Source organism: Borostomias antarcticus, assembly GCF_949987555.1.
Source record: "Borostomias antarcticus genome assembly, chromosome: 2".
Classification (NCBI taxonomy): Eukaryota; Metazoa; Chordata; class Actinopteri; order Stomiiformes; family Stomiidae; genus Borostomias; species Borostomias antarcticus.
The window spans coordinates 16,217,299-16,289,387 of NC_140235.1; the positions used below are offsets into that span (position 1 = coordinate 16,217,299).

At 44.7% G+C, this 72,089-nt stretch overlaps 2 protein-coding genes across 2 annotated transcripts; one reads left to right on the forward strand and one right to left on the reverse strand.

Moving 5' to 3' along the window:
• Positions 1–7,755: 7,755 nt before the first annotated feature.
• Positions 7,756–9,399, reverse strand: cbln2b (cerebellin 2b precursor; the record flags this gene model as incomplete). Its single annotated transcript, XM_084450084.1, has 3 exons — positions 8,979–9,399; positions 8,134–8,253; positions 7,756–7,953 (listed from the first exon to the last, which is right to left on the reverse strand). Exons 1-3 carry the CDS (start codon positions 9,264–9,266, stop codon positions 7,756–7,758), a joined length of 606 nt encoding a protein of 201 aa, XP_084306210.1. The 5' UTR covers positions 9,267–9,399.
• Positions 9,400–13,224: 3,825 nt separating this feature from the next.
• Positions 13,225–42,155, forward strand: fbxo15 (F-box protein 15). The gene is made up of 10 exons (XM_084452863.1): positions 13,225–13,740; positions 13,842–13,964; positions 18,264–18,368; positions 18,590–18,829; positions 34,009–34,206; positions 34,419–34,545; positions 34,781–34,863; positions 35,427–35,572; positions 35,765–35,889; positions 40,082–42,155. The coding sequence occupies exons 1-10, from the start codon at positions 13,610–13,612 to the stop codon at positions 40,355–40,357; spliced, it is 1,554 nt and encodes a 517-aa protein (XP_084308989.1). The 5' UTR covers positions 13,225–13,609; the 3' UTR covers positions 40,358–42,155.
• Positions 42,156–72,089: the final 29,934 nt, after the last annotated feature.

A 72,089-nucleotide genomic window follows, 5' to 3' on the forward strand; every position in this document is an offset into this window, starting at 1 on the left:
GTTCAATACGAGTGTGGGGAAAGGTCCAGAAGCTTCTGCGTAGTGCTGGAGACATGTTTGCTCCCCTCTTAACCCCCACAGAGACATAATGGACAGGTGGTGCACATCTGCCTGGCGATTCTACAAACCTTTTAGAAAACAACAACAAACTGAATGACTGACGCCAAACGCTTGAGCTGGCGTGGCTGGAGTGGACTCGCCGGTTGGGACGTTAACGAGAGACAGAGAGATGGCGTCCGCCTGGAGTTACAGTACAGTAGGTGAGTCACACTCCACTTTCAATCACGTCCGCAAGCCGGTGGATAAGGGCCTATGTTTGTGTACTAGTTAGGGGAAGACTGAGGGTGGCTGTTAGCGATATCATACACCCTAGACAAACTGAGCCTGGCCTAGTATGGTCCTTAGCTGGCACACCCCGCAACTAACTAGAACTCTTACATAAGGAACCATGATGACCAAAGTCTACAACTAGAATTGTTGTACTATTAGCATTTTACAATGGCTGAATACATCAGAGGGAACTGAACTGAACTGAACAATCACTTTGAATGTAACTTCAATGAGGCACTTCTGAGAGTGGTTGGGTCTATTCGTCTTTCAGAGAGGGTTGAAGCAGGCAGCAGGCTGTGTCTGAGCCACAAAGAGAAAATTGGAAAGAGGAACCATTTTGAAAATGAACTTGACATAAAAAAAAATAAAAAAAATACAGGTACAGTAGTTCATACAACGTCGCCTTGCCACACTTCTTCTTAATCATCTCAGAGAACTATTTTTGGTAGATTATCGGGCTCGGTACGACTATTCCCATGAGATGGTGAGAGCGGGATCTGTTGGTGTTGAGGGAGGAGACTGTTATTGTTCCTGAACCTCTTCCCCAGCATTACAGCACAACCTTCTGGGAAACTTCAAACAGGCCTGAAGAGTAGAGAGAGTGAGAGAGAAGGAGAGAGAGGAGATGAGAGCGCAGCAAAAACAACTGATTTCCATCGAACCAGATTGTCAAACCATATGGGGAGCTCGCCAGAATTGGGGCAGGATGCAACGTTATGGTGAGATACTCTGACACACACACACATCCCTCCCTACCAATACAAAATGGCTGTTCTAAGCACTCTGCCTCCCTGCTATTATATAGCCCTAAGTGGCATTAAATAACAGCGATTGCCGTCTTATTCCATGTGCTAAATATTTCAGAGTGCTGTAATATTTTGAAGAGACATGAGGTCAGGGAGGGGTTCAGTCTCCAGAGCGTTGATCGTGTGAGCACACACACAGGAGAGCCCGGGCTTGGGTCCTGGACTGAAGAGGTTACACTGACCTCCCACCACTTTATAGGTCTCAATGAGGCTGATGCCTGTGTGTGTGTGTGTGTGTGTGTGTGTGTGTGTGTGTGTGTGTGTGTGTGTGTGTATGTGTGTGTGTGTGTGTGTGTGTGTGTGCGTGCATGTGCCATTAATTCTTCACATAGACTTCAGCTGCTGGTATGATATCTGCATTCTCTGGCCATTATCGCGCTGCCTCTGGCTACACCCGAACAAAGCTCATCAGCATGCTAGCACTGATCCCACACCAGGGCCTCCCTGCAGTGGTCTGGACCTCATTCATCCTTTAAACATGTACTTTCAGCCAAGGCACACTGGAGCTTCAAAAGGAGGCTTATCTGTTTGCCATAAATGATAACAGAATGAGCACAGATGCTCGCTTCCTGGCTATGACGGACGGGTGATTCGTCGTGTCAGGTAGAGAGGTAAATAAAAACAAAGATTGTGAGATTTTGGGGGCATGAATTCCATCTCTCTCTGCAGTGGACTGGTTGCTGATGAACCCGGGCTCTCAACAACATGCCTTTAAACACGCCTGTAGTGTTCCTCAATGTCCTCCAAGCAGCAGACTACAATGGCTACAGTGAATACCTGTCCTGATTCATTCCTTTTGCCAGACCTGTCCATCCATTACGGTTATGATATGATCTACATCCTTTTACTCATGTTTCTCCAGCCTCAGAGTCAACGCTCTGGCCCCTGGCTGCCCCTCTTCAAATATCAGGTTTTCTATAGGGGCACATGATACAGAACCATACTGTACATTTCCTTAGATTTCCTTTAAACAGCCATATACAGTATAGGCTGGTTGTACTGTACACATTAGTGATTAATTCCAGGCTAGATCCTAACTAAGACATAGCTTGGAAACTGGAAATGTTTTATAAATTGTCAGTATGTGATTACAGTATGTGTTTATCTGAGGGTATGAGCCAGTGACTAGATCCATGGGTTGAATGAATGTCTTAGTTGCACTTCCTAATGGTGACTGGAGGGTCAGTGTGCGTGTCCTGGGCGACGAGTTCAAGAAGATCCACCACTTCCTGTCAGATCCACCACTTCCTGATGAGCATGATGTGAGCCTCTGGTCCAGATGCCTTGCTTGTTAGTGGACGAGGTGTGCATTGACCGTGTCACGGGGACACATTCAGTAGGTTATACCACCAACACAACCTCGTTCATACATCTCTCCTCAGTACAGATGGACGCGGTCATCACTGGCAGGTAACTGCCTGTTTATATACAGCTCCATTCTGTACATTCCTACCCAGACTAAGTGACCAACAGAACCCAAACTGTTCAAAATAATGTTGTATAATTACGTATGAGAGTCCATTCATTCTCTACATTATGGTTGGTTTTAGCGCCCTTGCCATAGTGAGGAATTTCGTGCAGAGAAAGGCTATTTTCATTCAGAAAGGACCGAGAAAGAAAGCACAGATTCTAACCTTATGAAATCAATGCTATATTGCTTCCAAGTGGTCCTGGGGGGGGCGTGCGTGTGTGCGCGCATGTGTGTCGTACTGTATATGTGTGTCTGTACTGTATATGTGTGCTTGTGCCAGTGTCGGCTCATTCACAACTCGCATATCTCAGTGTTCTGTCAGCCACCATAGCTGCAGTAGTGCTGAGCCATTGTTTTTCCCCCTCTAATGAAAGTGGTTAAGTTGGTTAGGTGCTGGGACTGGGCCGTCTTCGTGCCAGGCTTGCTGTGACTGAATCTAATGTGTGGACAGATGATATATGGGCGACTATCGCACCATAGGCTGCCTAGCTCTGCATAGCCCACTGTCTGTATAAATAGCAGGGCGGGGGTATTATCTCTGGGGAATTGCATGTTTCAGCAGTATGGATATTGTCAACTGGGGCAAAAGGCGGAGGGAATAAACAGAGTTTCTCTCTTTCTCTTCTCTCCTCTCTCTCTCTTCTCTCTCTCTCATTCTCTCTCACTTCGGGGATCTGATTGACACGAGGGCCTTTCCACAGAGGCGGTTCTGTGACTGATGCAAGTCTGCGATAGGCGTCATTTTATTTGTATGGCAAACAAATGCATTATTAACAAGCAGCCCGCCGCCACATGTTGTCCTCTGTGTGTTCCCCCCCATCTGCATCTTCCATGTCCCATTCAAGTGCAAATTAGCTGGGCCATCTCACAACCAGAGAGGACGATGGTCTCAACAAGATATCTGTAGGACTTAGCACTAATGTGTAAATAAAGAATGTAGACGTTTACAACAAAAGCATATTTCACGCTGACGAGGTCCGTCCTTCCTTACTGAAGCCTTTTGTATTTCTTGGGAGGGAAGGGCACAGGTGGGAATGTCCCTGTGCAAAATGTAACAATTTTAGGGCCATGAAATGAACGGAGCTCGTTTGGAAGGAAACTTATGGCAAAAGGTTTTAAAAATTATATAAAGAAAGTCGGACCAGTAAAGGTGGCAATAAAGCCTGACATTCAGTATGCATTTCCTTTTAACTTGCAGCCGCATTAGATATCAGATTGAGTGGGCCTAAGCGTCATTGTTAAACCGCAGAGGAAGTGCCTGCAGGTTTGCTTCACAGCACCCTGAATAAAAATAGTGCTGCGGAAAAAACAGAATCTCACCCAAGGCAATTTTGGCCCCAACTGGAACGTTTGAGAAAAGTGCGGCTTGATTGGATTTGAATTTAATGGGGATTGTTTTTGTTTTTTTTCTTGTGCATGATTTATTTGATTGATCAGTGATCACAAGAGTGGTTGAATAAATTGTTAATGGTTTTGTTGGATGTGCTGCTCCTCTTCAGCAAATAAAAAGTATGTTTGTAATCCTGTTGGGATGCAGTGGCAGTGTTGTGTTGAATTGTAGAGTTGTGTTGGTAGTGATGGAGGCTGTATGGATTGTAGAGTTGTGTTGGTAGTGATGGAGGCTGTATGGATTGTAGAGTTGTGTTGGTAGTGATGGAGGTGTACGGAGGCTGTATGGGGCCCCAAGCCCACATCCTCCAGTTATTTCTCTGTCTTTATACAGTACGTGTTCATTACATTTAGCTGCAGTTCCAAGCAGAAGCAATTCAATTATATGTTGAAACGGAAACATTTGCTGAGATGAGGCATGCTTATGTCGATCTTATATGACAGCCCTCAAATCAACACCAATTGAATCCAATATCTGATTGCTTCAGTCAATTTAATGTTGTTCTTCTCCTGTGGTTTTGAAATGTTTAGCCATTTTTGAAGGTTGGATGAACAGGAATTACAGTTAAATCTGCTGTATCAGTGTGTGTGTGTGTGTGTGTGTGAGTGTGTGTGTGTGCATGCCAAACATACAGATTCATAAATAATTGCAAATGGCATTCATTATGAAAGCCTGAACCCACAGATAATATCCCTCTAATGACTGTAATATGTAATTCAGTCTAATGCATAAAGCATTGCACCACCTCATGCTGTGAGGCCCCACACTGTTGTCTAGGACCTGCTGGGTGTAGTAACATGAGCAGAAAGACGTCCACAAAGGATATTTAACAATACCACTTTACCTTTCAAAAGTCCAACTCTGAACAGAAAAGTATTTAAAAGCTCATATCACCTCAGGTCTTTTTAATTGGAGATACCAGGTTTATAATTATTTATAGGTCCCACAAAGCACAGTATACTGGGCCATCTGGGCATCCATAAAAGTGCCACCATATACCAGGATTGATTAGACTTTGGGGTGGACACATGGCAGTTTAATCATTTATCTTTATCTTTGATTGTTGTGTATTGAGACATTGAATACTGTATCATGTCTATAAGCTCATTATGGGTGATTCCACATTAGAGACTAACTTTTTGCACCTCACTGACTTCAACAATAGTGAATTAATAGCAATGTTATCTGGTGATAATATGAATATAGCGATGCTTTTTTACAAGTGTACAGTGCCAGATATGTTAAATTTGTATTGAGATGGTATCACATCTCACATCCAATCCCTTTATCCATGTCAGATGTCATCAAACATTGAATTCAATAACCATTAAGTTGGTAAACATGAATAATCAGTTAAAGCAGATGAACAACTGCAGTTCCACATCTATGTAACTGTTGTATGACATTTTTTCCAGTAGGCCTACACTGGCAAAATAAGTATTTGGGGGTATTTTTTGGAAATGGCTTCTGAGCTCGATTATAGGCTTACAGACCGTTTTGAAATACAGTCCAAATAACTGTTGAAAGAAAGGCAATGGTTGATTGGCAGAGCCATTCTACTCTTCTCATTTGCTTCTCTGGCAACAGACATTGTTGTCAGAAGGCCTCTGTGCTTTGTTCACAGCTGCTGTGCTTTCCTGAGAAGATGGAGAATCCGCGTGCACAAAATGGATGCAAAATGTTAAGGTGTGTTAGCTCACTCTAGGTCTCTGCTGCGCAAATGTTTGAATGGTAATGTTCTCTTAACAAAAACAGCTATTGATTCCCAGAGAAGTTGGATTCTTCCAACACAATCTAAACGAACAGCATGGATTTATTATTTACTACAGTACAGTGAACGAAAAGGATACTGTTGAACTGAGAGGGTGAAATATGAATGCTCTGTCTGTCAACCATTGGATTCATTCCTACAAGTTAACTAATTGGATCTGTTTATGGAGCCATTGTAAAACTTAGAGCGTATTTATCAATCAGAATACTTCACTATCCCACATTGATCAACACAACATGCATGTCAGCCAAAAGTCATGTCAGAGATATTTGAATATCTCAGTTCAATGTCCCTGTTCCCCCATTTTCTCTGCTCATGTCTCCTTAATTGCTGGGTAGCCATTTTCTTTGCTCCCAAGGGGGCCAAGATGATTAAGTCAAGTCATCTTTTTTCAATGTTTACATAATCTACTGGGGTTACAGAGGTCTCCGAACTAAATTTATTTTGACTAATCTTTTTAGATTAAAGAGGCGATCTTTTAGATGCTTTGTTTTGGTAAATTCACAGGTGTTACTCTCTAAGACTAAATCTAAATTGCATCAAAAACAAACAATTGAGCAAAAGAACTTACATTCTAGTTAATAGTGATGCACTAAGCTTTGTCTGCTGTTCAATTCTGAAGAATCAATGTGTTCCATCACTCCTGACTAAATTAGCTGTGTGTGTGTGTGTGTGCGCGCGCGCGCGCGAGAGAGAATATGTCCTGGAGGGTTTAGTTCCATAGTAGTCCCAGCTTTTTCCTGCATTGTATCATTGTTTAGTAGATGACACAATTTCACAGTAAAATTTTAGTTAAGGCTATTGCTCACACAAACCTGATGTCGGCCACAAAATAATGCTTTAAAAAATATATACCGTGATATGTCATTGTATGTACTTTAGATACTTCCATCTTACTAGCACTGCAATATGTTTGGAATATGTTCCAATATGATTGGAGCTCCGTGCGGCGTAGCATGGGGCTGAGCTGAGGCAGTTCAGAACCATGGACAGCGACTCTGTGTTCAGCACCATGGACAGCTCCTGTTATGGTGACTCCGTTGTGTTGTAGATATATAGCCTATTGTGGCACCTTTCCAATCTATTATCCAATGCAAAATGTTATACAGTAAAAGTAAATAGATGCTCGTAGCCTATACAATACAATATTTTTTATTAGGCGGGACATATAGGGATTTTTCTGTTATTTTCACAATGTACATTTTGTGAGCAACGTCACTGAACACTAAATCAGTCAAAGCTACGCAGATCCGAAATGTAGAACACACCATCATGTGAATATGTATTTTTATAAATTAGATAAATGTTTAATAAAAGAGTTTTAAGTTGTCTCCATTGGCTGAAATATGTCGCCTTTTTTCTCTTTTAATAATCTCTGAATAGTAGGCGGCCTACATTTGGCTTATTTTCAATATGTTCAGCATCCAAACGCAACACCATGGATAGCACACAAAAAAAGAAGAAGAAGAAATCTTCCATTCGTGCAAAAAATGCTTTGGGCGTGAAAGCACTTCTGCTATGGATGCCCATAATTCCATACACCTCACTGGACCGAAACCATATCTTTAAGGCTATACAAACATAAAACAGAGCATTGGAGGCTAAATACACTTAGTTCAGGATTTAAGTTCTTCTCTCATATAATCTTCTGATTTGTCAAGGTGTCTAGGTACACACAGGTACACTGACTGTTGTCTTTTGACAAAAGTTTGGTTTCCCCAGCGATAAAATCCAAATAATCGACAGGTGCACGTCACAGGTCGATCGATTTGTTTATCATCCAGATTGCGTTGGTTGATGGAATTGGATATGAGCTCCAAGGAAACGCTGTGTTACTTATAGATAGTCAACAGATAGAGTGTAGGTAGGATACACATATTTTGTCGGCGTCCTTGGCTGACAGTTCTGTTCAAATAAATGGCGTGTTTGTTTTTCGCGTCCACGAGTGAAGGAGAGTCACGTGGCGATAAGGTAATCACAAATTAGATTATAGCGGGAAGACCAGGAAGCCTGAGAAAGTGGAGTATTTCCATCCTCCCATGAGCGTGCCCCGTTCCAGCTTCAGGTACACCCGGTCCTCACGCTCCACCATCAGCAGCACCCCGTTGCTGGCCGCCTCCCGCGTGACGTCCTGGTCACCAGCAAAGGCTGATATAACCGCATAGTCATTCTGCATCAGGTTGACCTAGGATAACGGAGACAGCACGCGCGTTTTCACACCCCAGTATCAAACAGGCCTCAGAAGAAGAAAAAATTCTACCATCCATACATCAGCCCAGAACAGGCCTATCGTTGGACATGCTGCAAAATGGCATGACCTTCATCGGGTGCTGGCTGCGGAGCCGAGGGACACAGCTGGACTCACCTGTATGGTTTGCCTGTTGTAGACTTTCACCACATGGAAGCTGAAGCTGTAGATGCCCCTGCGAGGTGCCTGGAACACACTCGCTTTTAGATCGAAATGGTTGCCGATGTTCACTAAAACCTATAACAAAAAAAGAAAAACGACAGTAGACCACACCATGAGTATAGCCCATCAGCAGGGTCAGTTGCCCTGAAATAGGTAACACACAGCATGGGTTAAACTGGGCATGATCACTGATCGTATTCACCGTGTGTGATGATTCTCTGTAGAGAGCGTTTTAGTCTGCTTTTGCAGTGGACCGCGCTGCAGTTTAGGGAATGCTATTTTACACTTTACTCTTCGGGAGTTATTGTCGTGTTAATTGTGAACAAAAGGGGGTCAGTCAGCACCACGTCGCATTATGGGTGAGAAAGTGTCACCAGCCCAGCAAAAATCGGCTATAGCCTACTACCAAAAGACCCTGCGCTCCTGAGGTGGGAACTTGATTAGATGAATTGTATAGTATGCATCCACTGGAGAACTATGATATATCTCCGATATCTACCCAACATTATGCACACTATAGTAAACGCAAACATTCTACACACATATTACGCGCTTGTATGGCTTATTACGCACCACCATCAAAAGTTTGTTCAGAAATGTTTAGAAAACGTGAAGGGTATCTCGATCCTGACGCAGTCCTCAACAATTTATTAAAGCTTAGGAATAACCTGTAGATACACTTTAATGTGTTTTTTATAACGTTAGGCTATAACAACCATTGCTATAAAAACGTAAGAGATCGCGTAAAGATAGGCTCGTTAATCACGATTAATTCACGATAAATTATGTGGAGATCTGACCTGGTCAAAATAGATGGTCATGGACGTGTTGCTCATCTCCGACGGCTCGTGATTAGTTCCGCGCACCGCAGAGAAAGCCACCTTGGCTCCGGCGGAACGGACGGATATCCCGAGCGAGGAGGTGACGGCTCCGTCCGAGGAGGGGTTGGAGTCACACACCACCAGACACTTCCCTTCTAGAACGATGGGCTCCGTTTCGTTTTGGCCGAGGCACAGCACCACGCCGCATCCCAAGAGGAGGGTCAGTGCCAGCATGGCACAGGGTCCCGGGCAGCGCGCTGGCACCATGGTCGCAACGCTGGTCCTGTGCACACTGATACTACCCAGCAGCCCCTTGGAGGTTTGTTTGGACTCGATCACCTGGTCCAGTCGGACTCCTCTCTTCCTTGCTCTCTTCGCGTCTCTCTCTCTCTCTTTCTCTCTCCCTCTCTCTCTCAAACACACTCTCTCTCTCTCTCTCTCTCTTTCACTCTCACTCCCCTCCCTCCTGTTCGCCTCTGTTGATTTGAGGATGGTCTTTCAGACTGGTGCGGTATATCCTGGTGATTTAAGAGACAATCATGAACAAGAGTTATGGCACGTACGCCATTGTACATTTAAGAGTGCCTAAATTAGATTTGAATGGATGCAAGAAACTATACAATCGTATGCGCAAAACTATTTTAAGGCATACGTCATTGTGAGATTCAAATGCCCATCAATGGGCCTAATACAATAGAGGTTAGTGGGTCATGGTAGGCTATTTGCTTGAGAGCATATCCTAGGACTGTCCGTAAGTGTCCGTAAAAGGTAGGCTCAAATATAATCGGTGGCAAATGGAACAGTATCCCTCTCACAATATAGGCCCACTACTATTCCAACTCTACAAAACTTAAAACACTTTTCAACATGTAAAAGTCACTGGACGTACCTGGATGATCCATAGCGCTGGTCTTGCTTTCGCACAGCAAACGGTAGCCTACGCATCGACGCGCAGATTGAACTGAGCGGAAGGCTCATCTGTGCAGAGAAGGAATCGCCCCTCGCTTTCCCGTGGAGACGATTCACGCCCATCTCTCGAGTAGCCCACAGCCTACCACGACTCCACACACACACGCACGCACGCACGCGCGACTCTACAACTACCAGAGGACTAGCACATGCTCGGATTAATGTGTTTGTTTTGTGTTCATAGCCAGTTGAATGATGAGCTCATGGAGGAGCCCCTCGCGGGACTGGAGGGTTCACTTCTCCCAGTGCATCCGCAATTTATATGCTGCTGGATTTCCAGTCGCGCGCTGATTAATCAGACATGAAAGAGTTGAACGGCGGGTACAGATTCGACATACAGGCAACTAATTTGAGTCCAAAACTGGAGTTTTGCAAACGTATGCACAGAGAGATACTCGTGCGCCACCTAGTGGTAGAGGAGCAGTAGTCCTGCTTTATTTGCCTTTCTTTGCACGTAGCCGGTACTGTAGTAGGCCTACATTTTTAGAGCTTTCTCGTAAGCATCAGAGATTAAGCAAATAACCTTGCTTGTTAGAAGTTGAATACTTTCCCTGGAAACTGTAAGCTATAGACAAAGCCAAGGAGGCTATGGCCAAAAGGTGAAGGTCGGTCTCAATCAGTAAGAACCTGCTCAACTTTTTAAAGAAAAGGTATTTAAATGGACTGCACTTATATAGCACTTAAAGCGCTTTACAATAAGGATGTGATCCCGACCATATCCTCTCCTTTTCACCCTTTGAGGGGCTGTAGGGGTCTCAAGGCGACACTCCTGATCAATCTTGGCGAACCTTCACATACTCCCTTCCTGTGAGCCGCCACTCCTCACTTGAAACAAAAATGAAGGGGTTCACATTCATATAACTATAATTGTGTAATCATATGTTTGGCTGTTCATCAGGGCACTGCAGAGGGGAATTGAAATAGAATCAAATTTGCAATGAACCAGATTGTGTACAGTGAACCAAAGTGTGTCCATATGTCCCTCTATGTTGGCTAATTATCAGAATCAGAATAAGGAATTTGAAAAGAATGCCATGCAATTTGCTGTGATCTTGGTATATGACAATAAACATAGTGCAAGAACAAAACAGGACAGTGCAAAAGAACATACAAGATAGAACAGTGTTAGTGGGGGTCTCGTGCCTTGTTGATGAGTCAATTGGCAGTCTGGAAGATATCACACAGAGATGTTCCTATTTTTGTAAATAAACAACATCCATGACAGAAAAGAAAAGTCCCCTTCATTGCCAATCCAAGGCAAAAGATGAAACAGATGCACACTGCGTCAAACATGCTGTTCAGTGCACCACGTATTTCACCAGAGCCCAGAGGGGACAGTAAGAAAAGAGATAAAACAATTAACGGCTACCAGTTATCCATGTCACATTACCCAATGAACCACTCGCCTGGCAGAAGTCAAAGAGGACATCATCGCTGTACAGACTTAATCACATCTACCCTGCTTACACTGCCCTGTCCTTCCCACTTCGTTTGACAAACATGACACTGGCAGTGACTGACTGGTAAGCCATGCAGAAGTGTGACATCAGATATCCAAGAGCCACGACGGACTCCCAGGCATGCAGAAGGACACCAAGCTACAAAAAACATCAAATGTCAAGAAGTGGAGGCATAGGACTTGGCATTGCCATTCTAGAGGCTGTCGCTGCCCTGAGAGGGGCTTCTCCTCTGGGAGGCAAACGCTCCGACACCACGGACAACGTAACAGTGATTTTCTCTGACAGTGAGCAGAGCCTAGCTCCTATAGGGGGGATCCCGGCCCTCTGCTGTGTGGCATGCTGTAGCTGTCTACTTTAATGAAAAGAGACATTTGGCCCCTTTCATAATGCCAGTGTTGGTCTGTGTAATTCACCGCATAGACACTGGTGAATGCGTGTTGGACTAAAGATTGGAGTAATTGTGTAATTCCCCTGGTAGCCTGTTTGATCATAATAGCATACAGTAGGCTTTGATTAAGAAATCAGTAGTCAGAAGTCCTTCCTTAGAGAAGAATTTGTTTCATTTTATCATTCACTAGGTGTGCAATATGTGTCACTGTGTGGCTGAGTAAAGACACATCCCACCCCCCTTTGGGTCCTAAAATGATAAATGATTACAAAAAAAAAAAGAATTGTAAATTATTATTCCTTTAAAGGGGAGTTCCAAGTCCTTCTCCATCTCATTCTTTGCTTCTTATGTCTGTTATTGTATAATCAAATATTTCATCAACAGAGCCTCCCATAGTATCCCGTCGGCCTCTGAACACCCACCTCGTAAATTAATACTCTCAAGGTCTAAGACATGTTCTGCCTTCTGAGTGTGTGTGTGCGTGTGTGTGTGAGCTCAGACCATAAACCGGGAAGATCTGAAGATCAGAGCATCCTCAAAGCAAACTACGGAAGAAAACAATAGCACTTCCATTGTGCTGTGTGGCCTTCCTGCACCCTGCAGCTATGCAACAGTAACCTTTCTCTTAGCATGTGCTGTTGGAGCAGCATCATATTAATTTCCCTTGCTCAAAGTTTGACCGTTGACACCGCACCCTCTGCACTGAGGGATATTGTCGACCTGGAGGTACATATCCCAGCATGGCGGCTGTTTTCACTTTGAATGGTGATTTTTCCAATACGCCTCTCCCCCTAGGCCCACATTATGGATGGATATGGCACCTGCACACAATGTTCACACAGTTCTCTCTCCAACCTGTAGGCTACTCTCTCTGTCTGCCCCCGCCTGACAACCACATGATGACTGCCTCAAACCTGCAGGCCTATCTGCTCCAGAGCCCTTAGATATTTAGAAAAATGTTATGTTGTAGGCATCCATAATTGTTGTATACATTGATAATGTTAAGTACCACTTCACATTATGATTGTTGTACTGTATTTTGTTGTCCTACTGTATTGTTCTGTATTCAGACAATGATGCAGTAACCTACGTAACGTCACATTTCTAAAGATGCCCAAGGTGTGTGTGTGTGTGCGCGCGCGCGTGTGCAGCTGTTGTTTGAAGGCTATGCCATTTGTTTTGTAAGCTACCACAACAAAGATATTAGATTATGATTAATGTGATATTTATTCAATAATTTAGTTCATAAGTTATTGATACACAGATGCTTGAAAACTCCTGATATTGAACCACTCATCATAGGCTACCTGTAGGTGAGAACTCGCCGAGCCTGAAGGAGGCAGTGTCGGCACTGGCCGAGTGTAAAACATCCTGCGGTTAGGCTACCATGGCTACAGGTAAACTCAACTGAACCGAAACGAAACGTAGGCTAGCATTCATTTGGTTGAGTCAAATCACAAGTTACGGCATTATGGTTACGCCATTTGGCATTTAATTGTGCAGCTAATTAAACAACTTTCTCTCTGTTGTATGGGTGCACGACCTGCGTGAGAGGCCCCATCACTCATTGAAGCGCGGATCACAGAACATACGTGTGTAGACTGTTAGCTGGGATAGCTAGCTAAATGTGTGTTGGCTACTGCGTATAATAGCTTATTAAGTCCGCCAAAGTTAGTGTCTACAGTAGCTAGCTAGATACCTTTGTTTTCCTGAACGAGTGATGCCAGCACGGAGCTTTTATCTTAAGGGACTTACTTTCTCATAGGCTACTGGTTCCACCTGCAGTAACAGCAATGGCTACTGCTGGACTCAGACAACTTTTTCGCAGTATCAGAGTAGGTAAGGACGCACCCCCAGATCATGGCTTTAACGTTAAATCCAAAAAGAAGAAAAAGAAAACCACTGAATCTTCAAGCCCTCAAAGGTGAGAAATGGCATTATGTAAGCCAGAAGATGCATGCAGTTGACTGGTTATTGGCGGTGCAAAGTTGCGTGCATAGCCGATGTTGTACTCCCGTTTTACAGCTTGCACGTTAAGCCGATGGCAGCAGCACATAAGGCCCCTGAACTGAGGGCATCAGCTCTGGCCTCATACAGATCTGCTGCCAAGCTGATTCCAGCTGCATGCTCTCAGAACCACATACAGAGGTAAGTAGCTTGACGACTCGACTCTTCCTAGCAAAGGGAAGGAAGGATGGACTGTAATGTACGGTTGTCTTGTGAAAAGGTTTAATGTTATGGGCAGAGATTCCCATAAATGAATGGGAGTTGGCCCATTCTGTTCTAGTTCTGAACATACTTGTGGCCGGGGCTACAAACTATGGGTGCTGTAGAAATCCTAAAATAATAATATTACATATCTTCATCTAATCCTGTAAAACCTGCCTGAGTATGCATTAACATGTTTATTCTGCATTACCCCGGGCTTGAACTCACAACCTTAGACAGCAAGGGAAGGTCATGTTCTTATTGAGCTACCCTACCTGCCAAATAAGAAGCTGGCAGTCTGGCCTTTGCTTGGCCTTAAAACGTCTTAGGTTCTACAAAAGAAAGTTCTCAAACAAAGTGAAATCACAAGAGGCATGTGGCAGCCTTCAAACTAGTGTCAAAAATGACACATTCAAATCCCAATTGCCACTCTATGTATGTTGTAGGGCTGAGCGATATTGACAAAAAATACATTGCAGCGATGCAATTTTTGCGATATATATTGCAATATATTTTGTTTGTTTAAAACAGAAATAAGCAAACTTGTAAACATACAGGCCTATGTCCTATATGAGGTTAGAACTAAACAGTGATCTTCACGTCTGCTTACACCGGTAGACAAATGTCTTGACTGTGTTCCAAAACGCCTACTAATAATGAGTCTCTTAGTTTTTGACAGTCATCAAAATCAAAAAGTTGAGCAAATAGTTTGTATCATAAGATGTTTTGAATTAACATAGCAGGGGAAAAAGAGAAAGACATTGCAGGCCCTTGCGATGTGACTATTGCGCATGTGCACATTGCCATGGCGATGCATAAACCATATATTGTGCAGCCCTAGTATGTTGTATCTATCTGTCTATCTGCTCCATGCATAACATACTGGCTGGGGTTTGAAAAGATTTTTGGCTTGTCTTGCTAATAGATCTTTCCTATTCAGGCGGCAAGTTATGCCCCCCCAACCCTAGTTACTGTTGCTATGCCCCACAAGCTTTGGAGCACTTTACTAAAATGTCCACTGAACAGCATACCTGATGACAATATTGTTCTATGTTATTTGCCAAATGCCACACTATGTCTAAGAGAGTTCTACAGAAAGGCCTGAACTATTTTACATAAGGATATATCCATGAGATTTGGATTTCGGATGGAGCTGGTGACAGCATAAGAGTTGATGCTAGGTGTTGGTGATCTATGCGGAAGGTACAGACGCCTCACAAACTCCAGATTGAAATTCATCAGGACAAAATTATGGAGTCTTACTGCACATGTAAAGCAGGGTGAGTAAGTTAGTGTCATCCATTATTAGAAAATGGTTAGCCTGTGATAATGATCTGCTAACTACTAGCTACGGGCTAATTAGCTACGTACATCAAGCACCTGAAGGCCCTGACACACCAAGCCGATAATCGGCCGTCGTGAACCGTTGTGAATGTCCGTGAGCGTCGGGACTGTCGCGGCCTCGAGTTGGTGCGGTGTGTCGCGCACCGTTAGCGAAGTCGGAGAATTTTCGTGACAAGTCGGGACATTTGAGCATGGGTAATCGGCGCCGGAGTGAGTGGGGTGTCGGAAAAGAGAGATCACTCTGATTGGCTTACAGAAGTCACAGAAGTTACGAAAGCAAAGAAAATCAGGGCAGTGATATTAAAGATGGCTACCTTACGGTAACAAAAAAACATGGGAAAAAAGCTCAATATCATCGAAAATAATCATTCGAAAATTGTAAAACTCGTGGAATACCTTAGTTTAAAGGAACATGTCACTGGATCGTTATGACACACATTTCAGAAAAAAATGCTATTCACGATGTCGACTGCATTTCGGTGTAGCCTACTACTGCATTTTGTTGTCCCAGTACAGTAGTTGCCTACTTGTATGCTACGGTGAAATGTTGAATCTAATGTAATCTAGAACGTTGTGGAAATGCCGATCTTTGAGTGACAGTAGCCTACAGTTGATTCCTTGTCCCGTAATAGCAATAGTTTGAAGGGCATAGTCTCTCTCCAGACTCAAATATTATGTTGAATCTCTTCGCTCTGCATACTACATAATAGAGTCTGTGCCATTTTGCTGCCTAAGCTGGTGTTCTTAGGGCGTATTGACGTGTCAAAATTGAAAGACTGACAGGTCTTAGCAGCAAATGAGAGATGCTAGCCCAGGGTAGATGGGCAGGGCATATCTATGGGTGGGAGCGTTTGATCGCGAAAGTTATTACTGATTGGTGTCGCCGGGAATAATAATAAATTGCCAGGATTTGAACACCGGATTTGTGCATGAAGTGTCCCAGACCCATAGAGAGATCTGCAGCATGCAGTGCCGATAATTGTTTTATAATGTCAAATAACAAATGTTGATGCATCAAGATGCATAGATAATAGTTTTATAATTGCATCATTGCCCTCTGAATCGGAATCAAATTGAATTGTGTGGTGCCGAGAGATTCCCACCCCTACACCCAATCTAGAATTCAGAAAACATTGGTTAAACTTCACAATTAATGTTTTTCAGGTATGGACACACAAACTGATTACATCTTTTAATGAGCTATCTCATAGTCACAAAAAAACACAACACTAGCTCAAGCCAGGATTTTCGTTCCTCCGTCGTGCTGATGTTCTCACTTCTGACACCAATAAGATAAGATAACACTTTGTTGATCCCCAGGGGGAAATTAGGTGTTTCAGCAGTAGACAAAATTACAGAAAGGTTAGAAAGAGAGAAACACTAGGTCCAGATTAACAAGAAGACACTACACAGGGGTGGGGGGGGGCAACATAAAAAAAGCGATATTGGGGACTATATATACATCCATATGTACAGTAACAGTGCATTTTAGGATAGAATAAGATAGATGTACCTGCATACATTCAGTCTGTATGAATATCAATATCTATATATCTATACAAGTATATAAGTATTTAATTAAGTATAAGTCAAGGAGTACAGTAGGACCCCACTTATCCGAACCCAACTGGACCGAAGGTCGTTCGTATCTCTGAAATGTCCGGATGACTGAAACATGTTAAAATGCACCAAATTCAATAAGTGGTATACTTGTTTCATATAGACTCACAATAGACGGATTACTAAACTCATACAGCCTAGCCTATAATAGGCCTACAGTAGCCTAGAATAAAATAAACGGATTTCCACTTGAGTGCATGCTTTGATCAAATACAGTACTTTATTCTCAAATGAGGCCTACGCTGCATCGATAGGCTACTGTATTCGCAGAACAAAATGGTATAGCCTAAAAACAACCCAACATTAGAACAATTAGAGGAAATGATAATAAATAAATAAATGAAATTTGAAAGTTGTCGTGTCTTAGGCTATTGCAGCCTAAACAACCGATGTAGGCTAACGTGGCCTAGGCCGTAGGCTATAATTTAACAAATACATTAGGCCTAGTAGGCTAATCTACATGCTTACAACACGTCTGTGTTCCTGAAGTCCATTAACTGGGAACGAAAAATGACTCGATAGGCCTACTCCTCTCCTTCAGGTTGCTGACACGCTTTCTGGCTACCAAGGAATGCAGCTCTCGCGCAGCAGACTCGTTTGCGTTTTGCGCTCGACATTAAAGTAACAAAGAAATTAAACGTGACAGTAGGCTACAGCCTACAGGCAACATGTAGGTCTACATACAGTTCTGTTTTTATTCACAGTAGGATACAGTAGCTACGTGTTTATTATGACCGATTTAAATGCAAGTAGGCCTACAGTACTGTAATGAAAATCCCACCAGTAACCAGATAGCAGGCTCCCAAAAAAAAAAAATGTTTAAGCCTGTCGGGTAGACCGGGAGGTTCGGATCTCTGAAGTTCGGATGATTGGGGTCCTAATGATATATGGTGACCATGAAAAGGGAGGAGTCAAAAGTAAAATAAAATGAGTTTTTAACGTACTGTAACTAAAATAGACATGACACAAAACGCTCTAGAATACTAGGAAGGGGAATAAGTAGACGCATGAGGGAGAGAGAGACAACAGGACCACAAAGCCTCCTTTTATCACCCCCTGAGCCGGGCTACTCCCCCCCACCCCCCACCCCACCCGCTGCCAACCAACCAAGACTCCGTCCCGCGGAGTCGCTACAATACTGTAGCATAAAGGTTTCATTATTGTCAATTGGATAATAGATTAAATTTCACAGGAGAGGTTGTGTCTAGCACTGTGGATGGGGATTACTCATTCTTATTTGTGTTCTTAATCATTTCTAATTGTTCACATCATTAGAATCCCACCTGAGATCCTGATAAAGATATTGTCGTACCTGGATGCATCCTCGCTCTTCTGCATCGGACATGTCAGCAAGCTGTTCTATCAGCTGGCCAACAACAAGTAAGGACAGAAGCCCCAACTATACCAGCTCACAGTATATGTACAATAAGACTATTCCTTTTGTGTCTTGCTTGCTCCTGCGTGTCTGTTTCACCTATGTAGTTCCAACCTCCTCATTCACAGTTCCCCTCCCTTCTCCTTCCCATCACTTCCCAGGGAAAATGAAACTCCGCTACAGTAACCCACAGTATAACCCATGTCCTTTACTGCTCTCCTCCCAGCGCCATGTGGCACAAGCTGTACCTGTCAGAGTTTGGGAAGAGCAAGAAATGGAAGCCCAGCGGCGTGGATGAGGCTCCTGAGAAGCAGGGCTTGGCGGAGGCCCAGGAGAAGCCGGAGCGCCACTGGAAGAGGCTGTATTTCAGAGCCATGGCCGGCTACGACGAGAGCAAGTGGAAGAGGGAGCTGTGGGACATCAACCACTGCACAGGGCTTCCCAGCAAGACGGAGAGAGTCCTCAGGTCAGGCAGCTGTGTGTGTAGAGAGTCCTCAGGTTAGAGGAGCCGTGTGTTGTGTAGAGAGTCCTCAGGTTAGGCTTAGGTCAGGCAGCCATCTGCATCTATTCCGCAGTTGTCTGAAGTGCAAGCAGTCTGACGGAAGGTCAGTATGTCTGGATTTAGACCAAGTCAAATCTCTGACTTGAAGGGTTTCTGTCAATTCTGCATAAAACCATGGGTTGGAGCGATTTTTTATCCTATAATTCTTATAGGGGGCATGTTTTTCAGAGAGAGAATTAAAAGTGTAGGAGAGGTGATTAAAAGCTAGCTCAGAGTCCGGGATAGATCAGACTCTAAAGCCCCCCGCAAACCGCAGCCGAAACAACGGCACAAGATGGCACATGTCTGGTTAGCCCCCCACTTAGGATGTGACGTGCATGGCGCATTTAAAAAATAAATAAATTGAGGGCAGTCTGGTATAAGACAAGCCTGCTGGTGGTTATAGATTGTTGTTTCTACTACCTCCATGCAGTAAATTCATTCTGGTATACAAATGATGAATGTAGGCCTGTAAGATTATTGTAGCTTAAGCCATTTTTCAAGTTAAAAAGCCAACTAGACTACTCACCAGTTATCACCAGCTAATGTTACTTTATCAAGTTCAAATTCAAGGTCAAGACTGCCCAACACAGTGAGTAGGCTACTTTACCTGATAATCCCACAATTTCACCAATTGCACACCAGCAGCTCTCTTCTCAATCAATCAATCAATGAAGCTTTATTTGTATAGCGCATTTCATACCCAGAGGCAACACAATGCGCTTTACAGAGAACAAGGGAGGTGGGCATACGACCCACTCTACATATTCCAGAGGGAAGCAAAAAAACAGTAATCACCCGGGGGCCAGATAAGTGAGCTGTAAAAATTCTTCCCTGACCCCTCTCAACAAGGCGATTGAGCAAGCTCCAGGAGTATGTTTGTCTACCGGCTAAGAACATTTATAAAGCAATACATTACATTAAATTACATTTCAGAGTAAGAGAGGCTAAAAGCATCATAGGAGAGAGAACATTCTACGGACATGCTACGACATCCACAGCAGACACGGGGGTATCTATCAGACTCCAGGAGGTCTGCTGGGGACAGTGGGGCATCCACTGGACCTGGTTAGAAGATAGGAGGGAGAGAGAGAGGCACTAGGGAGAGGGAAAGCAGAACAGGGTTAGTAGCACATAGAGCCATACAGACCACACAGATATTGAAACAGGCGACCTGGGGCAAGCTCCTGGAATATATATTGTCTAATGGCTAAGAACATTTAAAGAACAATACATTAAATTACATTTTCAGAGCAAGAAAGGCTAAGAACATGAAGTCCAGGCCTAAGCCGGATGTGGACTGATGTGTGTCTGTGCGTACGTGTGTGTGTGGACTAAATACTACGATATCCACAGCTCCACAGCTGACACTGGACCTGGTTAGAGGATAGGAGGGAGAGAGAGAGGCACTAGGGGAGGCAGAAAACGGTTAGTAGCACACTGAGTCATTGAAGCAACACAGCTGTCAGAACAGAACAAGCCTGTTTCAGGATAACCAGCTTCTGTACACTACTTGATATACATACATTGCATAGCAGGATAAATACCAATGTAAACAGAGGATTCACAGGTAGGTTTGAGGCTGCCCTGCTTTGTCTCAAGGTCCTAGCTAGTGATTGTAGGCTAGGTCGAAAAGGTACCTCTTGAGGTCTCACTTGAAGACCTCCGTTGTTTCGGCCCTTCTTAGGCACTCCAGTAGGGTGTTCCAGAGGTTGGGGGCATAGAAACTAAAAGCTGCCTCTCCGTGTTTCTTGGTCCTGGCTTTTGGAACTGTTCAAAGTTCAGTACCTGAGGATCTGAGTGGTCTGTTGGGCATGTACTTAACAAGCATGTCTGAAATATATTCTGGTGAGTGACTTTGGAGAGATTTATAGACTAGTAATAGTATTTTAAAGTCTATTCTAGAGTTGACTGGTAACCAGTGTAGTGATTTTAAGGCTGGTGTGATGTGTGCCCTTCGTCTAGTCTTAGTGAGGACTCGTGCTGCAGCATTCTGTATCATTTGTAGCTTAGAGATTGCTTTCTTTGGTAGGCCTGATAGTAGAGCATTGCAGTAGTCCAGCCTGCTTGTGATGAAAGCATGCATTAATCTTTCGGTGTCAGCTTGAGAGAGAAAGGGTTGCACCTTGGCAATATTCCCTAGGTGGTAAAAGGATGTCTTTGTAATATTCTTGATGTGGTTTTCGAAATTGAGATCTGAGTCAAGTATGACACCTAGGTTTTTAGCCTTGCAATTGGTGTCAATTTCCAGAGTTTTTAAGTGTGCAGCTAGTTTCTCTCTTTCAGCTTTTTCTCCAATGATCAGTACTTCTGTTTTGTCCTGGTTTAGTTGGAGGAAATTATGTGACATCCATACATTTATATCTGTAATACACTTGACAAGGCAGTCAACCAAGCTGTAGTTACTGGGTGTTACGGAAATATAGAGTTGGGTATCATCTGCGTAGCTATGGTAGCTAATATTGTGCCTCCTGATGACACTGCCAAGGGGCAGCATGTACAGGCTGAAGAGTAGAGGTCCTAGGATCGATCCTTGGGGCACCCCACAGGTCATGGGGATCTTTCCTGAGCTATATTCACCGAGGGCAACGAAGAAATCGCGACCGGTTAGATAGGTCTTAAGCCAATTTAGGACTGGACCAGCGAGGCCAACCCACTTTTCCAGTCTTTCGATAAGGATTGCATGATCTATAGTATCAAAGGCTGCACTCAGGTCCAGGAGGACGAGAACAGAAAGCTCTTTGGAGTCAGCATTAATTCTGAGGTCATTTACAACTTTGACTAATGCCGTCTCTGTGCTATGATGGGCACGAAAGCCGGACTGGAAAAGGTCAAGGGTACAACTTGTAGCTAGGAAATCATTAATCTGTTTGAAAATCTTTTTTTTCCAAAATTTTACTCAAAAAGGGAAGGTTGGAGATTGGTCTAAAATTGCTAAAATCGGAAGTGTCTAAGTTGTTTTTCTTCAGTACGGGTCTCACCAAAGCAGTTTTAAGTATTGGTGGGAAGACACCTGTAGATAGGGAGTCATTAACAATGGATAAAATGTCATAGGATACAGAGTCAAAAATAGTTTTGAAAAAATCGGTGGGGATGGGATCCAGCAGGCATGTGGAGGTTTTTGATTTTGGATACTACTTTTCTCAACATGTCTGTGTCCATCAGTGTAAACAGGCTCATATGTCCATTACATGGAGGGAGAGGATCTGTGAACGGGATGCATGGCCTTTCCTGGGTGATATTCCTCCTAATATTCAGAATCTTATCTCTGAAGTAAGCTGCAAATTCCTCACATTTGGAGGTAGAGAGCAGGTTATCAGGTGTTTTTACGGCAGGGTTTATTAGGCTATCAATTGTTGAGAAGAGCACTCTTGAATTATTTCGGTTGATAGATATCAATTTTGAGAAGTGGTCTTTCCTTGCATTTCTTATTGCTTTATTAAAAGCAGAGAGATGTTCTTTGAGAATATCATGGTGGACCTGTAGCTTGGTTTTTCGCCATATATGCTCAGAACTTCTGCAGGTTCTTTTTAGTTGATATGTTTCCTCATTTCGCCATGGAGCATTATTATTGGTTGTGATCCTTTTCAGTTTAATAGGTGCTACAGAATCCAAGGCTGCCCTTACTCTGGTGTTAAAGGTGGTTGTCAAGTTTTCAATAGTTCCTAAGGGCCCCACTTCTGGAGTTGATAAATTGTTTGTGGTCATTATTTCTCTAAAACTATCGGTACTCGGAGGTAAGATAACGTTTCTTGATAAAGCGCTCAGTACTACTTTTGACTTTAGGAACCAATGCAGTGAAGAAGATATAGAAATGGTCGGAGAGGGCGAGGTCACTTATAGAGGAGACAGTGATAGTCAGGCCTTTAGTAATAACTAGATCAAGGGTGTGGCCGCGGTTGTGGGTTGGGAGGTTGATAAAGTCCCTAGCTTTCGAGTCCGCCTCAGTGTCTACTTGTATGTTGAAATCTCCAATGATGATAATCTTATCATAATTTGTATGGATGATGGACAGGAGTTCTGAAAATTCTGTAGAGAAGGCAGGGCATTGTTTGGGAGGCCTATACACGGTTACTGCCAGAACTGGGGGCTGGCATTTTAGGACAATAGCGTGGTATTCAAAAGAGGCGAAATCAACAAAGGAGATGGTCCTGCAGCTGAGGGCATCTGTAGCTATGGTGGCTTTTCCTCCACCTTTTTTCCCACTTCTGATAGATTGAAAAAAGCTGTAGTTAGGAGGAGAGGCTTCAATGAGGGCTGCTGGTCCATTTATATTTAGCCAGGTTTCAGTTAGGAACATACAGTCTAATTTACGTTCACATATAAGATCATTAATGAGAAAAGTTTTGCTTGGTAGGGACCTGACATTCAGGATCGCCATTGAAATAGCTTCCGGAGAAAAGGGCTGGCTCGCCTGACTAGTAGGCCTGGATGGTATATTCACTGGAACGGATATCAGGTTCTTCATATTAGATCCACCTGACTGTTTCATTATGGTAATAGGGGTGCGGTGGGAGATAATTTGCTGAATGGCATATTCAGGTGGGCAGAATTTGTTTATAGAAATATGAACGTCGCTATGCCAGGTCTCAGTGAGGGGCAGAGAATCAAGGTCTATGGTGATGGACCGCTGGTGAGATGGAGCTGGTGTAGCCCGTCCCGTGGGTACAGGAGGTTTATGTTTGGCAGTAGGGTGGTTGAGACGGGTCGGGCTAACCCCACATGAGACGCTGGAAGATCTCAGCGTCAGGTCCATATTCATACTGAGCAGACGGGCACCTGACCTGCTAGGATGAAGGCCGTCCCTGGCGAAGAGGTCCGAGCGGTTCAAGAAAGTGGTGAAATTATCTATGAAGGGAAGCTTCAACTGGCAGCAATAGCCTTTCAGCCAGATGTGGAGCTGACGGATCCTACTATATTTGGCATCACCATACCAGGGAGAGGAGAATCTTCTCACATTCTCCTTAAGATATTTGGGTCTGACTGGGGATCATAGATCATCGGATATTTCTGCACTTCAGCAATTAATTGCTCTTCCATTTTAACATTAGTGCCTACGTTTTGACGTTAGAGCTGGGTAGCCTAGCCTTTAACCGTTATAAATAAAAACTGTTATTTCAGGCTACCCAAAACTCTAAAGGCTTCCTGTGAGATTATGTTCAAACACAGCGTTGAATAGCTAAATTAAATATCATCCTGGATCTGTGGTGCTAGCCTACATGATAATAGGCTAGGCCCTACTTCAAGGAACATCTAACATTAGATGTAAATTTTAGCAAAACAAACGACACATGGAACACGAGAAGGACATGGAAGAGATGGGAATATCCTAAAATATTTAACTTTAAGTTATTACTGTATTAGCCTAATTTTAGATAGATTTAATAGTTAGGCATTTCAGTGCAGGAAATCCCATGCATTAATCCAAGTTTAGGTTGGATTGCCACATATGTCGACTGCCACATTCCATGAAAATAGAGCCGAGTTGAAATCAGTCCCGGGGCGACATTGTCGGCTGCCGGCGGAACCACGCCAGTGTGCGGGTTTCCATAGGAAACAATGGGAGCTATAAAATTGGAATGCGTGTCGTGGCGCTTTCGGCTGCGGTTTGCAGCATTAAGTCGGCATTAAATAAGTCATACAAAAAACCCTGTTCGACAAAGGCTTTATAATTAAGCGTGCTTTGGATTTAAAGCTACATGAGATCTCTCGGCACTTTGGCGGAACCTCTGGTCGTGATAAAATCGGCACTGCGTTTTAAGAACCACACTTCCCACAATTCCCCACTCACTCACTGTAATGATGGGAAGAGAATATGAAAACGCGTGTATGGAGCAGACTGGATTGGAAGATTGTAGCTACTTCAATGGACTTTCTGAACAGATGGCTTCAATGCAGGTAAATACCATCTTCTTTCTTTTATATGCATGTACAGTAGATAAATTTGCAGGGCAAAGTGTTTGTTGTCTTCCTGATATTGTGACACGCAAAACGTGTCACTTCCGTTTCCACTACAAGATTTCCTGCCAGTGTACTAGCCAGTACACCGGAATATTAAAATAATAAATTCACAGGGTCTCATGTAGTCTCATGTCATGAAAATGATTTTTGGGGTCTTGTTAAGGCCAATTCATAAACTAATAGCAAGTATAGGTGAATATTGAACTTTAAAAAAGTTAGCTCATTGAGCTTTAATAGCCTTGATCATTTTAACACAAGCAGTTGGACAGTGATCACTAATGCCTTGTGCAAAGACTCCACTATGCGGGTATTGAAGCGATCTGTTTGTTAATATAAGGTCAGTTAAGGTGGATTTTTACAGATTCTTTGCATTTGGTCTAGTGGAGAAAGAGATCAACTGAGTAAGATTTAATTCTAGACACGATTCTTTTAACCTAGAAGAATTTCCAGATAACCAGTCCAAATTTAGGTAATCTAAAACAATGATTTCAGACGAGGCAAGTGAAGACATCAGTTGTTAAAGGAGTAGTAAAGGGAAAATGCATGTTTAGGCCTGTTTTAAGGTTACTTATGATCATATACAATGGTTCAGATCAAAACGTTGACAAAACTAGCACTTTTGAGAAAGTCTGATAATTGCTCTACCTTTGTGATGACCTCTGTTTGAACATTTGTGTGCATGGAGATGGTACTCTCAACGAAAACACAGTAATGATCAGAGAGCGCAACATCAGACAACTTAACCTTAGAAATATTCAGACCTTTGGTGATGATCAAGTCCAGAGTGTGCCCCTTGTTGCGTGTGGGCTCCATCACATGCTGAGTCAGTCCATAGTTATCAAGGACACAACACAGTTCTTTAGCCCGTCTGTCCTGAGGGTTGTCAACATGGATGTTAAAATCACCAACAATAACCACACAAAGTCAATACAGATAATCAACACAGCAGTTCAGCAAAGTCATCAAAAAAGGTAATGGGCAAGTAATAGGTATGCTATTACTATTTGGTTTACAGTTGGAGTTACAGATGTGGGAAGTTAGAAATGTCACATGCTGCAGCATTTCACGTCGCGGTATTTGGCAGGGAAATCCCGTTGGAAATCTCGTGGGATTTCAGACGGGTGTTATTTCGTTTTAGTGATGCACCACCGCCAGGTGGCGTCTTTGAGTAGATTTAGCAGGCTGGGCTCTGTTTTTCTCCTATAGTCTACGAATGAAGCATCATTAAGTTTCACATTCTTTAATTTAAATGCTCTGTTGTAAAGCACTTTGAGCTGAATGTATCTGTATGAAAGGTGCTATACAAATAACGTTTAATTATTATTATTACCTTGTTCTCAAACACATGTTTTCGCCATCTGGATGTAATTTAATTATTACGAACACCTATATCTAGGCCTACAGTAGCCTATCTATCTCGGTAACTGACGTCGGGTCAAGACGTGGTGGCTGTTAGGTCAAATGCGCAAAATAACAGTATTGTAAATATATTTGTTAGTAAAGATGTGGTGAACGTGGGGGTTTTGCGTTTTGTTTCTGGAACGCATTCAACTGGTAGGCTACTCGTAAACCCCGGAAGTAAATTTGAAGACGGGGCACCAGCTAATGTAGCCAAGTCTGAGCGCAGTAGGCTTTATGGCTTCAGCACGATACTAAGAAAAAATAAGCTTGATCGACTTGTGGATCCATACAAAATTGACATAGTCGCCATGAGTAGAGATCACTCATTGCCAATCATATCCGGACATTAACTATCTTGTGCATAGATAGCGGCAGGTTTGACAGTGAGTGCCTTCACATGCACAATATACACAATATTTTGTTATTTGAATGATCTTGAATATATATATATATTCAAGATCATTCAAATAAGAAAATATCGTGTATGTTTTTATTTATTTATACCGGCCGCCAGTCGTTCCATGAACGGCTATAGGGAATGCGCAGTTTCGCGCGGGCTACAGCCTATTATATGCACAGTTTCGCGCTACGTAGGCTATTATAAATAAGTATTATTCATTGGGGGAGCTTGGACTCGCTGGGGACTGGTGGAGAGACACAGAGCCTCCCCAGACGCGACATCTCCAGTTGGCTGAAGAGCTGCGCGCTCTGGCGTCCAAACAGCCACCTGCGGCGCCCCTCGCAGTGTCCACAGAAGAATACCCCCACCAAAATACCTGCATGGTGAAGACAAGCTGCAGAACTGTCTACCAATGCATGTAGTGCACCTAGCTGTCTGTGAGAGGCTATAGCAGAGGATATGTGCGAAGTGTATTTGAGCTGCCGCCTCAACCGTGCGTATAAGAGCAGAGCGCATCAACTCGTGTATAGCTACAACTAGTAGCCCATAGCCATTAAAACGGCTTATTGTTTTATTCATATATCAACTAGATAATTCGATAATAATGAGTAGCCTAGTAGGCTTAAATTAATTCAATAGGGCCAAATAAGCCTTAAGTTGTAGCCTAGGCTACAGAACAATCACAAGACGCATAGGCCTAGCCTATCGTAAAAAGCGTTCTCATAGGCCTATATTAACTTAGATAATTATTAATTATGCTCAGGTCATAATGTCCGTTGAAAATAATTCCCTCTAAGCAGAATTTGAATTGTATTAAAATAGGCTAAAATTAAATTTCCACATATTCTGATTCCTTCTAGGTCTATATAAAAAAAAAACATTTTTGTTAATGTGTAGCCTAGGCTATAGGCTTCTGCGATGAACAAAACAGCCACGTAGCCTGCTTAGCGAGCGAGAGGGCAGTCTACCATAAAGTGTAGGCTATAGCCTAAACATAATGTAATATATCTAGACTACATGCATTGTGGTATTTCTTTATATAGGCCAGCCTGCAATTGTTTCTCAATAAACAGTTATGTCATCCTCTGAGTCCGAATGTAGGCTAATAGACCGGCAGCTCTAAATGCCTTCCCAATCAATGAGACATGGTTGTAAAAATGATGTTTTATTGATGAAAAGGGTAAAACTTAAAAACATGGAGAGTCATTGCATTGATCGATGCAGTCCGTTCAAATAGGCATCAAAAGATAAAGTAGGCCCATTTAAAATGACCAATTACATCTTCAAATCCCTTCTAATCTTGGCCTTTGATAGGGTTTTTTCCCGCTATACTGCCATTTATATCCGAACATTAACTATCTTGTGCATACAGAGCACAAACAATGAAACAATGAAACGAATAGATTTCCTCCCTGTCTGTCTGTGGCATTCATTCGCTACCAGCAAACACTGAAAATACAGGTCCTCAATTTATTTAGATTAGACTAGCCTATCCAACTGGACCACTCCAATGAATGTTGAACGTAGCCTACTTTTATTCTTTAGGTTTCACAGAATCGGCCTACAATGTCCACACATGCATGCGCCATCTGACTAGCTCGTCACTCGCCAGCGAACCTGGACTAGACTATTGTAACCCCCCCCCCCCCCCCCCCCCCCCGGAAATTCCTTTATATTCAAATAAACTGGATGAACCGGTTTCCTAGCCCTGGATCGTGGGGAGGGGGGTAGCCTGCGTTAGCGGGTGCTTTGCCATGGCCGGCCATTGAATTCGCTAGTTTGATTGATAGATGGATTTAACGTCCAAAGTAGATTGTGCAAGTACTGTATAGGCCCATGTGTAAGAGATGAATGGCTGTAACCATGAACTCAGCCAGAGGTAGGCCCTACTGTAGATTATCAGCATTATCACCAGTCTCAATTTATGTCTCAATTTATGTGTTGCCATTCATTTAAACCACCATCTCATCTAGACTACTTCTGTTGCTGCATTTTTACATTTATGCTTTCATGATTTTAGAGCGCAATAAACATTTTCCACGATTCCAATAAGTCCATCCATTCATCCAACTTTGTGCTGAGCGCAGCGCAGGGTGGTAGCCTACTGTCAAGGCTCACGACTGATGCACTCCCTTAACACGTCTCGCAACTTACCAGACCATCAAGAGAATTTCAATATGAAAGACCTTGGGATTCCAGGAGTCAAGGCCGTTTCAGACGGGGAGCGACATTCCGCCTGCGTTCTCGCTCGGATCAGCGGGGGACGCACGCGTCCTGCGCGCAGCGGGGAAAGCTGACTACAATTCAGCTCTTGTCGCGGGCGGGCGCGCAGCCTAGTTCCATATGAGAACACTCCTCGGTCCAATTCCGTATAGTAGATCAGCCTGTGTACTTTCAACGAATGTATTATTAGACATAATATCATAATAATATATATAGCCAACGACCTCCTGAGCTGCCTGCCTGATGATGGTCTCGGGGCTAAAGAGACCGCGCGTCGTTCCTCACCCTAACTATTGGCATGCTATCAATGAAAGAAAATACATTGTAAATAAACATGGTTTTAGGCTATTGTTTTTATGTAGGCCTATAGGTTAAGCTATTTGTGTTCATAAGGTAACGTCATTGTACCTATAGCCTATAATCCAATTGACTGGAACCAGGGGGTTTGACAAAAGTTAAGAGGCAAAATAATTTGTCTTGACTGCATTCAAGATGTATCTTTCACATTAAAACTACATACAAAGCTGACCAATAGCATTAGAAAGATCTCTTCGAGAGCTTTCATTTCACCTGTTCATTCTGCCCAAATGTCACTCGCGCACCCCTCTGGTTCTAAGCCCCGCCACGGTCTCCTGTCATTTCTCCCTGGCTTGCAGGCACGACTTGCTCGCACGAAACTTGAAACCTATGTTATCATGTAGCCAGTAGATATGCTAAGAAAATTGCATATGTTTGCAAACTAAAACAAGTGAACACAATTTTACAATCGAAAATGCTTATGAGACCATTATTTTACTTATATGGGGCAAAAGTGGTTTCTCTTCCTGCTTCTGCCTATAAGCCCTCCACAATACCACAACACAACGGTGTCATGTTTTACCGAAGGAGAAGTGAAGAAGACGGTAGCTAGCAGTAGCTAAAGCAGTTAGCTAATGTTAAGATCATTCCTCTAGCTGCTTTGCTGCTAATGCGAGTTCGTCTCCGTTCCTGCCCGAGAAACAGAAGTTGAACTAATAGCATCAAAATAGCTACAGGAATCATCGTTGTAAAGTTAGCTATCTGCTTTTTAGCCACCGACAGCTACCGTTAATATTATGGAAGCTGCTGTCGTGAGCTAACGTGCTATCACGGTCTTATCGTGCAGCTTCACAGGCTGCTATTAGCAGACAGCACTAAACTTGACAAAATCACACTTGCACATCATTAGAATTCCAACCATTTATATGGGATTTATCATTCAACTAAACATGGAACCTGAATACTACCTGATATTTCAACCTGCTGCCATCAGTGATCGGCGCGTCTGCTTGTTTGAGTCATGAATATCTTACGCAGTTACATTCCATGTAGTGTCCCAAAACTGTTAAATCATTCCCCATGTAGTTCACTATGAGTCGCACTCAATACATCCATGGTAGCACTACATAGGGAATAGGGAGTGAGTGAACCATTTCAAACACATCTCTGGTCATCTCCGTTAGCCATCTTACTCGTCCTGATGCCATATTCCATATGAGAACACTCAGCCTAATGTATTAAACTTCTACTTGTCCCGACAGTTAACAGATATAGACCCGGCGACATTTACAGAGATAGAAACTATAAATAGATAGGCTTTGTTCGTAATAATTAAATTACAACCAGACAGAGAACAAGGAGTTTGAGAACGGTAGGCTCATCTAATGTGCGAGATGAGCAACAGCAATGGGTCAATGAGTGGTATTACTGCGCCCCTATGGGCAGGCGAGCGGTGGTGCGGAATGACGTAAAGCGCCTGTTAGAATACCGCGGGTCAAGTTACATTCTTATGTTCCCACATCTGTATAGTTGACATGTTGTCCCGCCAGAGCAACTGTAGGTCTCTCAAAGCTAGACACAGCAGGCCTTGTGTACTTATGTCATCAGCACTAAAAACACTAAAACCAGGTTGAATGCCCTCTGTCCTACCCTGGGTTAGGCGTGTAGTAGTCTGGCTCAACGGATGTAGGTTTTGGCAATAAACCTTGTCATTCGTTGTCACATTGCCCAATCAGTGGCGAGTCTGGCGACGCAAATTAATCTGATTCGGGCCGAGAGATTCTCTAAGGCACCGATCAAATTTGATCCAGACTATTTTGCAAGAGCACCGTCGCTGCGTCCGGGGCTGGCTCCGCCCATGAAATACTACGTTTTTTCCCCCCTCTATTGCAGAATAGTAATATGTCCAGCCAGACCTGTCTCCGGCGCTGGCACAGCGTAAACGAAGTGTGGAGATAGGTCTGGCTATGCGAGATTAGGCGTGGAGTAATCCTGACTGTATCCCATCAGAGGTGGGCTGTGAGCACCGAGTCAATGTTTTTGGACAGCTGCCTTGCGCCGTTTTTGTTCAGGTGCATTTTGTCCTGCTAGTCCAACCTTTTCCAAAATGAATCAAAATTGTCCACAAAGCATAAGTCCTCAAGCCTACAGTAGTCTTTCAGCCACAGGTGCAGGGACCATAGCCGGCTAAATTTCTCCCCCTCATACAGTTACACTGAGCGGATGGGCCCCGAGATGACAACTTGCCTGTGTCTCTCATGTCCGTAGTCAGCTGCTTGAACTTGAATTTGAGAACCTCGGATTTCCCTGCCATAATGTCATTCAATCCAATATGCATCACAATCTGACTCGTGCCTGGTAGCTTTTTCTTCTTCTGTCCGCGCGTCCTGAATGGCTACATCCCTGACCCCCATTACAATGGTTTTTGATGGGAAGGTTTGATGGGAAGTTATCCCCAGCTTCTTCGCCCCTTCGAGTGGTGCGGTGGTTGTTGCAGGCCTTGGCTCAGTCCATCCTCGGGAAGGGTGGGGTGTCCGCTCCGTCGCCCAGCGCGTCATTCCCTTGGAGACCATCCAGAGAGACCCCCGCATCCATCCCCGCCAGGGATAGGAACCGGTTGGCAGCTTCACTTGGCTTCACTTTGGTTGGAAGAACGAATGTAGTTCTCCCTCCGTTACAAGATCCTTTTCTCTAGACGCCCACCCAGGGCTCAAACCACGCAGTAGTCCTCGGTGTGGAGCACGCGGCCGGGTTGGAGTCGGCGGGTGGGGCTGTCGAAACAGCCTGTGTCGGGCAGGATAGGCCGCCTTCACCCAGCATTTGGGCACCGTCCAGGATTGAGTTCTGCTTCAGGACCGACATCTGCTTCGCCTGGTTAACGGCAACATCCAAGTATCTGTTCAGCAGATTGTCCTTTTTCTTCCCTTCCTCAGCAAGCCGCTTCAGTTCTCTTTCCAGCTGTTCAATCTGGCCCTTGTTCTGGTCGCAGTGGCTACAGTGACCAATGTGGAGATCCGAGGAACACAGCTTCTGGTTAATATAATGCTGCTGGCCATTATGCTGAAAGCATAAAAACAGTGCTGTCCAGTAAAAGGCACGAATAAAATGATTTATCTCCATAAAATGTTTGCCATTTAAACTGCATAAAAGTCCAGACTGGTATGAAATTTAAAATCTAAATCAGTTAGCTAGCTAGTAGCTCGCCAGATGTTCGTTTTAGCCTCTGTTATTTCGGGTAGCTAAAATGGCATGTTCAAAGGTGGCCAAAAGAAAAGTCGTAAGATGAATAAATGGTGATTTGTATTATAATTGTTTTCTTAAATTATGGACCTTTGGATTATTGGAACAAAAAAGTGGACCTTTAGGATTTGTATTTGAGTACCCCTGGAGAGTCCTCAGGTCAGAGACAGCCGTGTGTGTAGCTAGCTAGTCAGGGTTTAGGATTAACATGCAGAGGGTTGCATTTCATATCACAGTGTAGCCTAGCCTAGATATATTCATTTTCAGGTCTTGGTTATACACAGGTTAGAAAAGATAAAATGGTAACGATAAAAAGGACACGCACATCTTAGTAAATACTAACATCCCAATACCTTGAAACATCACAAGCAAATAATAAAATCCTTTTAACGGGTGCTACTGTACCTTGTGTGCGGATCTCTGTTCTATTTCTCTACATGGTTATACTCAGACATATGTATTTTTGATGTGCATTTATTGTAGGCCCAATCTGCAAGTTTAATATTTGTTCATTTTCTCTGTGTCTATTCAGCAGTGGCGGGCAGACCCCACATACTGTGTGGTTGTATCATCGTGGGAATTCCTGCCTTGGAGTCTCCCGGAGGAAGGCAATGTTTAGTTCTCCCTGTGAAGTTAAATCGTGGACCTGAGCCTCTGCCCTGTAGTTATTACTGGTCACGAGGGCGCGAGGAGGATGCTAGAGAGGAGGATACAACCAATCAGACGCTAGAGTTGTTTGTTTTTCTTCCCCCTAACTTAAGGAGCCCGTTTTGTTAAAGGTGAGGGAGGAGGTATCTGTCTGGAATGGGATCTGTGCTCAGGGGGGCAATACCAGCACACGTGGTGGAGCTCCATCAGCGACCCCCATGGCTGGCTCTGCTGGGGTTCTCTAACCTCAGATTAGAAGCGGTGCTGCCCTCCATTTCTGAAGTCTACAGCAGCCTTGGTGGTATAGAGGCAGGTGGTGGAAATAATTGTGTTCCTTGCAGAGGCTGTGCAAATTGTTGAAATAAATAATTGTGTTCCTTGCAGAGGCTGTGCGAATTGCTGAAATAAATTACTTGGACCCCCTCCCCACACACACACATACACACACCACACCACCAAGTGTTGCAGACACATGGTACACCCCTGTAATAATTTCACAAGACAACGGACCCAGAGACAACAGGGAGTACAGTTCCCCTGGGCCCCCTGAGCTACTCTGGTTTTTAGGTGGATCCTCCCACACAGCGAATTGATATGGTATGGTGCCAGGTGTGGAAGAGGACTCCGGAGACTCGCGGCGGGGGTATCCTCGCATCGCAGGTCCGACAGAATCTGGCCAAAATAATTATCTTGATAAGTGGCAGACAGCTTACCTTTCAGGGGGGGTTGTGACTGAAAACTGTTGTCTGGCTCCATGATCGTTCACTGATCCGTAACTGTGTCACCTTGTTTTCTTTTAAACCTTTAATTAACCCAGCGGAGTTGACCTGAGGACATTTTTGCAGCAAGGGGGAAGAGGTGTTGTGGGTAGACGAGATGGGATGCACACGAACACACATGGCGGGACACCGACAGCTCTGCTGTCCTCTTCTAGGAACCTGCACGTTACCTGGAGGATCACGGTGTGCGATAAGTCGGGGTTGGAGCGCACGCAGGAGCACAGCCACGCCTACTTCTCTGAGTCGTCGGTGACGGTGTGCTGGAGCAGCGGCCACTGGCCTCACTACCATCTAGCTGGCCTCCAGGTGCACGGGGTCATGAGAGTCGCCCTCAACTGCCCTGGACTTAATAAGTAAGTCTCTGTCTCTCTTCTGCTGCATTCTCTCTCTCCCCTTCTCTCTCCCTCTTCCCCTCTCTCTCTCCTTCTCTCTCTCTCCCTCTTCCACCCCCCCCCCCCCTCTTGTTTCATTCAGCTTATATGTTTGTTTTATCATCCATTCGTCCAAATCAAGTCATTTTGGCTGTCCTGAGTAACATGCTCGACCCCTCTTTCCCCCCCTGCAGACCAGGCTGGGGGTCCCTGATGGCCAAGTATGGCATGGACACAATCTCCAACGGGCCGGTCATTGGCAAAGACAAGCTGGTCAACCTGGTGCTCGCCGCACCTGGCATCATCGTAGGCATCTGGAGGGTGAGCCAATAATGACCTTCGGGGAAGTTCCATGCCCCTCAGACATGATTATACACGGCATAAGATCAACAGGCTTTTTTACTGACTGTGCCGTTTCCAGTAAACAGGTTTGTTTGGGTAAGGCTGCAGAACATTCATGATAGTAAGAATGTTACCAGCAATGGTGTGTATTCATCTAAAACCCCATGCTCTGACTTCCAAATGGTCACATGAAGTGTACGTTCCGTCTGTGCAGGGCAACAGATCCGTCGCCTTCGTGATGGTCAACTTCCACTTCCACCGGCTGGTGGAGAGGAGTCTCCTGGGCTCGTCTGTCTGGTACGCAGCCCCACCACTTTTTATTCACGCTCTTAAAACTGGCTTTATGACCGACAGATGGCAAGCTCGGTCTCAAAGACTCCGTAAAGACGCCCGGGCCAGATGTCCTCAAAACAACCAAGGGTCATCATGGATTGTTATGTCCCTTTCACCAAAGCTGGGACTGATTTTTTTTGTTTTGTTTTTGTTTTATTGGTGAGATGCACCATTCACAATAACAGCTGATTGGTTTTCAACTTTTGTCTGTATCCTAGAACATTGTAAATAGCCACAGCTTACTTTGGCTAACGTGCACATTTTGTAATTAATAGGACTAAATCGGTAGCTTTAATTACTGGTTTATAGGGTGTGAACCCCCCAGGTGTGATTTTTTTGTGTGAGTGAACCTGTGCGACGGCTCCCTCTACTGGAAGCTGCCTTCCAGAGCACCTGCCCTGCATCTCCCCCTCCAAACTTGTCGTGAATGCGTCACCCAGTTGCTATTTCCGTCTTGAAGGAACATTTTACTCGTTTACCTGGTTCAGACTTCATTTTGACACGTCCCTGGTTTCCTTACCGTCCAGCCCATACTCTGTGCCGGAGGACAAGCCCCCCTTCGACGATGTGGACCCCGACTACGGTCTCCATGATTACACGCTCCACCTTGTGCTCCACAACACGGTGACTCAGCTCATGTCCGGCCACTGGCCGCAACTGTTCTGCCGGAAAGGTAAGGTAACCACAGTCCACGAGCACAAGGTGCAAACAGCATCTTTCTTAGTATTTGTTTTTTTTTGGACTCGGATCTGAAATAGTGCACAGTGACACATGCCGCAGCGCAGACCTAGATGTGAGTGATTTCATGGATGTACAGTAATTCTCTCTCTGATCACCGCTGTCTGTTGTTGTTGTTGTTGACCAGGTCAGATCCATGACGGCCACATTCATCTGACGGCCATCAGCAGGTGTAGCCAGAACCATCACATCCCCGTGTCTGGAATGATCTCGCTGCCCTGGAGGTGTGAGGCCCTGCAGGGCACAGTGGAGGTGAGCCAAACCTAGTATGGGGCCAAACCATCCCTGGGCCCCGATCCAACCCTCTGAGCTTGTTCAGATGGATATTCTATTCTTACACATGGCCCTACAGTAAATAGCACCATTTTGTACTGTATATTCAACCAAACCTTATATTGTAAGTATCTATGGCAACAGTAGATTTCAAGTTTTGGCATCCCACTGACATGGTTCTGATACTGTAGGTGACATGGTGGTTCTGATACTGTAGGTGACATGTTTCTGATAGTAGGTGACATGTTTCTGATACTGTAGGTGACATGTTTCTGATAGTAGGGGATGTGGTTCTGATACTGTAGGTGACATGTTTCTGATAGTAGGGGACATGGTTCTGATACTGTAGGTGACATGGTTCTGATAGTAGGTGACATGGTTCTGATAGTAGGTGACATGGTTCTGATACTGTAGGTGACATGGTTCTGATAGTAGGTGACATGGTTCTGATACTGTAGGTGACATGGTTCTGATAGTAGGGGACATGGTTCTGATAGTAGGTGACATGGTTCTGATAGTAGGGGACATGGTTCTGATACTATAGGTGACATGTTTCTGATAGTAGGTGACATGGTTCTGATAGTAGGGGACATGGTTCTGATACTATAGGTGACATGTTTCTGATAGTAGGTGACATGGTTCTGATACTGTAGGTGGCAGGGTTCTGATAGTAGGTGACATGGTTCTGATAGTAGGTGACATGGTTCTGATAGTAAGTGACATGGTTCTGATACTGTAGGTGACATGGTTCTGATAGTAAGTGACATGGTTCTGATACTGTAGGCGGCATGGTTCTGATAGTAAGTGACAGGGTTCTGATACTGTAGGTGACATGGTTCTGATAGTAGGTGACATGGTTCTGATACTGTAGGTGACATGGTTCTGATAGTAGGTGACATGGTTCTGATACTGTAGGTGACATGGTTCTGATAGTAGGGGACATGGTTCTGATAGTAGACATGTTTCTGTAGGTGACATGGTTCTGATAGTAGACATGTTTCTGATACTGTAGGTGACATGGCTCTGATACTGGAGGTGGAGACATGGTTCTGAGACTGTATGAGACATGGTTCTGGTAGGTGACATGGTTCTGATACTGTAGGTGGAGGAGACATGGTTCTAATACTGTAGGACACATGGTTCTGATAGTCGGTGACATGGTTCTGATACTGTAGGTGACATGGCTCTGATACTGTAGTAGACATGGTTCTGATACAGGGCTGTACATTGCGACATATATGTCGCACGTGCTAAGAAAAAAAATGTCTGTGCGATTAATTTATTTGCCCTGTAGTACACGTGCGACAGAGAGCGAGCCGCTTGTATGTATCGTTAGCGTTTTTTTCCGTGTTGAAGCCGGGAGGACGAGTGAGTTGAAAGGAAGTGAGAGCAGTCAGGTAGGCTAGCCTATAGCTTCCCCCGGACCAGTAAACTCTGTTCGGGCAAGTGCCTCATGCAGTTGTCTGATCGGACAAGTAAAAATATCCTATAGTTGAAGTGTGATAAATATGTAACGTTATCTAAAAAATACAGTCTAGAAACACGACATGGAGCTAGACCCAGTAGCCTAGCCTATGTTTGAGCCAAAGCGGGGCCTCTTACGCGCTGCTGTCTGTCAGTCAGCAAGCATAATTTGTCAAGGAGACTGCCCACACCATAAGCGCGAGTACCTACAACATGCGAATCAGAGGCGCTGCCCTGACTGACTGATTGAGCGACCGTCTTTTTGGCTGGCTGAACCTAAAGTTTAACGACGCTAGCTTGCGTTAATGTTCCTCCAGCCACCTAAAGGTGCCAGTCAAAGCAACAGCAAATGCAACGAAATATCAGTTAAGCGTAGCCTAATCTAGCCTATTATTTATGTAAGCTATGTAAACATTTAAAAAAAAGTCAGTGATTGTGGTAGAAGAAGACAGGACCAGCACAGAGTGGAGGGACAGGTGAGAGAGGAGAGCAGGAGAAGAGAGGGAAGGGGACAGGGCAGGATGAGAGATTAGAAAGAGTGATGATTTAGAAGGAATGAGTATGCAGTTAAGCATCAATGGGCATCAAACATAACTTTTTTTTTATTAAATAAAACATTCTATTATTCTCACCCCATAACTCAAAATTAAAGAAAGCATATTTCCTGTAGGCTAAACATGCTGTTTCAGTATACTTTTCAATTATACAGTAGGACCCCACTCATCCGAACTTCAGAGATCCGAACCACCCGGTCTACCGGACAGGCTTAAAAATTATTTATTTTTTTGAGCCTGCTATCTGGTTACTGGTGGGATTTTCATTACAGTACTGTAGGCCTAAATTTAAATCGGTCATAATAAACATGAAGGCTACTGTATCCTACTGTGAATAAAAACAGAACTGTATGTAGACCTACATGTTGCCTGTAGGCTGTAGACTACTGTCACGTTTAATTTCTTTGTTACTTTAATGTCGAGCGCAAAACGCAAACGAGTCTGCTGCGCGAGAGCTGCATTCCTTAGTAGCCAGAAAGCGCGTCAGCAACCTGAAGCAGAGGAGCATCGAGTCATTTTTCGTTCCCAGTTAATGGACTTCAGGAACACAGATGTATTGTAAGCATGTAGATTAGCCTATTGGCCTATTTGTTAAATAATAGCCTACAGCCTATAGCTGTTAGCCTACATCGGTTGTTTTAGAGACTTTCCTTTAGGCTGCAATAGCCTAAGACACGACAACTTGTCTGTCATTTCATTTATTTATTTATTTATTGATTATCATTTGCTCAAATTGTTCTAATGTTGGGTTGTTTTTAGGCTATACCATTTTGTTCTGCGAATACAGTAGACTATCGATGCAGCGTAGGCCTCATTTGAGAATAAAGTACCGTATTTGATCAAAGCATGCACTCAAGTGGAAATTCGTTTATTTTATTCTAGGCTACTGTAGGCCTATTATAGGCTAGGCTGTATGAGTTTAGTTGGCTAATTGATTGCAATTTTGATGCATTTTCACAAGTAATTTATCGGTGTATTATGAGTCTATATGAAACAAGTACCACTTATTGAATTTAGTGCATTTTAACATATGTTTCAGTCATCCGGACATTTCAGAGATACGCACGACCTTCGGTCCCGTTAGGTTCGGATAAGTGGGGTCCTACTGTATATGTCTCACGATTTTGTTATTTTCATTCTTTAAAAGTCACCAGAATACAGGAAACTAGGTCTCTGAAACCTTTTTGGGGAAGGACGCCCAGACCCCCGCTTTGGTATAGAAATCCTCCTTATTTTGGCTGTATTCAGCTTGGCACCACCACACCAAAAGATCAATTCCACAAGAAACACTGGTTCCTTGATCAGATCATAGAGAAAAACCCAAACAAACGAGGAAAGGAAAAAGATGTTGAAATTATTAATGAAAAAGAAGATAACCCAAATCATGAAGACACCGCAAAATCAAAAGCCGGGAAAACCTAAAGATGCTTGTCTGAAAACATTTGTTATTATTTCATATTGTATACGTACAGTAATATCCCTTTCCAGGTGGTTTTAAGTGATGAACTGCATAACTTGTGTTCAGTAGAGGTGATAATGGACATTTTATACCTGTGCTACAACTTTCTGGCTCTGTGCTACAGATCTATCAACCCCTGTAGCACCAGTGCTATGTGCTAAAAAAGTTAATGTACAGCCCTGTGGTAGGTGACATGGTTCTGATACTTTAGGTGGAGGAGACATGGTTCTAATACTGAAGGACATATGGTTCTGATAGTAGGTGACATGGTTCTGATGATTCCTCTGTAACTCACTGTGTCACATTACAAGTTCTCCATACTGCTTTGTTACGAGCACGTAAAGAAAAGACGGGTTTAAATCTCCCTATCCCAATGTCTGTCCCTCAGAACTGCCATGTCATGATGTTTTAAATCTCCTTGTCACAATGTCTGTCCCTCAGAACTGCCGTGTCATGATGTTTTAAAACTCCCTGTCCCTCAGAACTGCCGTGTTATGATGGTGTAAATCTCCCTGTGCCGATGTCTGTCCCTCAGAACTGCTGTGTCATGATGGTTTAAATCTCCCTGTCCCGATGTCTGTCCCTCAGAACTGCTGTGTCATGATGGTTTAAATCTCCCTGTCCCGATGTCTGTCCCTCAGAACTGCCGTGTCGTGATGGTTTAAATCTCCCTGTCCCGATGTCTCTCCCTCAGAACTGCTGTGTGATGAGTCTGACTCTGCTGGACGAGTACAGGAACCCCTTCTGGTTCGTCAGCACCCCCGTTTCCGTGGAACTGTGCGAGAAGCGGCAGGTGTCGTATGACTACGAGGGCGAGTCCTTCCTGGTGAAGTATGCGGACGCGGGCGGCGCGGTGAGGATGGAGCTGGTGTGGATGGAGGAGCAGAGCCAGTTCTTCCTCATCAGCCTTGTCGTCTCGGTGCCCCTGGGCAAAATCAACAGGCATTTCGGAACAGACTATTCTGACTGAGGAGGATTTTTGTTCATACTTTTATTATTTTTGACCCCATTTGAAAAAAATATGGTTTTGTTCAGTTCTATCAGATAATTTTTTATCGACCCCGGCAAGTTTATGTTATAATCCATGTGATCGCACATACATTTTTGAAAGAAATTACGCAATCTCTCGTTTATGCCATATTGTTTATTGTTTGAAATTTTGTAAATCCTTTATTCACAACTATTCAGTCTTGTTGACTGTTTCAAAAGCTTTCTCACTTATTACACCAAATTTTAGATTATTATTTTTTTCATAGCAGAAGCCCTTAAGCAGCACTAATACCCATTAAGCAGATTGCATTGTCAACCACGATACAATTACCTTCAGATGAAAATGGGGTTGCACGTCGCTGGCTCCTGCTTGTGCCAGTCTTACAATTGAGATAGAATTAGGCCCAGATCAATCATTGGACTCAGCTCAGAGTGTTGCTGATGGCCATAAAAAGGCTAGTTGCATGTAATAGGATTTCCCAGACCTCCGCGGTACTCTGTAGGGTCACCATCACCTTGAAAACATGGTTCTTTTTCATACACATCACTAACTACGTCTGGCACTCTGCACCCACATCCATTTGGTGGGGGGAAGGGGGGTATATGGGCAATGAATTGGCTTCTGTCACCAGCAGTCGGGTGCTGTGACTGCTAGACTGAGGGGAGGCGTCTGAAGGTCAAGAGCTCTGTGTGCTTTCCAACACCCTAGATTCCCAGAACATGTTTTATTGGCCCTCAGACCCTCTACAGTACTCACTGCCGGATGGTTGAGCTGCTTGATCCCTCAGTTGGCCCTGTGAGGAAATGCCAAGCTCTGGGAAAGGTTCCCTCACCTGCCAGAATGTTTACAACATGACTCCCATCTCTTCCATGGCTAGCAGCCTCCAAAAAGAGCAAGTGGCCCATGCTTACTCTATTCATGTCCGCTCTGAAGTAGTTTAAAGGTACAGTACTCCACTTTACACTGCTGCGACCTTGAGGTTGTCCAATCTGCCGGCACATCAACTGCCTGAAACTGTCAATCCCTCACACACGGTTTATGAGGAAAACCAGGGGCCCAATAGATCAAGATGGTCTCAGGAGGCTGGGAGCCCAAGGGCGTCGTGAGCTAGTAATGGCCTCCAAAGAACACTGCACTGGTAATCCATTCAATCAAGTCAGTTTAATGGCAGCAAATCAGTCAATGTGGATTCCCGAATGGGTGTCATTTGGACTGTATGGCGCCTTAAGGCAGAGAGGCCATGCTCTTTGGCTGTCTGTTACTGAAATATGCAGGATAGGAAGGGAGGCAGTCATTGCAGTCAAGGGTGTGTTCTTCATCTCTTTCCTCCATGAAGATTGATTATACAAGGTATAGAAGTCAGAATAATGGGATTTATGCTCTATGGATGTGAGGATTGTGTTTTGGAAGGTGTAAAGGTCACACATAAGCTAACGGAGACGCATAGGGAATGCACATCACATGTCATCCAGCAGATGGCCCTCTGTGGTCAACAATGAGATGCAGTTTCACTCAATACTACATCTCAATCCATTGTGAAAGATAAGCGCTAGATAAAATCAAAATAATTTTCTGAACTCATAACTCATAATAAACCATTCAGTTTATCATTCACCTTTCGCTTCCACTCCACTGCATCTGTTAGAAATTACATTAGAGTCATCCATTCACACCCAGATAAATCAGGTGTCCAAACACATTTTAATGATGCAAATCTGACTGTGCGTCTTCATTAATCATGTTAAAATGAATGCAACCACAGATTATGATTAGATATTAAATCCCCTGTCACTGAACGTGTACTTAGCCCTATAAAGCTTCATTAACCAGAGCTCCCAGAGTTTCATAATGGGCTCATCTTGAAGGGAAGTCGTTTAATGTTCAGTTCAAGCTCTTTGATAGAGAACATAAATTAAATCTATTATGAAAACAAGGTGTGTGTTTGTCTGTGTGTGTAGGTAGACTAGGTAGTTAAGTACAGTATTTTATTGATCCCTGGGGAAAATTGTATTACAGCATCAAAAGGTCAGCAATGAAGTACACTCAAGACTAAATACACATTTAGACTACATAGAGAAGAAATCAAAATATACAAGAGTGTAACTAAAGATAGATAAATGTATAACAGTAGATACATCCGTATAATGCCTAGATTGTGCAAACATGCCTAAGGTGGGCAAGTATCAATGAAATACGTATGCCATGTTGGTACATGTTAAGTTCTGTCCAAAGAGCCTCTGCCCTCCAAACTGACTCGGGTCCATAGTGTCCATCCAGTCAGGCATGATCAGGCTGATGGCAGCTGGTAAGAAGGACCTCCAGAAGTGATCTGTGTGTGTGCTTGTGTATAAGTGTAAATGTCTGTGCTTGTGTATTTGTGTATGTGTGCATGTGTTCTTGTGTATTAGTGTACTGCACATGTTTGCTTGTGTATTAGTGTATGTGTGTGTCTGTGTGTATTAGTATATGTGTGTGTATTAGTGTGTGCATGTGTGAGTGTGTGCATGAGCATTAGTGTGTGTGTGTGTCTGGCGGCACCTGCTCTACAGTGTAGCTGTGCGTATCTGAAGTGATTTGTCAAAATATCTACAATACAGTATGTATAAACAAAGACATATTTTCTCATCTCTACATAAAAGTTATCTTTACATAAAACAGGATCCACATCCTGTTATTATAATATCCACCAGCTGTTTCACCTTCCATCAGGCAGGGGGCACTGGCACAACGGAAGACTCACCTAGTGACAAAAGTCAATACCTCTTCACAACACATTTTCTAAAATCCAAAAAATTCATTTTTTTTCTTTCATGAGAGAGAGCCTTGTATTGGCTCCCAGTTTGACACTGTAAAAAGACTTATGCTAGTCCTGATTAGTGTTTCTCTAATTCGGTCAGGGCCGTGATTCCGCAATTTAAAAGTAATCATGAACTCTGGGCTGATGTTAATGAGAGCCGAGCTCTGACAGTTCACTGACTTGGCGGGGACACTGTCAGTTCAGAGGCTGCAGTCTTCAGAGAGGAAGGGTCGGGCCTGCCGAGGTCAGAGAGTTTAATTACCACCAGGACAAACGGCACAATTCACAGAAGGTGCTCAAACACCAAAAAAACAACCCTTGCACCAGACCTGGATCCAATTACTTTTTGAAATCCTTTTCAAATAATTCAGCGTATGCTTATGTGCAGCCAATCCTTATGTCTTCCCTTCCCTCTAGGAGTGCCACAGCAGGGACGGCAGGCCTAGTTAGTGATTAGTTAAATCCCATATATTGTATGTATAAATGTTTAGTAGTGGTTCTAGGATAACACCGGCGATCCTGGGTAGAACTGAGTGAGAGTGGTCTACAGAGAGGCACATGGCTTGAAGTGCCACTGGGCAAGGTTAATATGTCCTCGAACCCTGTGCCCTGGACCCACAATGCCCCTCCCTCCCAGGGATTGGCCTTGCCAATCCCTGTCCCTAGACGGGGCGGAGGAGGGGATAACGTGCTGGTGAAGCCTCCAGGGGTGACTGTATTGTAACAGGCATATTACACCCGGCATGCTCCGTGATTTATCCCCCCCTTTAAAAGCTGTATCAGGCCACACGACTGTGGAGCAATCCCATTATATGGAAGCTACTCCTCGTCCCAGGGCTGCCCGCCCCCATACAGTATGTTACATAAGATCAAAGCTCTCAAAGGCTGTAAAGCTTTAGTGTTATAGTAGAACAGCGGGGGCGATTCTGAGAAACCAGGAGTTACCCCACATTCACACTCTGCAGTCTCTCCCTGTTCCTCTAGGGTTCACTTCCTGGAATACCTGTGGGCCGAGACATATTTGAAAGTGTAGTTCTCATGTAAGGCTCTGCCTATCGGGTGCTTCCTTGAATCTATTTGTCGCCCCTGCTTAGTTCTTAGAAATGCTGTGCTCTTTTATCAGAATGGTTTACCGTTTATCGGAAAGCAAACCACATTGGGCTCTCTACTCTTTTGAACTATCGATCACCAGTCCACTGGTGGCATGGTTTCAGAGGGATGAGTCTCCAGTGTCCAGAGGTGAAGAGAGAGGCAGTAAGCAGATTAATGTTCTCATCTATTCTGACCTGTTAGTATGTGTGTGTGTGTGTGTGCGTGTGTGTGTGTGTGAGAGAGAGAGAATAGAGAGATGTGAGTATGAGTATGCTCCATTTTATTTTGGCATCTTGAGCATGCTGGGTCTCAGAGCAGGTGCTGGACTGGTTGACTCCTTCTGTCTCTCTCACTTTCCATCTCTGTCAGATTCATATTCTGGTTTTATTTGTCACATGTAACGTACAGTATGCAATCACAGTGACATGCTGCTGCTAGCTCTGTGATTTCTCATTACAGATAATTACAAATGCACAATTATAAATTACAAATTACACAAGAAATACAAATCAATATTCAATATAAAATGTAGTGACTACTGGAGACAAAGTAAAAAGTCGCTGAGTGGATTAAAATCACCGCCCCCAGTTGACCCAATTAATTCTATCAATCACTGCAATATAAAGAATAACATAACAAAATAACCATAATATAAACAAGCATACAATAATCAATTCTCACTTCATTATAATTCCCCATAAATCAAATCATGGCTCTTACATAAATATAAAGATACCATTATGGATGGATTATGTCCATGCTATGATTTACATGTATGGTATATGGTAGATATTCTGACACTGTACATTAGATATAGTGAGACTGTATACACTAGCTAGAGTCATTCAGGTGCTGGATGTTCTAGGGGAAGCTCTTCCTGAGGTTCTCTGTGTTCGCCATGTGTGTGTGGTACCTTTTCCCTGACCGAAACAGAGAGAAAAGTCCGTTGCCTGGGTGGCTGGAGTCCTTCAGGATTCTGATGAACTTGGTCTTGCGTCTCTTGGTGTAGATGTCCTCAAGATGAGGGAGAGGCCTCCCTAAGGTACGGTAAGGTAAATCGTGTATTGTAATTATCTGTAACTTTTGACAGATGGGAGCGGGCAGCAACATTTCACTGTGCACTGTATGTGGGGACAGGACAAAGCCCTGGGGCCGTTGAGGGTGAGGTAGGATGAGGTGTGGCTGCCTACCTTTACCGTGGGGTCAAACCGACAGGAAGTCCAGGATCCACTTACAGAGAGCGCTGATTAGCCCCGCACTGCTTAACCCCAGGACCCTGAGCTTGGTGTCGAGCCTGGGTGGAGTTATGGTGTTGAAAGATGAACTGCAGTCAATGAATAGCAGTCTCACATAACTGACACATTCCCCTTGCTCTGGCCAAGGTGGGATAGGGTAGTGTGGAGGATGTGGGTGATCGCATCCTCTGTGGATCTGTTAGGTCTCTATGCGAACTGTAGGGGGTCTAGTGTGCTGGCAGTGAGGAGCAGATTTGTTCCGTGACCTGCTTTTTGAAGCTCGAAGAGTTACCAGGCGATAGTCATTGAGGCAGGCTGGTTTTGGCTTCTTGGGTACAGCAATAATGGAGGACTTCTTTAAGCATGTGGGGACAATGAACTGGGCTGGGGACATGAACAGATTGAAGATTTCTTTATTTGTCACATGTAATGTACGTGTACAGTTAGTGAAATGTTGCTGCTGACAAGGTTGTTCCCCCCCGTCCCCCCAGTTAAGACTCCATTTAACTCTGGCACAGTACTGATGTCTCTCCTCCATGTTGGTTTCTTGGACTTGTCTTACCTCCTGCTGGGTCTCTACTGGACTGAGGAGGTCAGAGGTTACATAGACTCTGGCAGATAGGTGGAGAAATCCACTCCTGGTGGCCGCCGGCGTCAAGGCCAGGCAGGTGGGTAAGGGCCTCACAGCTACTATTCTGCTGTTGAGACAAGATCTTGTCTTAACTGCTAGGCTCTTCCCTCTGATGAAAGCAGTGTGCAGCCCGAACCGTTCACCGCTACTTCCTAGTATCGACATTACACATCTATAAAACATCTTTGCCCAGGATGTGTTCTGGAAGCTTCTACAATATGTGCCAGAAATGACTGACCTCTATCGCCAATAGTTTAAAGCTTTGATACACATCCTGCAACTTAAGGCTTATGTAAATGCTGTTGTCCCCCTACCCTTGACTCTGTTCACAGCTATATGTGACAGTGTGAGGGTTCGGGGAATAGATGGCAGCTTGCCGGGAGTGGAGCTCCTGGAACTGTTGTTTTAGTCCAAAGGTCTTGTTACCTTGCCTGAGGCTGGCTCCACTGATCTGATGAAAAGCCTCCCAGGCTCTCTCAGTGGATCGTGTCAGGGGTGGGCTGGTGCTACACGACTGCGTTTAAGTGCCATCGTCTTTGTAAATGGCAGATCCTCAGATATGGTAGGCCATTGACTGGCATATTTTGCGGCATGCCAGGGATATTTTTGGTCAATTAGGCTCCAGGTCTGCTGTGTTTTCCTTCCGGGGGTATGCTACCATGACACTGCAACTAGCTGTATATGCACAAACCTGAGTTGGTGTTGTAATAGATAAATTCCAAAAAGTGCATTCTCTTTTCAGTACATTGTCATAGGAAATCTGAATTCTGATCCACACTGCCCTGTGTGTTACACAGTGGAACAGCGGTCTCCTGTTTGTTTTCCCTGATACCTCCTTTTAACAGGCCTTAGCAGTTTTATGGCAGGAGACCCCTCTAGGAGAGACCCCTCTAGGAGTCCCCTCCTCCCAGCTCTCTCCTTCATTCCTAAATGTACAGTTCAACTGTTGACCCTCAGAACTAGCCTCCTCTCATATAATTGGTTAGTGAAGTTTTGCATATGCATGTATGGCTTGTACCCACAGTGGTTATAATGTTGTGTTTGAGGATAATCATTGCTCTTCGTGGAACTTGTCTCCCTCAGAGAGCCCAGCTTTGCAAACTCGTGGAAACTATTTGGAATAAAAATAACCAGCTTGGACTTACAAAGATCAACCTTGTCATTCTCGACAACTCTTTTAATTATTAGAATAAATCCATGACAGTGTGTTCTCTCCAGGAGAGTGAAGCACTCACCAGCCTATAAAACGTTAACCCCCTCTCAGTCCATGTTGATGCACAGTCACTGTGGCAATTCTGAATATTGAAGAATATGATCACAAAGATGGCCAGATCGCTCCATCCAGCCGGTTCTTCACTTTCCTGGGGAGAACACACCAACACAGGTTTGTGTACATACACGCCCGCACACACACTCGTGCACGCACACACACAACCTGGCAGGGGATGATTGCATTTTAATCACATCTGTACCCGTGGTTGGGCCACCTGTGTGCTGACACCCATTAAAGATGATGGCGACCACGGCGCCTGGGATAACAATTCTGAATGTGTGCACCTGTCACACGGGCAAATAAAGAAAGACAGATTTGTTCAGCAGCTTGTCGCTCTCATTCCTGGACATTTCCCACCCAACAAGCCAACCAGTCAAGTCATTCATCAGTGCATTTCTGGTTTTGTTGATTGTTTGATTTTAATGAAATAAGCTATCTCACCACTTTGTCCAATTATATCTGCCAAGCAAAACAACGCAAGCTGGCTTGTTCCCAATTGTCAATATCCTTGTGGGTTTTCTTCTTGACAATAGGGGGGTATTTGATACAGCAACACAACCACTGTTGCTATGGGGACAAGCTTTGCTTGGGTATTGCTGACCTTATTGGCCGCAATGAGAGATGCATGGTCTTTGCAGAGAGAGAAATTGAATGATTTACCTGTTCTCCCAGAGATAGGAGAAACCTCTCGTTTTCCTCACCAAGCAGCCCATGTGAGAACAAAGCACTACATTTTCAAATGTCATAGACTAAGGGCAGTAGGCCTATATAGAAACACCAGTTAAGCTCATGTGTAACAGAGTGGCACATAATTAGCCTCTGGCAACCTCCAGACTTCCAGTGCTAAGCATGCTGATGGAGGTGTAAAGTTACACTTGCTTCTTCCTTCTTAAAGTAAGTTTATATCTTACGAATGAACTAGGGTTGCAAAATTCCGGGAATATTAAAAGTTGGAAACTTTCCATGGGAATTTATGGGAATTAACGGGAATTTATGGGAATTAACTGGGAATTTGGAGGTTATTTATACCAACTGTATTTATCTTGTCATAAACAGACATAAATATAAACATCTTTCTTTGTCATAAGCAGACATACAGGCAAACATTTCTAATACAATTTTTTTTAATAACATTTTTTTACTTAATCTATTTGTGAGTGACTTTAATGGATTCTAAAGCCCTCTTAGTGTGCAGGATGATTAGCTGCACATGTGATGGATGAATGCACAGTATAGGGTTGAAATTCAACTGAATTTGCATTAAATCAGGTTGTTTTAACCAAGATCAATTGCATTTTATGTTTTTCCTCCAACTAGGCTACATTTAAGTTCCCTATTATAGGGGTGTGCGGTGGTATAATAGCGGTCTAATGCATCGTGTTCCGGTGCAGCTGCCCACCGGGAACCGGTGGTCTCGCCAGATCCGAGTATGGCCCGATCCCAGAGGGAGTGGCCTATTGGGCCGCCACTCCCTGAGGGTGGTTAGTTTAATCTCTGTCTGAGAGTTTGTCACACAACAGCAACCCTGTCTGGTGTTGGAATTATGGTTGCGAGCTGAGATAGTCATGGAGTTGTCTCTCCCTTTCGCATTGCCAACCGGCTGGGTTGTGTGACAAATTCTCAACAGTTAGTAGGGGGTAATTGGACACCAAGTCAGGGTCAATTGGCTACCAAATTGGATAAAAATGAGATAAAATCCTAAAATAAGTATATAAAATAACATTACAATTTTTTGAAAAAAGCAGTTCTAAAAAAGCAGTATAGTTATACAAAAAAGGGTCAACATTTCCAAAATTCCCGAGCTTAACTTCCCATGGTAAATTTCCGATAAGTTTCCGGAAATTTTCCACCCCTTTGCAACCCTAGAATGAACACAACGAAGAGGGTTTTGAGAATATGAAATTACACAAAACGAGTGGGATCATATTCCTGAAACAAAAACAAAAACATTTGAACCAGAGTATGAAGGAGAGAACTACGCACTCACAGACATTGAAACAGCAAACAAACATGGGGCGTAAAGACAGAACTGGTGGGAACTGAATCTGACGTACGTACTATATCAACTACTTGGTTATGTGTATATGATTGTTGTAATTATATATGCGCAGGCTGTGTGTGTGTGGTGTTCTGTGTTCCCTCTGTTGTCTCCTCCCACTTTCATTCATCACTAGGTCTCCGGCTGTTACGCGTTCCTGTCATCAAATCATCAATCATCCGTTCAACCAATCAGAGGGCTGCCGGTGTCCTATATTAGATCCGCTGCTGCGTCTTGGCGCCAGATGACACCTTCCTCCCTTTCGTTTGTTTTGTTTGATCACTAGATTTGGGTTATCTTCAGTTGTCATTACCATTCTGTAGTTTTCTGTTTTCTGTATAATTTGTTTTTCGTTATGTTTGTTTAGCCCTGTTTTAAGGTTACTTATGATCATATACAATGGTTCAGATCAAAACATTGACAAAACTAGCACTTTTGAGAAAGTCTGATAATTACTCTACCACCGTTTTGGTAATACAATGGATGTGGGTGGGCATCTTGAAAAATCAAAATCAAAAATGTTAAACTCTCGATTTCAAAGACAAGAAACTCACCGAGGTGTTAGTTGGCATTCTGACAAATAATTTGCCATAAAGTAAGATTCTAGTTCATCTGGAAAGGCTTTTTTAATATTTAGCATAGAACTTTTTAGTCACAGCACATACGTGTGTAAACGTCCGCAAACTAGGTAGCCTAGCAACATAAACAATAACAATAGCTACCGTAAGTAGTTCCGCTTCCTGAATCCCCTTTGCGGATTGATCTACACATCTACAATGGTCACGTCAATACAAGTCAATGTATTTCATAAAATGATCAATAAAACCCTACAGGATTCATACTTTGCGGCGAATTTGATGTCAGAACACCAACGGACACCAATTACCCCCTCGGTGAGCTTCTTGTCTTTGAAATTGAGAGTTTAACATGTTTTTGAAAGATTTTTCAAGGTGCCCATCCACATCCATTGTATGACCAAAACGGTGGTAGAGCAATTATCAGACTTTCTCAAAAGTGCAAGTTTTGTCAACGTTTTGATCTGAACCGTTGTATATGATCATAAGTAACCTTAAAACAGGGCTAAATATGCATTTTCCCTTTACTACTCCTTTAATTCCTGGCTGTGGTTGTTTGACTCCCATTATTATGTTCGGTGCGCACCATTTATGTTACGGCTCCGCTAGACCCCTAGACTAGCTGAACCATAAATTGGGGGCTGTTCTGGGATATTTCATTCATGGACTATCAGTGTTTATGAATGGACTCGGAGTGTACTGAGCATGATTACGGGAGTGGTAGGTATTTGTGCCACGTATGTCAGGTTTGTAGTAAAATAGGGTAGTTCTTGTGGACTGGTTGTATACGTGTTTCCTGGTAGGTATGTGTAGGAGCCATGTATGTATGTCCACAATATTTTGCAGTCACGCACTGTCACCTTGGGTGGTGGGCGTGTTCACAGGGGCTTGGACGGCAACGGAAGTGAATATATGTAAATGCACTCACCTGTGCAGCAGGGTGGTTTGAGCAAGGAGAGGGGGTGAGCACGGGAAGTGCATATTTTTCTGTTGACCGTAAACGCACTTGAATTTGTATCTGGTACCAGTTAGTTTTAATATCTATTTTTCGATTGAATAAACGGTCAAACGGACTACCGAAGTGGACCTGAATTATTGAGCTACGCGTCACAGAGTAGGCTACGTCTTCCCCTGTTTACCCCGGGCTCACATGCTTGTGTTTGATGCGTCAACATTGACGGATGCCATTCACTTTCAATGGCTGCAGCCGAATGGCATTCTGGTTCCGTTGTTGTCCCGGTGCGTTGCGTTGCCTGCGTTGCTAGCGTCGAAAGTTGAAAAATATTCAACTTTCAGATGCGTTGCCGGAGCTGCCGACCAATCAGATGTCTTGACGGAGAAAGACGTCATCGCAAGGCGGGATTTTCACATTTTTCGATACCAAGATGGAGGACAATCGCTGTTTGTTTGCAGGATAGGATGTACCCAATACCTGCGGGCACCACGTTCACGTTGCCTCAACCACAATGCATAGACGATCGCCACACGTTCGACCAGATTAGCATCCATGACAGCACTAAACGAAAAGCCGGGTGGGTTTTCAAAATAGTGCGCGCTAGCAGGTTCGGAGAATCTACTCGGCTGTTGCGAGCGCAGTTTCGGACAATGTGATTTGTTGTTGTTGCGTGCGGCAGACACGCCATCCGCCATACGTTGACGGACACGCATCAAACGCAAGCGTGTGAGCCTGGGGTTAGTCTCTCGCGGCCAGTTTGGATCGCCGCATACATTGTCAACAGAAAACTTTGACCAAATCCAAAGTGTTGATCCACGGGAAAGTAGGCTGGTAGCCTTCTCGGATTGCGTGGATCATTGTGGAACACTTTGGATCACCGCTGCATTGCAATGCGCGGTTCATTCATTCATTCATTGTTGCTACGAGATCAAAGACTCGACAATCTACACAGCATCAGAAGCGGTATGTAACTTGTGACAACCCTACTAACACAATCAGGTTGCAGCAATGTTGCAGAAACGTGCAATTTAGACTTTTGTATGGTCCACTCAACGTCAAGTTAAACGTGCATGCAACGCAAACGCGGTATCTGCACACAAGTTGCTGCAACGTGCAGGTCCAACGTGTCTGCAACGTGCCTGCAATGTGTACACAACGTTGTGATTTCCGCGATGATTTCGATGTATATTGCTGCAACGTTGTATACACGTTTATATATTACTTTGTTACGTTGCTGCAACGTGGTCTACACTTCCGTTGGCTACATTTATAATTTGCATTACAAAACAAATCAGCTCTTTGCACAAGCTCCACTACTTCCTGAAACTACAGGCATATTTCTTTACCGTCCTATACTATTGGATAGCAATAGCGATGAATCCGGTGTGCAGCACACCTGATCAATCACTTCCATCCACTAGTATAGGACAGGAAAGAAATACGCCTGTAGAGTGTCAGGAAGTAGTGGTGCTTGTGCAAAGAGCCTATTAATGTCATAGTCAATGCAGCAAGCAAAATTATGGTACAAAAGTTATGACACAACACCATTCAGTCAAGAACAATTTATTTTATTAAAAAAGTACACAATGTCTGGCCTGCAACATGATAAACAAGTTTAAAAACAAAAAGGATAAAAAAAAAAAATACAAAAACAGTTATTTACAAAAAAAATGGCAGGCTGTGCTCAGATAGGCTGGGGGTGGGCGTCAGATGGGCTGGGGGGGGGGGCTGTGCTCAGATGGGCTGGGGGGGGGGGCTGTGCTCAGATGGGCTGGGGGGGGGGGCTGTGCTCAGATGGGCTGGGGGGGGGGGGCTGTGCTCAGATGGGCTGGGGGGGGGGGCTGTGCTCAGATGGGCTGGGGGGGGGGCTGTGCTCAGATGGGCTGGGGGGGGGGGCTGTGCTCAGATGGGCTGCGGGTGGGCGTCAGATGGGCTGGGGGGGGGGGCTGTGCTCAGATGGGCTGGGGGGCAGCTAGGAAGGGAAGTCTTCCTCATCAGAATGCTGGGGAGTGCTCAGATGGACTGTGCTTGGATGGGCTGTGCTCAGGCGGACTTCTGCAGATACCTAAAGACACAATGAAATGGCCGTAAATACACAACGCACATACATGCACAAAAAAGTGGTACACAATCTTTGGAACCATGCAGTCACACTGGGTAGGAGAAACCAAAAAAAAAGACATCACTTACCCTTCTGCATTTAGCAGGGGCATGTTTCAATGTCTCCTGCAGCTGGGCGGCCACCTCCGCCATCGTAGCCTTTGGCATGGAGACCATCACTGCACCTTTAAGTTATCAAGAAAGGTAATGGTTTCAATTCACATCGGTCATGGAACAAAGACGATGTATTAAAAAATATTCAAAATATGAACCATTTCTTACATGTTAGAACATTGAAGAGTGTCAAACTCTTCAGTGGCTTCTTCCCCTTCTTCCCGTGCACACTGTAGGCGCTCCACACCGCATGTGTGGCTACAGCTGACAGCACCCGCCGGACTGTGTCCGCCAAGTCTCTGCCACCAATGGCACCTAGGTATTGTGTCTGCAAAACAAAGAGTCATTTACTGTACCCTTCCCTGCACTGCAAAAATAAGACAAAGTTCCGCCCTGCAGACACTCACCATCTTCCTCTGATGTTCCCGGTCCTTCAACCTGGCCTCACAGACCTGCAGCTCCTCGTCCGTTTGGGCAGGGTTCAGTACATCCAGCACTTCTCCCTGGGCTCCAGACTCCACAGGCCGCGTGCTCTGGGCCAGTTCCCTCACAGTCCGTGCAAGCTCACGGAGTTGCTCCCGCATCTCTGAGAACTGCTGATGTACAGACCTCTGGAAATCTAGATAAACACAGATGTGGCTATAAGTACATTGACATAAAACTAAATGAAATGCTGGGGTGCTATACATGAAGCCTGGGCTCGCATGGTTTTCGCTCACAGGGGATGGAGCTCGGAAAATCTGCAAGATGAGTAAATGGTATTCAATCTAAAAAAGCCAATCACAGAGCTAACTGAATGGGATTAGCAGGAAACTTTATGGTGTTGGCTTTGGCTTCTGGCATTTGGAGGGAAACTAAATAAAGACAAGACAGGTAGACACCACAGCAGTACATGCCACTCTTACCTGGTCTGGCTGGGTGCTGTATGATCTGGCTGGGGTGCTATAAATGGGGCCTGGGCCCCGCTCGCCCAGATGGGACAAGCTTGGAAAATCTGCAAGATGAGTAAAATGGTATTCAAAATAAATAAAAAATAGTCCAACTATCAGTGTGCAGTAGGCATAGACATTTCATTTCAACACAAACATGCATACCTGCATTGTACAGCACACGTGGATTGTACTGGACCGCTGGCAGAGGCCTTTCAACTCCGGCACCTGGTCTTTGGCCTGCATAGTGGGGACCAATGGCTGCCCGGGGCTTGGGATATGTAGTGGAATATCAGTAAATAAGCTCAGATTACTCGATTTCAAAAGTACTACTCTTTTGGGACTGTTGAATGCACTTTAGTATATTACCTTCGTCACTGGAGTGATAGCGTGTGTTGCGCCGTCTCTTTCGAACGTCTTGGCACTCGTCCATTGACGACTGCTGCTCAAAGACTTTTGCCATGAGCCTGGCACCTTCGTAATGATCTGTGTGCATAAAGTACCATAATCAATACATTTCAGCCATCCTTTTTTCCTCAGAATAATGAGTCATGATCTTCCCCCCACCCCCATCAGTATTTTTTAATAGCTTAAAATGCAAACAGTACCAGTTGTGGACTTTGGGAAAACCCGGACTCTGTGGAGCGCCCAGCCAGGGTTAGGTTCCACACAGCTCTTTATCCGTTGGCTGACTCATTCATTGGCCAGGAACACATCTGCAACTGTGAGTGAAACCATTAGTAGCCGCTTCCCTGTACAATTGAAAAGTAGCACACCAAACACACAAACATGTTCTTACCCCATCATTTTTGGAGAGCCAGGATACTGGGACAACCGACAGTGTCCTCCCCCAGAAACTCCACACTGCAATAGTCTGCCCAATAAACAAAAAAATATTAGGTTTATAAACACACAAGGACCCTATGGGAAAGTAGGCAGAGGGGAAGAAGCGACTAAAACAATTCAACAAGTCATTACAGCCGATAAGTAATTAGTGACACGCCACTATTCTATTCTTTTTTTTTGATTCTCTGCCGGCCCAGGACAGATGCGGTCAATGGCGGTCAATCATCAATCATCAGTGTGGGAAACATGAAGCTAGTTTAGGCATTAGCCACTGCAGTGCACAGAATAAATGTATAAGGCCCGTGAATCACGCGTTACTACTCGCAGTTTTAACAGAAACGCCTGTTTTTGACTCGAACTCCAACAATACACACCGATACTACTAATGTGGCAAACAAAGCTGCCTCCATCTTTGTTTCGAGCTAACGTTATGGTAACCCGCTTACCTCGTGGGTGGCATTGTTCTGTCTCCCACTTTCCAGACAAATGAAAATATATAAAGCATTATCTTGGCTTCGCCTTCACTGTTGCCTATGTAAAATTAGCCTAAGATTCGTGATGTCCTTAGAAAGCCTGACACGAGCGAGCTCCCAACGTGAGTCAAATTCAGCAGAGTCAAACAAACAATTCACATTTCCCTCAGTCCAGCGGCCATTTTAGATTGCGTGGTAGCGTGGTAGCGTGCTAGCTAGCATTAGCTAACGTTAGCTAGCTATCATTAGGCTTCCAATTCCTGAACTTAGTTTAGCGTGCAGGTTATGAGTTACTTCTGTTTACTTAAATTATTACCGGTAAGTAAACAAATAAATAGCTAAACCAACAGTCAAATCAATGTAATTTGATGAGGAAAAAAACCCCGAGGTGACGTTAGCTATAACTTACCAGAGAAGAAGTGCGCACCACACTGTTTGTTGGTCCCCAATCTGCTCTCTTTATGGCTTTAAACCACAGCTTTCGGTGGTTCCTCTGAAAAGGGGGACATCTCGAGGGGATGCTGAAGAATCTGAGGCCGTCATCTTGTCCTTTTCTGTTTGTACAGTTCACAGCACAGCAGCTTTGAGGCATAATTAGCTACATGAAACGAGTAGCTAGCGAGTTCGTTCCTCGTTCGCTCGTTCCTGAGAGGCTCCGTGCTCGCTCTGCTGTGACGTAGGCGGCGAACCCATCTATAGGGAGGGAAAGTGATCTCATCGCCCCCTAGTGGAAGCGTTCCACAATGCCGAGAGAATGAATGGGATTTCTCGACACGTCTTTTGAAAAATGATATCTTGGTCGACACCGAAAAGTTAGACTTTTTTTTAATTAATGAAAAAGCATTCAATTTATAACAAACAGGGAAATATACAATCAATAACATTTCTAAGATGCGTTATTAAACTCAACATACAGTACAATATGAAGGATATAAGCGAAAATTTAAAAAAATTAAAAAAGACAGAAGCAGTTTGGCAAAGAATCCTGCCTACTTTAACTGAACCAGCAAGCAGTGACGTCACGGGATAGCCCGAATCCTAATGCTAGCCTAATAGGACTTTAATCCAACGTCACTGCAACGTTTATTTAATGACGTTGCAGGGACCCATATTGCAAATGTTTCTGCAACGTTGCAGAAAAGTCTAATTAGACTTAGGAGGGTAAAGTTATTTTCGACCTTAGATGGACGTTGTCACAACATCGCCTGATGGTAACGTTGCAACTTACCTAAGTACAACTTATGTGCAACGTTGCTGCAACCCACTGTGTTAGTAGGGAAGTCTCACTGTGTAAAATGGTTTGTTTGGAATGCAGTGTCAAGTAGCCGCATTGCCACTTGTCCATTGGGGACACATTGATGTTTGCCTGTGTTGTCGTTTGAGAGACAGCAGCGTGATTGATGGTTTATTTAAGAGCGTCAAGCAAAAATTCACAAAATCAATGCTCTAATAAAGGTGATGAAGGATCTCATGCAAAATGATGACAATAACTCGCGAGTGAGATCTCAACTCGACAATGTGATTCAAATGATTGAAGAAACTAACGCGCTACACCAGTCTCTGATTCCTTTAATTCCTGAGGAGGAACGGGAAAGACAAAATGAATGGTTTGCAAATGTGCTTTAACACCACCACGGATTCATTGAGGACGTAAAACAATGGCTCACTGAAATTGGGAGACAAATAAGCAGTAGAGATGCCACTGACCATGCTGTCACAAAAGATGTTTCCATATCTGCATTAGGCCTACAACAAGGCTCAATTCACATTGCTGACGCTGGGCTATGTCATGATGGGAAAGAATCTCATGTTTCAAAACACTCAAAACAAAATGAACAAACCTCTGTCATGCAAGATGATTTTAAGCCAAGTGACAGTGTGTCTAACACTGGAAGCAGAGGGTCTGGCAAGTGGAGCTCTGCTGGAACTAGGTCCAGTGCTTCAACATCATCTTCATCAGCACGCATCAAAGCTGAGGCGGACATGGCTGCCCTCATGGCAAGACATCGGCTGTTTAAGGACAAACATGCATTAGAACAACAGGAGGAACAGATAAGGAAAAGAAAAGAGCAACTGGAACTTGAAATGGAAATAGCCGCATCAATGGCTAAAGTGAGTGTGCTAAGAGGCTCTGGAGGGTCTCGCGCTGCAAGTATGCAATCCAGGAATTCCAATGGCATGACTTCTTATGTTGAGACGCAGAGGGGACAAAACAAAGCCCAAACACTCAATGCTGATGCGGACACATTTGTGCCTGACGCAAGCGCTCCAATAAGTGCCCAACCCAATCCACAGCCAATGGGCGCAAGATCTAAATTGGGTGATGTAATACCTGATCTACAACCTCAACCTGTATTATCAAGGAGCTCAGAGGCCAAGAGACATCAAAGTGCATCTTACACCACTCAAGCACGTCCACAAATGGTGGAAGCACAGCTTCAGTACCAAAATGATCAGCTTGCAGTACTAGTGCCAGACAGCAGTTTTTGAAAAACAAAATGAAATAACCGCCATGTTAGTTCAGCAACAGTCTCAGTGTTGCCAAGAAAAGACATTCAGGTTTTTGAAGGTTATGCTTTGCAGTATCACACATTTATAAGAGCTTTTGAGCACCTAATTGAAGAGAAGACCAACAACCCTAAAGACTGCTTGTAGTTCAAGTTCAAGTTCAAGGCTTTTATTGTCATGTGTATTTATAAAATACAATGAAATGCACTGTGCCCGGCACTCTCAGACATCAAGACATGACTTAAGACATAAGACAGTAAGACGTTACAACAATATGACAGGAGACGTTTACAAAATAAGACATTAAGACACTATAGACACTAAGAAATACGACAATAAGAAATTAAGACATTACAAAGAGACATTAAAGTGCATAGAGCAAAAGTAGGAGCATCAGTGATTCATCAGCCTAACTGCCTGTGGAATTTTTTTTTTACTGAGACGGGTGGTACGTGACTTGATGCTCCGGTAACGTTTTTTGGATGGAAGGAGAGAGAACCGTGCATGGGCAGGGTGACTGGGGTCCCTAAGGTTGGTACAGGCTTTCCTCTTACAGCGAGTGGTGTAGATGTCATGGAGTTTAGGCAGATCGGTGCCAATGATCCTAGCTGCTGTCTTTACAACCCTCTGCAGTTTCCCACTGTCCTGGGAGGTCATGTTCCCATACCACACCGTGATGCAGAATGTGAGAATGCTCTCAATGGTGCACCGGTAGAAATTTGTGAGCGCTTTTGTGCTTAAACCAAACTTCTTAAGACGCCTCAGGAAGTACAATCTCTGGTGTGCCTTCTTGAGGGTGCACTTGGTGTTCAGGGACCATGTGAGAGTGTCTGAGATGTGTGTACCGAGAAATCTAAAGCTGTCAACAACCCCCACAGATGCTCCATCTATGATAATTGGAGTGTGATCAGTTGTAGTCTTCCTAAAGTTGACAATGATTTCTTTAGTCTTACTGACATTTACAGAGAGGTTGTTATCGTGGCACCACAGAGTGAGGTTCTCAACTTCCTTTCTGTAGGCCCTCTCAATATTCTCGCTTACTAGGCCAATCATAGTAGTGTCATCTGCAAATTTAATGATGCTGTTATTCTCGTACATAGCTACACAGTCGTGTGTAAACAGGCTGTACAGCATACAGGCTGAGGCAGCATCCCTGTGGGGCCCCGGTCCTGAGCACTACTGTGGATGAGAGTGCCTTGCCTATCCTCACTGTCTGAGGCCTGCCCGTCAGAAAATCAAATAGCCAGTTATAGATGGAGCTGCCCAGACCAAGGCCTCTGAGTTTCAACACTAACTTGGATGGAACGATAGTATTAAAAGCAGAGCTATAATCAATAAACAGCATTCTGACATAGGCATTCTTATTTTCGAGATGGACTAGAGCAGTATGCAACGCAAGTGATATAGCGTCGTCTACAGATCTATTTGCACGGTAGGCAAACTGCAGTGGATCGAGGGTAGCAGGGATGTTACATTGGATATATGAGAACCAATCTTTCCAAGCATTTCATAATCACAGATGTCAGAGCAACAGGTCGGTAGTCGTTAAGACAAGAGACAGGTGTTTTCTTAGGTACAGGTACGATGATGGTTTCCTTGAAACAGCATGGAACCACACACAATGACAGGGACAGATTAAATATGTCAGTAAAAAACGGAGCTAGTTGGTCGTAGCATGTCTTAAGGACACGAGATGGAATGCCGTCTGGACCGGCTGCTTTACGACCGTTAACCCTCTTAAAAGTCTTACTCACGTCAGTCTCTGTTATCTGTAGGTCGACAACATCAGGTGGCCGCTTCGCAGCTGGTAGACCTACAGGGTCCGGGTTGTGGGCTTCGAAGCGGGCGAAAAAGTTATTTAGTTCGTCCGGGAGAGACGCAGGGGAGTCGGTAATCATACCGGTTTTGGGCTTATAGCCCGTAATAGCCTGCAGCCCCTTCCACATGCGCTGCGAGTCACGGCCGCTGTAGTCCTGCTCCAGTCTGTCTCTGTAGCGTCTCTTGGCAGCTTTAATAGCCCTCCGTAGTTCATACCTGGCTCTTTTGTAGTGTTCGCCATCTCCAGATTGAAAAGCAGTAGTACGTTCCTTCAGCCTCCGGCGAATATCGCTGTTGATCCAGGACTTCTCATTAGGATATAGGCGAGTGGTCCGTACTGGTATACAGAGCTCCACGCAGAATCGAATGTAGTCAATGACTACTGCAGTGTACTTGTCCAAGCTCAAGGCCGACTTCCTAAAAATTTACCAATCTGTTAGGTCAAAGCAAGCCATGAGTTTGGGAATGTTTTCTGCAGTCCAGCATTGCACTGTCCTCACCGTGGGCTGCGCGCACCTCACTCTCTGCTTGTAGGCAGGGAGCAGGAGCACTGACAGGTGGTCAGATTTCCCAAAGTGGGGTCGCGGGATGGATCTGTAGGCTGCCTTGATTGTGGAGTAGCAGTGATCCAAAGTCTTATTTCCCCTGGTGTGACACTTGACATGTTGGTAATACTTTAGTAGCACAGATTTCATATTACAGTGGTTGAAGTCACCCGTCACGATAGAAACGGCGTCAGGGTGCAGATTCTCCTGCTTGCTGATGGCTCCATGCAGTTCATCCATAGCCGCTGTAGCTTTAGCTTGTGGCGGTATGTAGACAACAGTTAGCAGTATACAGGGGAATTCTTTCGGGAGGTAGAATGGTCTACACGTCACTGTTAGGTGTTCCAACACCGGTGAACATGACTGAGAGACTGTTTCCACGTCGGTGCACCATAGATCGTTAATCAGGAAGCATACACCGCCTCCCTTTGCTTTGCCAGTGTTCGTCTCGGAGCGGTCCAAGCGGTGCACGGAGAACCCCTCGGGTTGTATGGCCTTATCAGGTATGTTAGGGCCCAGCCAAGTCTCTGTAAAACAGAACATGCAGCAGTTCCTCATGTCCTTTTGAGCACTGATTCGACAGTGGAGTTCGTCCAGCTTGTTGTCGATTGACTGGACGTTAGCCAGCAGTATGCTGGGGATCGGGGGCCGAGTGGGACGCCGTTGCAGCCTCGCTAGGACGCCTCCTCGTTTGCCTTGCCTTCGCAGCCTGCGGCCATCATTCCCTGGAGGAATCTCCTTGTTGAAAGCGATCTCACTGGGTAAGCCTTGTGGCTTCCAAACATTAAGAACACCCGATCATATGTCCAGTAAAGTCTGGCGACCATAGACGATGGTGCATGATGCTTTTTGTGCAAGAAAAGTGACAATTAACACAAAAACAAACAACTAAACGAGAGTGACTCGGAGCGTGTCGCCATAGTGTACTACCTCGAACAGTACACCAGAGGTCAGCCTAGGGAGCTTGTCAGAAGCTGCAAGCATATGGCCCATGATGGAGGATATAACAAGGCTAAGGCTTTACTCAAAGAGCATTTTGGTAATGCACAGAAAATTGCTTCTGCCTACATGGAAAAGGCTCTTTCATGGCCAACAATAAAATCAGAAGACGTGAAAGCTCTGCAGGCATACACTCTCTTCGTGAGAGGATGTTGCAATGCCATGGAGGGGGTTGAGTATTTGTATGACTTGGACATGCCTGCCAATATGCTCACCATCTTAAAGAAGTTGCCCTACAAACACAGGGATAGATGGAGAACAGTGGCCTGGGAGTTGCAGGAAAGGCGTGGCAATAGGGCTAAGTTTGTGGATATCGTTGACTTCATTCAACGACAAGTGAAGATTGCAAGCGATCCACTGTTTGGAGATATACAAGATACTCCATCAGTGTCAGTAACAAAGGACGTGAGGAAACCTAAATTTCAACCTCGTCCTAGGGCAAAGGGAAGTAGCTTTGCTACCACCGTTGCAGCAGTGGAGAAAAGGGCTGAAGCTGAAACAAAAACAGAGAAAAGCTCATCCGTTAGGAGGGTTTGCATGTTCTGTGGAGGTGGACATACTTTGGATCTGTGCCTTCAATTAGAAAATAAGGGTCATAGCGAGAAAATCACTTTCTTAAAAGAAGATGGTGTGTGTTTTGGCTGTTTGTGCATTGGGCACATGAGTAGAGACTGTAGGAAGCGCCTCATGTAGATTCTGCAGTCTGAAGCATCCTTGAATACTCCATATCTGCTCAAAAGAGAGAGAAATAGATTCGGTGCAAGCCAAAAGAGAATCTGGGACTGCAGTGGGCAGTGCTCTGATCTCTGTTCAAACCAGTGGGCTGGAGAGCATGACTGTACACTCTCCATAGTACCGGTCCAAGCTAAGTCTAAGAAGGGACAAGAGGTAATGAAAACTATTGCCTTCCTGGATCCTGGGAGCTCAGCATCATTCTGCACAGAAATAACTGAGATTGATTCAGACATTGACTTGTTGATTGGAACTAATGTTCCCAAGGCATTGGAGCCATGGCAAGTGGTTCGGAGTGTAGATGAGGGCCCATATGCAGTCAAACCTATGCTGGGATGGACTGTGAATGGACCACTCAGAGGAGATGGTAACAAAACTACTTGTGGACAGCCAGATGTCACAGTAAACAGGATCTCTGTTGCGAGCCTCGACGATCTGTGAAGGCTGATTTCCCTGAGTGCCGTCAGGATGAACAGACGGGATTGTCAAGAGAGGACTGTCACTTTATGGAGTTTGACACAAAGTCTGCAAAGTTGATAGATGGCCATTACAGTATTGGCCTCCCTTTGAAGAAAAGGGACATGAACATGCCGAACAACGGGAGAGTTGCAGAGCAGCTTACTCTGAGCCTCAAGAGGAGGTTTGGTAAAGATGCTTCATTCCACGCTGATTACACCACTTACATGAATGACATAATTTCCAAAGGAAATGCGGAGAAGGTGCCAGCTGAGGACCTGGAGCGCAGTGATGGCAAGGTATGGTATATACCACACCATGGTGTATACCACCCGAAAAAGAGAAAGATCAGGGTCGTATTCGACTGTGGAGCTACATTCTAGGGAACTTTGAATGCACAGCTCCTGTACAGCAGTACCAGCTGAGGATTCAGATCTGTTGAGGTTTCTGTGGTGGCCGCATGGAGACTATGATAAGAGCCTGGTAGAGCACAGAATGGTCGTGCATCTGTTTGGAGCTACTTCCTCCCCAAGTTGCGCAAGTTTTGCACTCAGGAAGTGCGCAGAGAACAGTCTGGTGCAGTTCAGTCCAAAAGCGGTTAACACAGTCCTGGGCTGAGTTTCCCAGAGGCATCGTAGTGCTACGTTCATCGTAAGCTATGGCGTTCATCATAGCGCTACGATGAACGTAGCACTACGATGCCTCTGGGAAACTCAGCCCAGCACAGTTTCTACGTTGACGACTGCCTTCCCTACTAACACAATCAGGTTGCAGCAATGTTGCAGCAACGTGCAATTTAGACTTTTGTATGGTCCACTCAACGTCAAGTTAAACGTGCATGCAACGCAAACGCGGTATCTGCACACAAGTTGCTGCAACGTGCAATGTGCACACAACGTTGTGATTTCCGTGATGATTTCGATGTATATTTCGCACGTTTTGTCGCCGTTGCTGCAACGTGGACAGGAAGTAACGTTGTAGTCGTACCTGGCTGCAACGTTGTATACACGTTTATATATTACTTTGTTACATCAGCTCCTTGCACAAGCTCCACTACTTCCTGAAACTCTACAGGCATATTTCTTTACCGTCCTATACTATTGGATAGCAATTGCGATGAATCCGGTGTGCAGCACACCTGATCAATCACTTCCATCCACTAGTATAGGGCAGGAAAGAAATACGCCTGTAGAGTGTCAGGAAGTAGTGGAACTTGTGCAAAGAGCCTATTAATGCCATAGTCAATGCAGCAAGCAAAATTATGGTACAAAAGTTATGACAACACCATTAACAGTTAAGAACAATTTATTATATTAAAAGAGTACACACAATGTCTGGCCTGCAACATAATAAACAAGTTCTAAAAACAAAAAGGATTTTAAAAAACATAAAACAAAAAGTTATTTACAAAAAAATTATTTACTAAAAAAATGACAGGCTGTGCTCAGATAGGTTGGGGTGGAGGTGCTGTGCTCAGATGGGCGTCAGATGGGCTGGTGGGCAGCTAGGAAGGGAAGTCTTCCTCATCAGAATGCTGGGCTGTGCTCAGATGGACTGTGCTTGGATGGGCTGTGCTCAGACGGACTTCTGCAGATACCTAAAGACATAATGAAATGGCTGTAAATACACAACGCACATACGCACATACATGCACAAAAACGTGGTACACAATCATTGGAACCATGCCGTGTCACTGGGTAGGAGAAACCCCCCCAAAAAAGACATCACTTACCCTTCTGCATTTAGTAGGGGCATGTTTTAATGTCTCCTGCAGCTGGGCGGCCACCTCCGCCATCGTAGCCTTCAGCATGGAGACGATAACTGGACCTTTACGTTATCAAGAAAGGTAATGGTTTCAATTCACATCGGTCATGGAACAAAGACGATGTATTAAAAAATATAAAAAATATGAACCATTTCTTACGTGTTATACGTGTCATACTCTTCAGTGGCTTCTTCCCCGTCTTCCCGTGCACACTGTAGGCGCTCCACACCGCATGTGTGGCAACAGCTGACAGCACCCGCCGGACTGTGTCAGCCAAGTCTCTGCCACCAATGGCACCTAGGTATTGTGTGTGCAAAACAAATACAGAATTTACTGTACCCTTCCCTGCAAAAATAAGACAAAGTTCTGCCCTGCAGACACTCACCATCTTCCTCTGATGTTCCCGGTCCTTCAACCTGGCCTCAAAGACCTGCAGCTCCTCCTCCGTTTGGGCAGGGTCCACTGCATCCAGCACTTCTCCCTGGGCACCTCCGGACTCCCCAGGCCGCATGCTCTGGGCCAGTTCCTTCACACTCTGCGCAAACTCACGGAGTTGCTCCCGCAAGTCCGAGAACTGCTGATGTACAGACCTCTGGAAATCTAGATAAACACAGATGTTGGCTATAAGTACATTGACATAAAACTAAATGAAACTCAAAATATATCCCTGCATGCAACATGAAGTAGTTCCATACCAGCATCTGCAGAGCAGCATCGATTGGGTAGAGGGGTACATGGAGTCAATGCTGCTGGAGCCGTTTTCTTGGGCAACGGCATCACAGACCTAACTGAAAACCAAAAGGGATAAAGGAAAGGGATTAGCAGGAAACTTTATGGTGTTGGCATGCTTGGGCTTCTGGCATTTGAAGGAAAATAAATTAAGACATTAACAGGTAGACATCACAACACCACAGCAGTACATGCCACTCTTACCTGGTCTGACTGGGGTGCTATACATAAGGCCTGGGCTCATATGGTTTTCGCTCACAGGGGATGAGCTCGGAAAATCTGCAAGATGAGTAAAATGGTATTCAATCTAAAAAAGCCAATCACAGAGCTAACTGAAAACCTAAAGGGATTAGCAGTAAAGGGATTAGCAGGAAACTTTATGGTGTTGGCTTTGGCTTCTGGCATTTGGAGGGAAACTAAATTAAGACATGAAACAGGTAGACACCACAACACCACAGCAGTACATGCCACTCTTACCTGGTCTGGCTGGAGTGCTATACCTGGGGTCTGGGCCCTGCTCACTCACATGGGACGAGCTTAGAAAATCTGCAAGATGAGTAAAATGGTATTCAAAATAAATTAAAAAGTCCAACTATCAGTGTGCAGCAGGCATAGACATTTCATTTCAACACAAACATGCATACCTGGATTGTACAGCACACGTGGATTGTACTGGACAGCCGGCAGAGGCCTTTCAACTCCGGCACCTGGCATACTGTCTTTGGCCTGCATTGTGGGGACCAATGGCTGCCCGGGGTTAGGAATATCTAGTGGAATATCAGTAAATTAGCTCAGATTACTCGATTTCAAAAGTACTACTCGTTTTGGACTGTTGAATGCACTTTAGAATATTACCTTCGTCACTGGAGTGATAGCGCGTGTTGTGCCGTCTCTTTCTAAGGTCTTGGCACTCGTCCATTGATGACTGCTGCTCGAAGACCTTTGCCATGAGCCTGGCACCTTCGTAATGATCTGTGTGCATAAAGTACCATAATCAATACATTTCAGCCATCCTTTTTCCTCAGAATAATGAGTCATGATTTTTTTCCCCCATCAGTATTTTTTAACAGCTTAAAATGCAAACAGTACCAGTTGTGGACTTAGGGAAAACCCAGACTCTGTGGAGCGCCCAGCCAGGGTTAGGTTCCACACAGCTCTTTATCCGTTGGCTGACTTTGTTCATTGGCCAGGAACACATCTGCAACTGTGAGTGAAACCATGTTAGTACCCGCTTCCCTGTACAATTGAAAAGTAGCACACCAATCAGAAACATTGTTCACACAAACATGTTCTTACCCCATCCTTTTTGGAGAGCCAGGATACTGGGACAACCGACACAGTGTCCTCCCCCAGAAACTCCACGCTGCAATACAGTCTGCCCAATAAACAAAAAATATTACGGTTATAAACACATAAGGACCCTATGGGAAAGTAGGCAGAGGGGAAGAAGCGACTAAAACTTAACAATTCAACAAGTCATTACAGCCGATAAGTAATTAGTGACACGTCACTATTCTATACTATTCTTTTTTTAAATTCTCTGCCGGCATCTGCCCAGGACAGATGCGGTCAATGGCGGTCAATCATCAGTGTGGGAAACATGAGCTAGTTTAGGCATTAGCCACTGCAGTGCACAGAATAAATGTATAAGGCCCGTGAATCACGCGTTACTACTCGCAGTTTTAACAGGAACGCCTGTTTTTGACTCGTGAACTCCAACAATACACACCGATACTACTAATGTGGCAAACAAAGCTCCCCCCATCTTTGTTTCGAGCTAACGTTATTGTCCATGGTACCCCGCTTACCTCGTGGGTGGCATCGTTCTCAGTCTCCCACTTTCCAGACAAATGGAAAATATATAAAGCATTATCTTGGCTTCGCCTTCACTGTTGCCTATGTAAAATTAGCCTAAGATTCGTGATGGCCGTAGAACGCCTGACACGAGCGAGCTCCCAATGTGAGTCTCAAATTCAGCACAGTCAAACAAACAATTCACATTTCCCTCAATCCAGCGGCCATTTTAGAGTAACGTTAACTAACACAAACTAACAGCTCAGACCGTTCGCCTATGTTTCTGCAAATGTTCGCGGCGAACACAAAGCCAGCAGTAACAGAAAAAAGGTTTGCAATAGTTTGTCGGAGTATTTGCAATATTGTCTAAACGTTAGCCAAGTTCGGGCCTTGACTTAGCTAGCTAGCACTAGGTAGCGTGCTAGCTAGCATTAGCTAACGTTAGCTAGCTATCATTAGGCTTCCAATTCCTGAACTTAGTTTAGCGTTCAGGTTATGAGTTACTTCTGTTTACTTAAATTGTATATTACCGGTAAGTAAACAAATAAATAGCTAAACCAACAGTCAAATCAATGTAATTTGATGAGAAAAAAACCGAGAGGTGACGTTAGCTAGATAACTTACCAGAGATGAAGTGCGCAATGATGTAGGACTATTCACCTATTGAGCAATTTATGGATGGATTTATGGATGAATTCTATGTTTACTCAGGCCCGGTCGGATTTAGCTAAGCCCCTGGGGTAGGCTTGTGTTGCAGTTTTACCACATTAGTTATTATTTTCGGAAATTGAGCTGAAAGGCATTTTTCTTAACATGTATTATGATATATAGATATATATTATACTAAATAAATAATAATAATAATATTTGGGCGGGTTTTTATCGCATTGGGGGATTTGGAGCACTCATTGGGGCTGGAGCACCAATCTGGCAATCCGGCTTGTTTACATCCGGACGTGAAGTATGTAGCAACATTCTGTGGTGGGCAGTAATAGTTGCATCGACACTGCTGGAAAGCCGTAAGAAGAAATGATTGAATACATTTTCCGCATGTTTGTTGTATTCTATTTGACATGTTTCTTTTGCCTCATTTAGCACCAGATGCAACAATCTCCTCCAAATCCGTTCACTCTGTTAGCAGGGCTAACGTTGCACTCAGTAGCTTGTGCTTATTAGCTAGGTTTGGTAAAAAGCTTGTGCAGTGGAGGGGATCTTTTGGGGGAATTATTGGATTATGCCAGCTAAAGTTAGTTCCCAAGCTTGTTTGATAACTATTCGATGCAGTCTGCCAGGCTAGTGCCTGTCGCCGTCATGAATGAGACGGCCCCAGTTTATAGACGGCCCCAGCTTTTGTTAGCTTTTAACTTCAAATTAACGTTTTTGTGTTTTGGGGCCAACTCTTAAAATAATATAATACGGCATGCATAACTAGCGAGAGATATGCCCCCGCATCATTTTACAACCTGCATTGTTCGACTTTGCAGCTGCTTGCTTGCTAGCTTGCTTAGCTAGCCTAACGTTGGGTGTATGAAGCTGGATAGTGGCCAATTGCACCACCCTCATCCCACGATGGAGGCTATCAACTGGGCTTGGGACTTTGCCTCTCATCGCTAACTGGCAACTGGCCCGGGTGAGCTAATGGTAGGTAACGTTAGCTAGCTCAAACGTAGTTTTTTATTAGGCTATTATTAATCCAGCATCATACTCATACATACTCAGGCAGCCTGAGCTGGACTCACTGATTGGTCTAAGTTTGCTGCGCTCACCAGCTCTCCCAAAGTGTATTGTTGTATCCAGTTTTCTTCACGTGTATACCATATCTCCGCGTTTAAAACTGCGCACTAACATTGGCGGTACACAATAATGAGATTTTTTGGATCCGACGCTTGGACATCGAGCCCCAAGTCTAGATCAAACAGCTACGTAGCCGCAGCTAGCCGCGGCTAGCCAACCCTAACCAGCTCTGACTGGGATAGCCCATTAGCCAACAGGGGACAGCCGTCCCCTGCCTTTCCAGTACCAACCCAACACACCGGAGGCCGTGCCTTGCTCCCAGTAGATCGCGTGAGTATTACCAGCACTACTAGGTAAGTAGCCCCCACTCTCCCGGCTAGCACTGCTAGTTAGCAGCCCCCACTCCCCCTGCTAGCACGGCTAAGTAAGTAGCCCTACCTCCCCGTTAGCATTACTACGTAAATAGCACTCCCTCTCCCCGCTAGCATCGCAGGTTCATTGCTTTTTTCCAGTGTTATCCACCTGCATACCATACCTCCGTTCTCAAAATCGCGCATTAATATTGGTGGTACCTGAGAGTCCGACGTCTGGATCTCGAGGTCTGTTGTCTTTGGTTTTCGTTTGTTCTTCAGTTTGCTGAGCGGGATTTACAAGCCAGCAGCTGAGCCTTGCGTTAGCAAGTAGACTAAGGTTGTTGTCCTCTGGTTTTCGTTCGTTCCACAGTTTGCTGAGCGGGATTTACAAGCCAGCAGCTGAGCCTTGCGTTAGCAAGTAGACTAAGGTTGTTGTCCTCTGGTTTTCGTTCGTTTCACAGTTTGCTGAGCGGGATTTACAAGCCAGCAGCTGAGCCTTGCTTTTAGCAAGTAGATTAAGTTTGTTGTCTTCTGGTTTCGTTTGTTTCAGTTTGCTGAGCGGGATTTACAAGCCAGCATCTAAACCTTGCTTTTAGCAAGTAGATTGGGTTGGTTGTCCTCTAGTTTTCGTTGGTCTTACAGCTTGCTGAGCATTGTTGCCCTGCTTTTAGCAAATAGATTGGCGGTTTTATCTTCTTATTTTAATTCCGCAATTATCTTAACGAGTCTTGCGATGGCTCCACACCCTACCGCCCCTAACTGCTCGGGTTGCCTCCAGCGTAGCTTTAAAATCTCAGAGTTGGAAGGCAGAATCTCTACTCTACACTCTATACATCAAGTCAAACATCTCCTGGACTCACTGCTACCCGACCCAGATGTCGGCGTCCAGCCTCCCACTGTGCCACCGTCGGCGGCATCCGGGGGTGGGGATGTGGATTTTAGTTTCCTCATGAGTGAGAAATCCTGGCCCAGACTCGGAGCCTGACCCAATCACTCAAGCCCCACCCCTTGGACCACTGTTAGGAGGAAACAAGGAAGGGAAACCTCCAGGGTCCCCTCCCAACCCTCCGACGACGACACCCTCCAACTGAGGAATAGCTTTGCTTTACTGGCCGAGCCTGTACCCAAGAGGTCCAAGGATACTAGCATCAGCTCCTCGTCCTGGCTCCCTGCTACTGGGGCTCATTTCACACCCCGCCCTACTCAGTACCATACCCATACTCCGCAGCCCACCCACACCTCTCTGGTTGGTGAGCGGCATTATAGCCAGGCTAATAAGCCTGCTCCCCGGCCTGAGCATAGCCCAGTCCACCGAGGGGATCCCCGGCCCCCACCCTCTACCACTTGGCCTTCAGTTGTGAGGCAGCAAAGGAAGTCCCCTAAGCCCAGTGGGCCCGCCACTGATCCCGCCCCCCCATCTGTGCTCGTCATCGGATCATCCATGGTGCGCCATGTAGTGGTCCCGAAAGCCCGGACCTGCTGCTTCCCAGGAGCTAAGGTCTCGGACATCAGGACTGTTGTCCCATCACTCCTCGCAGATTATCCCCTGGCCTCAGACCGGTTTCCCTTCTATCCTTTCTATCCAAAACACTTGAACGTGCTATCTTTAACCAACTGTCTTCGTACCTCCACCAGAACGACCTCCTAGATCCCCACCAATCCGGGTTCAAGGCTGGCCACTCGACAGAGACCGCCCTCCTTGCAGTAACAGAGTCACTCCATGCCGCTAGAGCGAACTCTCTCTCCTCTGTCCTGATACTCCTAGACCTGTCAGCAGCATTTGATACGGTAGACCACCAGATCCTCCTCTCCACCCTCGAGGAGAAAGGCATCGATGGCTCTGCACACTCCCTGTTTGCATCCTACCTGACGGGCCGCTCCTACCAGGTGACATGGAGAGGGTCGACGTCGGAACCACGTAGTCTGACTACGGGGGTTCCACAAGGGTCTGTCCTGGGTCCTCTCCTGTTTTCCCTCTACACTACATCTCTGGGCGCTGTCATTCGCTCGCATAGCTTCTCCTATCACTGCTATGCCGATGACACCCAACTGGTTCTGTCATTTCCCCCTTCTGATACAGAAGTGGAGACACGCATAGCTGGGTGCTTGGCTGACATTTCGGAGTGGATGACGACACATCACCTCAAGCTCAATCTGGACAAGACTGAGCTGCTGTTCCTCCCGGGGAAGGGCTGTCCGCACCGGGACCTGGCCATCACCATTGAAGACACAGTGGTGACCCCGACTCGGACTGCGAGGAATCTGGGTGTGACCCTGGATGACCAACTGTCATTTTCCTCACATGTCACATCCGTCACACGTTCCTGTAGATTCATGCTCTACAACATCAGGAGGATTCGCCCTTTCCTCACTAATGAAACGGCGCAGGTACTCATCCAGGCCCTGGTCATCTCCCGCCTGGACTACTGCAACTCCCTCCTCGCGGGGGCACCGGCGTCAGCCATTAAACCTCTGGAACTTGTCCAGAAAGCTGCTGCTCGCCTGGTGTTCAACCACCCCAAATTCTCCCACACAACTTCCCTCCTCCGTTCCCTACACTGGCTCCCTGTAGCGGCTCGCATCCAGTTTAAAACTCTGGCGCTAACCTACAGGGCAATGAAAGGAACAGCCCCCTCCTACCTCCAGGCCATGGTCAAACCCTACATCCCCTCCCGACCACTACGCTCTGCTACCTCAGGGCGACTGGTTGCCCCGTCACTCCGAGGCTCCTGCGGTCGATCGACACGGTCACGGCTCTTCTCTGTCCTGGCCCCGCAGTGGTGGAATGAGCTGCCCACTGATGTCAGGACAGCAGAGTCGCTGCCCATCTTTCGTCGCAGGCTCAAAACTCATCTCTTCAAGAAGTACTACAACAATCCTCCCACCTAAGCACTTATTATATTATATTGCACTGTACTTTAGATTGTGATTCTTGCACTTTGCCTTCAGCACTAGATTATGCTCTTAGTCACTTGTTTGTTTTAGAAAGAAGATGCACTTGTGAGTTCTGGCAAGTAGTAGTACATTGGCTCTTCCTACGTTAAATGCAATTATTGTTAGTCGCTTTGGATAAAAGCGTCTGCTAAATGACTGTAATGTAATGTAATGTAATGCCTCATCCATTATCATCCATGTCGAAAAAATTACATCAAGCTCCAGCAGTCTGAGCGGCTGAAGGAGGATTTCAAGACCCTGATCTCCACTGCTCAGGCGTCAGGAA

Bases quoted from the DNA above. Each gene is read 5' to 3' on its own strand.
- fbxo15 (XM_084452863.1), top strand. From the start codon at position 13,610: ATGGCTACTGCTGGACTCAGACAACTTTTTCGCAGTATCAGAGTAGGT. The intron at 34,207-34,418 runs GTAAGTCTCTGT...CCCCCCCTGCAG, and splicing joins AACTGCCCTGGACTTAATAA to ACCAGGCTGGGGGTCCCTGA. The intron at 34,546-34,780 runs GTGAGCCAATAA...CCGTCTGTGCAG, and splicing joins TCATCGTAGGCATCTGGAGG to GGCAACAGATCCGTCGCCTT.